Source organism: Dermacentor silvarum, chromosome 1 (genome assembly GCF_013339745.2).
Source record: "Dermacentor silvarum isolate Dsil-2018 chromosome 1, BIME_Dsil_1.4, whole genome shotgun sequence".
NCBI lineage: Eukaryota > Metazoa > Arthropoda > Arachnida > Ixodida > Ixodidae > Dermacentor > Dermacentor silvarum.
Genome location: NC_051154.1, coordinates 407241436 through 407313524, shown reverse-complemented (window position 1 = coordinate 407313524; position 72089 = coordinate 407241436). Strand labels below are relative to the sequence as shown.

Here is a 72089-nt window from a genome sequence, read left to right as displayed (position 1 = left end):
ACATCTAATCTACCATATTCTCCTGCATCATATTAGTATTAGGTTGTAAATGAATTAGAACATTTATGCATCTAAGAACCTTGAGAACCACAGCCTTGTCAAATATCTGATGTAATGTCACAAAGCACAGGAGCTTCTCAATACCCCTGCTCCAAAAGCTTAAAATACAAATGCAACGAAATTTAACTGCCAAATTTGTAATAAATAAGTAGTACTACTGAAGCAATCTTGGCAAAGGTGCGGGGCTGGTAACTGTCTCATTTTCTTTTTGGCAGCCTTTTAATAGTGCCTTAGCAGACGAAGCATGCACTTGGTGGTTAGTGGCTGTGACGCGAGTTTACGTCGCCTCTGGGATTTTTATCACACCGCAGGCAGCTGCAGGTGGTCCCTTATCTCATACGCCATGCCAAGGAGTCCTGCAATCCGAGTCATGCGTCACTGCCGGTGACTGGTAATGGTGACATATTTTTCATATTCAGTATCAAGAATGCTTACTTTTCCTAGCCTTTTGTCACTCATCCCCTCGTTTTTCAAATGTTAAAATGTTGCACGAAGGTTGTTCTGTATTCACACTATTCGAATATTTTTTTCCACAGCCCCAAATTTTATTTTAGTTGGACTTTATAAGCACTTGAAAGCAGCAAAAGCCAACAGTGCACAGTTTAAAGCAGCTGGAGGTGCTGCTTCATGTGTACCAAGTGTCACAATCACTGCAGAAGGTTGCTGCCAAGTATGGGATCCCAGTTGTGCTGTTTGAGGTTGTGCTGCTAAGCCCGAGGGCACGGGAAGTAAACCTGGCTGTGGTAGCCGCATTTCAATGTGGGTGAAATGCAAAAACACCCATGTACCAATTAAGGAACCCCAGGTGGCAACATTAATTTCGAGTCCCTCGTACTGCATGCCTCATAATCATATCGGGTTTTGGCACGTAAAACCCCAGAACTTAGTTGAATTTACCAGTTGGTGCCCTTCGGTTTTCCAATTTTCTCATTTTCTTGCTTACAAAAGCTATTTTCTCGCTACAAATGACGAATTCGTGATTACAGAAGCCGAACTTTCAATCTAGCTTACCTCAATATTTTTCTTTAGCGTACCTTTAACAAGCATTTATAGCATTGAACCTGAATTATTTTGCATTTATCCATGTTGGACTTGTGCTCAACAGCTGGATGGCATAGATGTTGAGCTACTACTGTGGGCTTCAAGTTGCAAGCTTGTCTTTTCGTTTAGAAGTAAGATCACCTGAACCTTGTTCTCTATTATCAGGTAGACTACTAAGAAAGGCAGACATTACTTGCATGATAGATCTCAGTGATCAGTAAAATTTGTGTTCAGTTTTTGGCCCCCAAAAAAGTGAACAGAATTGTATATTGTAGTTGCAGGGCTTGAAGCTAGTAAGTCAAATGCACTTAACCCTTCCCTGGCAGGTATGTCACAGCTTGTCAATCGCCACTTCTCCAAGTGCATTTCGCTAACTGCTAAATTTCAAAAGCCAACAAGGCTTTTGAAATTTTTTTGAAATTTTTAAATCAAGGCTTTTTTTAAGCACACAACCTTGTGTGCTTAAAACGTTTCTCAGGTGATCGAAAGATAACCACTTGAAAGGAAATCAAGGCATGGTGCGACGATTGCGCCGTGGCACTGTGCAGTGTTTCTTGCTTAGAAGTCTTTGCAACCATTGAAGCCAAATTACACGGGCATTCATCAAAGTGATAGTATTGCTGTTGTAGAGCAAAGAACACGTCTTTTCAGCTAACCTTACAATTTCGGAGCTGCGCAGCAATGTCTTTATTAGCACTGCGATTAAGCAAACTATCAGTTTATTTTTCTTGTAATATTTTTTTCAAACCTTCTTCCAAAATGAATATTTTAAGCATCATATTTTATGCTCTTTATTTTGGTTTATGTTTCTTCGAATGACTAAAAACATTTGGTATATACTTGGGTCCTTTTTTCCAGAGTGTGTTTGGTATTACAAGGGTAAACAGATAGCGAGCCAAGCTGGTGTTGAAATGATCATCATCAGCCTATATTTATGTCCACTACCGGACGAAGGCCGGCAGTGGACATAAAGTGGACATAAAGTGGACGGCAGTTCACTTTTTTGGGGGCCAAAAACTGAACACAAATTTAACTGATCACTGAGATCTATCATGCAAGTAATGTCTGCCTTTCTTAGTAGTCTACCTGATAATAGAGAACAAGGTTCAGGTGATCTTACTTCTAAACGAAAAGACAAGCTTGCAACTTGAAGCCCACCGGTAGAATGCAATGATTGTACACTTTTTGTTTCAACGCCAGTGGTAAGCTCCCAATCAGGATTTGGTAATGTCTGCTGTATGCACTCCAACCCTGTGATCTCCAATTACCCTTATCTGCGCTAGCTGATTCCAACTTGCGCTTGCAAATTTCCTAACTTCATCACCCCACCTAGTTTTCTGCCGTCCTCGACTGCGCTTCCCTTCTCTTGGTATCCAATCTGTAACTCTAATGGTCCACCGGTTATCCATCCTACGCATTACATGGCTGGCCCCGCTCCGTTTTTTCCTCTTAATGTCAACTAGAATATCGGCTATCCCCATTTGCTCTCTGATCCACACCGCTCTCTTCCTGTCTCTTAACGTTAGGACTAACATTTTTCGTTCCATCGCTCTTTGTGTGGTCCTTAACTTGTTCTCGAGCTTCTGTGTTAACCTCCAAGTTTCTGCCGCATATTTTATCACCGGTAGAATGCAATGATTGTACACTTTTTGTTTCAACGCCAGTGGTAAGCTCCCAATCAGGATTTGGTAATGTCTGCTGTATGCACTCCAACCCAATTTTATTCTGTAAATTTCTTTCTTATGATCAGGGCCCCCTGTGAGTAACTAACCTAGATAAACATACTCGTTTACAGACTCTAAACATGCATTAGCATTCCTGGTAGTTTTCAACTAGTGCTTTCCAGAAATGCATGAGAAAGGCTCTTGAAACATTTTTAACTGAAACAGTAAAGTAAATTGTGGCATATTTTGGGGACAGATATCTTGACAGCATAATAGGAAGAAAAACGGAATGCTGACCAAAATGGTGTTTAAAAATTCTTAAATGTTTCGGCTTCCACGCGGAAGCCTTGTTCACTGAGCTGAGAGGCAAAGAACCTTCAGCTTAAATCCCCGTCCATAATCGCTTCAGGCATCTTGCCTATCTTGGCAGGAGATTGCTGTCGTTTCGATTAAGTGTGTGTGCTGTGGTTCGGATAGTCAGAGATTCCAGATACTGTCGCTTCGTCCAGCTTTCTTGGGCGATGACTGAAGCTTGGCTCCAGTCGAAATGATGTTGCTTGGTTTCTGCGTGTTCAGCGAGTGCACTGGAAGGGACTTTTTTGCTTTTTCACATCGCTCATATGCTCCTTCAGGCACCGCTCAAAATTGCTACTTTCACCAACGTAGACATAATTGCAGTCCACTCACGGTATCTTATTTACAACGCCAGGGAACTTTCTTTTCTTAGTTGGTCCTTGACGTTGACATGTTGTGACGTAATTTGCGGCGGGGAACATGGGCAGCTGGCACATTATATTTACGCAGGACATGTGCCAAAGCTTCGCTGATGCTGGGAACATATAGAATGGCGGTGTGACATTGGCCGGGGGCATCATGTGATTTCGTAGGACGCGACGCTCTTTTTTCTGAAAAAGCGGTAAAATGTTTCGGGTAGCTGCACGCACCGAGCTCGCGTCTAATGCAGGTTAAATCGGAGCCCGAGTGTTCTGGCTTACTACAAATTCTCTAGGCTCTTTGTATTAACGATAATGCTGTGGACCACTTGTGGCACACAGTGTTTACAGAAGTGAAATGAAGATACCGCCCTGTGTGCGTGTCCTTCCTATGAACTTCCTGGGAGATAACCACTATCTATTCCGTTCTACCAATATGTCTAGAAAAGGTAGCCGTCCAGAGTCCTCCTCTTCACAGTGTAATTTATGGCTCCCTCAGTGCTATTTAGGCGATCCGTGAAGGCAGCCAGGGTTTCTTTTTTAGGATGCAAAAGCAATCGTCAATGTAGCAGAAGAAAACTTTCATGGAGGATGAAAAGAAGCCAAGGCCCGACTTTCCACGGAAACCATAGCAAAATTTGCAGCGGTTACAGAAATTGATGTGCCCATAAGGGTTCCGTGCACTTACTTTTAAGTGACACTGCGGAAATTGAAGTATTTTTCAAGCAAATTCGAGTAATCTTGCGAGACCCTGTACTTCAGTTGCCATACGTTCACATAGCTTCGCATCAGCCAGAAGGGCAGCTTTGCATGCGTCCACCGCAAGGGTCGCAGGAACACAAGTGAAAAGGGAAACCACGTCAAAAGACACCATGACTTCATTTTCATTCACTGTGAGGGGGTGTACCTTGTCAATAAAGTCCTGCGAGTTGCGAATAAACGTGGGGCCACTCCCAACAAGTTGAGCACACACATGGTAAAGGTAACTGGACAGTTTGCAGAGAGGTGAACGTGTGAAATCCACAATGGGCAGCATCAGAGTACGTGACTTGTGGATTTTCAGGAGAAAACATAGTGCCGGAGCTGATCCGTTGTGGCAAAGCAGCAAATAATAAATGTGTTCTTGCGGCATGTCGGCTAGAGGCTTTTCCAAATACAGTTCCACCTTAAGTGTGGGGTCATGATTGAGGACGGTGTAGGTGCTTTTATCTTGAACAAGGTCCAACATTTTACTGATGTAGTCATTGGTGTTTATAATAACAGTGGCACTACCCTTGTCGGCTGGCAATATCACTATGTTGCTATTCCTGTGGAGACTTAATGGCGTTTCGCTGCTCAGGCAACAAGGCGGAAGGTGGCTTACGTGGTAGTTTGGTGAGAACGCTGATCACACGAGTACAGGCATCTTCATGCTCGGAGTGATCGACGAGACCAATGGCATGCTCCACGGCACAAACAACTTTTATTTTTGGGTCAGGTGCAGAACTCGTGTTGAAGTTCAGTCCAAGTTCAAGAACACTTAGCTCCAGCTGGCTAGGTGCGTATGAAGACAAGTTGCACACTGCTGATTTGACCCGATTCGACATGGTGCTCCTGTGGCATGGCATGAGACGTACCAGTTTGTTTCGGTGTGTAGTTTCAAAGCGGCAGGACTGAAGATGAGCCTTGAAGTTGGCGTGTAGCTGGATGCTGGCGAAAACACCAGGGCACTGGTGCTCAAGGAGACGGCGAGCAAAGGACAAATTATTCTAGAAGTCTCTGATGGTTGCTTTGCAGTCCAAGATCCTTACTTGAAGTAATAAGCGCTCAGCTTTCAAGACAACTTTGTGTCTGAAAGCCGTGTCGACAGGTCTGAGCACGTGTAGTGACTTTGGGTCTGGCCTTGGGTTTTGCATGTTAGGTTGAAGTTCAGGTGAGCCTTGAACTTAGTGTGCAAAACCCAAGGCTTGATCCCAAAGCCACTACGCCTGCTCAGACCCGTTGACACAGCTTTCGGACACAAAGTTGTCTCGAAAGCTGTGCACCTATTACTTCAAGTAAGGATCTTGGACTGCAAAGCAACCATCAGACACTTCCAGAATCATCTGTTTTTTGCTCGCCGTCGCCTTGAGCACCAGTTTCCTGATGTTTTCGCCGGCATTCAGCTACATGCCAACTTCAAGGCTCATCTTCAGTCCTGTCACTGTGAAACGACGTACCGAAACAAACTGGCACATCTCATGCCGCGCCACAGGAGCACCATGTCAAATCGGGTCAAGTCAGCGGTGTGTAACTTGTTTCATACGCACCTAGCCAGCTCGAGCTAGGCGGTCTCGAACTTGGACTGAACTTCAACACGAGTTCTGCACCTGACCCAAAAATAAATGTTATTTGTGCCGTGGAGCATGCCATTGGTCTCGTCGATCACTCCGAGCACCTACACCATCCTCAATCATGAGCCCACACTTAAGGTGGAACGGTATTTGGAAAAGCTTCTAGCCGACATGCCGCAAGAACACAAGTCATTTATTATTCGCTGCTTTGCCACAACGGCTCAGCTCCGGCACTATTTTCTCCCAAAAATCCACAAGTCAGGTACTCCGATGCTGCCCATTGTGGATTTCATGCGTTCCCCCCTTTGCAAACTGTTCGGTTACCTTCGCCGTGCATGTGCTCCATTTGTTGTGAGTGGCCCCACATTTATTAGCAACTCACAGGACTTCAGTGACAAAGTACGGGACACCTCACGGTGGAGGATGATGAAGTCATGGTGTCTTTTGATGTGGTTTCCCTCAAAGTTCACTGGAAGAACCCGCACACAGGGCGGTATCTTCATTTCACTTCTGTAAACCCTGTGTGCCAGAAGTGGTCCGTGGCATTCTCATTAATACAAAGAGCCCAAAGGATTTGTTGTAAGCCGGAAGACTATGACTCCGATTTGACCTGTATTCGACGCGAGCTCGGCGTGTGCAGCTACACGAAAAGTTTTATTGCTTCCTCAGATAAAGAACCTCGCATCCTACGGAACCACGTGATGCCCCCGTGCAACGTCGCGCCGCCATTCATTTGTTCTTAGCATCAGCGAAGCTTTGGCACGTGTCCTGTGTAAATATAGTGTGCAAGTCGCCCATGTTCATAGCGGCAAGTTACGTCACGAGCTTGTCAACGTCAAGGACAAACTAAGAAAAGAAATGTTCCCTGGCGTTGTATATAAGAGCACCGAGTGCAATTATGTCTGCATTGGTGAAAGTGGCAGTTTCGAGCGGCGCCTGAAGGAGCACATGAACGATGTAAAAACGAAAAAAGTCACTTCCATTGCACTCGCTGAACACGGAGAAACCAAGCAACACGATTTCAACTGGGGCCAAGCTTCAGTCATTGCCCAAGAAAAGAACCGGGTGAAGCGACAGTGACTGGAATCTCTGACCATCCAAACCACAGCACGCACGCTTAATCGAAACGATGGCAATCTCCCGCCAACATATGCAAGATGCCTGAAGCGATTGTTGATGCAGATTTAAGCGGAAGGCTTTTTGCTTCTCAGCTCAGTGAACAAGGCTTTCGTATGGAAGCTGAAACGTTAAGAATTTTCAGACAACAACATTTTGGTCGGCGTTCTGTTTTTTCCTCCTATTATGCCGTTACTTCCCAACCAGACGAGATTTCGTCGAACTCTTGATTTCAGATATCTTGACACTTGAGCTAATTTTAAATTCTGCTTAGCCAATGTGTTTGACTTCACTTCTGCCCAGCTGCAATTCCACAATTGCAACAAATGCCTTAATGTAAATAATTAGAATGTTATTGCTTGGAAGTTTGGGAAATATATTTGAAACAGTGAATTTGTCATATTTGACAAGCAATGTCATCTTCCAGTAACCCACCTGAACAAGTAGAATTGCCCTATATGCCACAAACATATAAGGTGCAACAAACCTTTATGTTCATGTTACAGCTCAAGTTGCATTACCGGCATTGTTTGTGTTTATAAAATTACAATGGATAACATATAGCACAGCTTCTGCTTAAGCTTCTTGGTCAGACACACTGGTAGACATATAATGGCACGAAGGAATCAGGACAAAGAAACACATCGACAGCACTGGCATTAAGTACCAACTGATTTTATTCGTGAAGGCAGGCGAGCATTTAAAACCACAACCGCTCTTTTTGTGCCAGTAACGAGTCTCACTTGTCCTGGGATTTTTCGCCTACTGAGTGCCATGGACAAGTGGCAATGTTTTCATCATTTTGGTGTGAAGACTGTGTTAATAAGAGGCACCAATTTTGCAGTAAACAGATGTTTTGAGGTCACAGTGGGAGGAGGAAACGGAGCAGAAGTCTGGCTTGTTTAAAAGTAGCAGTGCAAAGTGAGGTGGCTGCAGTGACAAAGGTCGCCTGTTCAATGCCGGAATTCATGTTTTTGGATCTGAAGTAAAGAATTGGAGCTGGAAAGCTCTAATGTGTCATGGTTGGAGCATCAACATTGTACTAACAATTGCAAAGAAAATTTGAGCCCCTGGCGACCTGTTTAAAAAAAAAACTTTTTTGCTTACACCTTTGCGATTGTCTTTCAATGCAGCGTTAGCAATAACACATTTCATGGGGGATAACAAAAGCATGGTTGACTTATGTTCCAAAAAAACATGTCATTTCTTTTTAGAGCACTTACCTGTGATTTATCACTCACATTGTGACAGGTGCACATTTTGTATCCTTACTGTTCTGAGCTCAATTTTATTTTCAGAAAACCACTGAAATTTCCCAAATTTTTTAAGAGTGATTCATTGTGAAGAGCTTTCATTACTGCAATATCAGCTGTTCATTTATTATTTTGTGCTGTCCTTTACTAGCTATCAACAATTTTTTCATGTTTTTAAGTTGCGAATAGGCAATAACACCAAAACAGTTTATATTGGTATTAAATGTAACAATATGGAGCATGATATTGCTACGGAGCAGTAGTTACGATAACGAAGAGGCCAGTGGTGTGAAGACGACAACGATTGGAGGCTAGCACGGGCTGTTGCCTTTTGGTCAAGTGCACATTATTCACGTGTAAATATACTTGTATGTATCTTGTCGTCTGTGTCTTCCCACATAACATATTAAGTCGAGATGGACATTCCTTGTCTATGTCACGGAAGCTCCGCAGTGGTTGGTACGTCGAGCCTTCCATCATGGCTCCCTGAGACGACAGCTCGACTCAACTGGTTCTGACACCAGCTGCCACTTCGATGACCTACATCGCACTCCACTCCCCGTGACTCTGGCATATTCTCGGGAACAGATGGGAAAGACGCCGAGGACTGGATCAGACTGCACGAACGAGGCACCAATAATCGGTGGGACCCTACTGTCATGCTTGCCAACGTAGTATTTTACCTTCTTGGCACACCTAGAGTATGGTTACGGACACACGAAGATGAGCCCATCAGTTGAGATATGCTTAAACAAAAATTTTGAGACTTGTTCGGCAACCCTCACAGTCACCAACTTGCCACGAAGAAGGCGTATCCAGCCGTGTGCTTAAGTCAAGAAAGCCGTATATCACATGGATTCAACAAGTCCTGGCTCTGTGCCGCAAAGTTGACACACGCGACTGAACCAGACATGGTTTCCCACATTCTCAAAGTTAGCGTCGATGACACCTTCAACTTTTTCGTCTTCAACAACGAGGCGACGGTGGATGCAGCCATCAAAGAGTGCCGCTGGCTGAAACCCGCAAAAAGCCGCCATGTCAAACAACAGTTTCCCCATCTATCAAGCACCTCGGCAACATCTTCCTGTGCCGACGCTCCCCGTCCCAACAACACTAGCGATGTTTCCCGGAACCTCCGGCGAGAAATTGAAGCTGCCTATCCAGCTGCCTTCGAATCCAGCTCCGCCAACAAACCTGCAGTCACGGTTTCCCTGATTCAGGCAGTTGTATGCCAAGAGAATAACTTGAGTTTGGCCTAATTTGTGTTTACTGCATGTTACCGCCAGTGTCATCGTTTCGTGTTTCTCTTTCTCTGTCTTTGTCCTTGATTAGCGGTGAACATGTCATGCTTTATGCCAAGAGTTCGCCAACATGCGTCTTCACTCTGCCTGCTCGGCCCATCGCCCTGATGCCTGCTCGAATTCTTCGATCCTGCCCTGTCCCACAGCTTATTACCCAGCACCTACACCAAACCTGTTATGTGGGAAGACGCAGATGAGAAGCTATATACAAGTATATTTACAAATGAATATGCCGCACTTGACCAAAATGGAACAGCCCACGCTAGCCTCCAATCGTCATCTTCACACCACTGGCTTCTTCATTATCATAAATACTGCTCCGTAGGAATACCGTGCTTCATGTAAACTTTCTGTGCCCTTGCCTATTTGCAACTTAAAAACGTGAAAGTATAGTTTACAGCTAGTAAAAGAATACAGAAAATAATAAATGAACAGCAGATATTGCAGTAATAAAACCTTCACAATTAATCACTCATAAAAATTTGGGAAATTTCAGTGGTTTTCAGAAAATAAAAGTGAGGACGGAAGGGGTTAATATTATATGGGGCACAAAAATCAGTAGCGAAACAAAATATGCACCTGTCAGAATGTGAGTGATGAATTGTGGGTAAACGTTATAAAAAAATTGACCTGATTTTATCACAGAGACAGTGATTGTTTGCGGATACATGTCAATCCCTGCTTGCTAGTGTAAAAAAACCTCAATCATTTCCCTCTTAGCTTTATTATGGCTTTCTGCAACTAACCTTGTATGCAGGAACATAGGGATGCACCATTAGCTCTTGACATGTGCAGCCATGCGGCTACCGTAGTCATTCTTCATGCAAGTTCTGAGTTCAAATACTTCCTCATTGAAGCATTGATAGTGATTATGTTTATACATACTTGTTTTCATCCAGGAGCAAAATCAGTTGGTACCATATTTACACGATTGTAAGGTGACCTATTTCTTTAAATTTGAAAATCTGAAGTGGGGGATCGAAACGAAAGCATGGCACCGCCAATAAGGAGAGAAACGAGTTATCACGGCCGCTACAATAGAAATACAATTTTATGTTTTGTCCACAGGTGTACCTGTAGCATTCGGCTATTCTGTGCGTTTGTTCGGAAGGGTTTTTTCAACATTTTAAACAGGTTTACAACGCACACAGCACTAATGGTTTTGCTGATAGTTGATGGAAGGGCCGCTGTTCCAATTGCGGCGGCACCGACTCTCGGAATGCCGGTGCTTCCGGGGGAGTATCGATAGTTCATGGAAAAGCAGATGCCGCTCACGTGTTTCTCTTTATAGCTCTACGTTTTACTTGACTGCCGGCCATGTGTTACTTATAAATTTTTGTTATGGAATGTACCCATGGGTATGCCTTTGTTTCCTAACACATGTGATTTGGGGGGTTGACTTACTTACAATCATGTAAATACGGTAGTTGGGGCCTGCCCGGTTGATATGTGTTTCAATGTCCTTGTTTTTCATGCCATCATACCCTGCAAACAATTTCTGAAAGCTGGGAGAGTTGGTTACCTGCATTAGGAAACATGGTTACTACACTATCAGAAGAAATACATATGAAATCCACAGAACGGGCCCTGCACTTCAACTGATTTTGCAACACAAGTGATTACATAAATGCATGAAAGGCTCACATTTGCGGCAATATTTGACTATACATCACATATCAGATATATCACTCATTTTGCCTATGATGCATGCATTACACATATTGTTCAAGTAATCAATATTTCTAGTCAAGATAGCAATATGTTTGCTATTGCATTTATTGGCTTCTTGTTTGGAAAAGGACTTATATATCAGTGTGCACTTTCAGCTTTAGACTTTTCCGAGTATTTGTGCTGCCACATTTTGTAAGTTGTCCCGACCTTGCTAACGCCCTAACCTACACCGAAGGCTCCCTCAGCCTGTCATTGAGGCACCTTTGAGTGCCTTTAATGCCTTCTTCTGCAGCAAGTGTTACATTGCGCTGACCAGGAGTTGCGTTAATGACAGGCTGCAGGAGCATCGAGCAAGATTTAGGCGTTAACAGCATGTGGATTTCACAAAACTTTGTAAAAGATGCCAAAGCATGCCAAAATATGACTGTACACATGTACTTCGAAAATGCAAGGCAGAAAAGTGCAAATTGATGTACTAGACCGTACAAGAAAGCAATAACTGTATTAACACACCTTCCACAAGGGCCTGAAATAGAGAACTTACTTGTTGATGTATGATATGCGTGCATTGTGAGATTTTATTGTGAATGTGAAGTTTTAATGTGCGTAATCACTGTAGTGAGGTCAGTTGATTTCTAGCAACCATTCTGTGCATTTGGTGTTTTGTCATTCTTAGTACTGTAATCATGTTTCATAAGATTTTACACACATTGCTAAAATAAGGCTTCGGGCAGTTTGGTCTTCTTTTCATCCGCATTCTTGTTTTTGTAATTTCCCTTACCACATTAGCATTTTTCTGGAGCACTGGTGGCATTTCACTGTGCTCTTGCATTTACTTGTCAGATGTCTGTCTTTGAAGAGCCCAAACCAATTATAGCATACGAATTTGTCACAAGCTGAAGGCTATGGGTGACTTGGTAAACATGCTGCTAAATATTTTTTTTAGTTGAAGCACTTCTGTAACTGTTAGGTTTTGCAGCTATAAAGTGAAGCATAATTCTTGCATCCGTGTAATCTACATGCCACTTTTTCATTGTCCCTTCTTTTATCTAACTGCCTGCTATGTCAGCATGGCAATGCACATAGCGACATCTTTCACGGGTCTCTGAACCTTAAGCAAATCGTAATATTGCATATTATCTTCTTTCCTAACATTAATAGGTTCCAAATAGCTCCTACAATGCTTTTGTCTTCACATTTTCAGCAGCGATAGCTGAAATTTTCAGTGGGAGGACAGAACTAGCAGTTCACTTGATTTACCACTTTTACAGGCAAGAAGTTAACCATAATATAAGTGCCATGCCGATTGCTTAAAAGCTCTTAAGCAATTCTGCACATCTGAAAGTTTATTGAATTGAAGCAAGCTATGAGTGCTGTGTTAATGAGATGGTCGAATGCTCGTGATGGTTTTTAGGCCAATGTGAAGAAAGCCCCAGTACCCATGTGTTGCTTTACGATGTTGATCTGTATTGATTATTGTTAGTTGGTGAACTGTATGTGCACTGCGAAGATATGCACATTCTGGTGCCCTTGCATAATCCGGTCACATATAAAACATTACATTTATTATCAAGAGCGCATACATTTTATTAGTTTTTGAATGTGTTGTCTTGATTTCGTTCATTTTCAGCGTTGCTAGGCATCCTATTACATAATTAAAGAGCTTCCGCTGATGTAAACAGTTAATTAGAAAATTCAGAACCTTTTAATCACTGCAGCTATAGATTCCTTTAATCATAAGCTCTTTTCCTCACTACAAAATAGGGGTTCCTAAATCTCATTATTGGTTCCTATAAGCCACTCTAGCTGGATGAAAACACTTCAGCAATTGTTCCAAGGTCCATAATTTATTTCTCAGTCAAATCAGAATCGAAGAAACACCCTTTGCAGATGACAAATATTACGGTCCATATCAGTTAATAAAATGTTCTGCAAATTTTCGTGGTTATTAAAAAACCTGTTTGTAGCTTTTAGTGTGCCAAGATGTCTTTAGGGGTTTGCGAATATCTGAAACTTTCGGAATAACAAATCGAATAGTGTCCCATTCGCTTCGGTTGTCGAATCGAATAGTCACTATTCATAAATTCGAATATTTTATTACTTTTCGAATATTTCAAAATGTAAACTGCGGCCAATTGAACATAACATTGGAGTAAATGTACGTTAAACTTTCATGCCCATGGGCATAGTATAGACAAAACCTGAGAATACGCACAAACCAGGTTACGTCACTTAGGTAGCCATACTTTACAGGCTATACAACGATCATTCGCACTCTGAAGAGTCATGTGCATGTGAAGAAACTGCTTGTTTGCTTCCACTGCTGTTTTATGCTTTTAAGAAGCAACACTTCATTATTTACTATACTGATGACAGAAACTTAATAACTTTAATAGTAGGATGCGAACATCGTTTTATATTAATTGTGATAACGGCTGTTCATTATTCGAAAAGTATTCAATTTGGTCTCAAAAATCGCTATTCGCACACCCCTAATGTTTTACCTTAGACCATAAGATAATAATGATGCTCATATGATGTGAAATTTTCACAATATTCTGTGTGCAGTCTGCACCTGTAGTAATTGCCTGTCGTTTTTCTTAACTTGAGATAGCCAAAGTACACTTGGTGTTGCGGCTATGGTTAGCCAAGCACTGTCAAATCATTTGTGAGGCATACTTATCAGTCAGCGCGAGAACAACTTGGGACACAGGACGAGTGCTGACAGTTTTTTGTTAGCGCTCATCCTGTGTCACTCTACCTCTGTGTGCTCAGTTGTTCTCGTGCTGACCAATAAGTGCATCCTTTCCAACTCGCCCATCTTTCTACTTTATTGCAATTTGTGATGCTATGTTTAAATATTCATATGGTATCAGTTTGCAAGTACAGTAGTACATAATCCATTTTTTTGTGTTTTTCAGGGTTGTCCATACCATGCACTGCCATTTCAATACACCAAAGGCTTTTCGTGTGGATGCCTTCCCTTTTCAAGGCCACCACTGCTTGCACAGCATCATCAGCCTACCTTCCTTGATCTTCATGTTCCATATGGCAGAAGAAAATACAAAATGCCTACTCTGAAATACATGCTTGGCTCCATGCAGCACTCCCAGCCGTCAGGGTGCTAGAACTTTGTGCAGAGAAAATGTTCGTAATGATGCTACCCAGGCGGCACGTCAGCTAGGACCAACGTTCGATACGTATTGGCACTTCCTGGATGGCCTAAGGTTAACAGCGTGGTTCCAATATGGGCTGGGCCATTTTAATTCCTGGCCGAATGATGGCCTAAGATTAACAGTGTGGCGCGAATATAGGCTGTACCATTCTGATAGAGATCCAACGCTGGCCCGCATTACACATTCAGTAAACAATATTAGCTCGTCCATTCAACAAGGCGGGAATTATTGGACCAACTTTCATATGGACTTGCCAACATGGGTTACTAAGTTGGCTATCTTTGGGCTACATTGGTCCGTAATAAGCCAATTTACGCCTTATCAATTTTTAATACTTTCTGGTACGACTTGCTAAGGTTAAATAGCATGTTTGAAAGACTAATGCACTGATCACAGGCACACTGCGCAGGAACCAGAAATACGTGTGCAAGCTGTGACCCCTTCAACAGAGCTGATACCACGTTGGTTAATTAATTAGTTCGCTTGACGATACTACTTTCGTTGAGATTTAATAACAGCTTCGCTGATATGCTTATCTGTCACGGGGGACGGGCTGATCGATTTGCTGTGACAGACCGTGGGTTGTTCACAGCAGGGCACGGGTATATACTGGCGCCTGCCGCTTAAGTGTGCTCCACATGTGATAATTAAGCAATGGTTTGTGAATGACCTTATGATAAAAATTAATTACGAGGAACGTATGCTTGCATTGCGGTCAGATGATTACGTAGTACAGTAATCGCAAGTGGCTCCATGTATGGGCGGTTGCCGAGTGCTTGAAGCGTGTACATGAGCACTCAAAATTTGTTTCGCGTCACTTTGGGCAGAAGCAAACAAAAAACAGTGCGACCTTGCAATGTTCGCTAGAATGCTATGCTTCCAAGTTTTCGCACGACAGCCGATGGAATAGCAAATTTGGTCCTTTTCTTGGCGCCGTCGGCAGAAAAGGCACTCGACTCGATCATTGCTGTCGACGGCATGTCGATGCAATGTCTTTCTTATCAAATCGAACCTTAAAGAGACGTTTATTCGTGACTGATTCTGTAAACCCAAAAACTGATGAAAAAAGATATATATATATTACTGTGTAAAATGCACCACTGGCTGCTTCGTGTAAGTGGTTGTGTGCGTGGGGCGCGGATACCTTATCACCATTCTCGGCCAGACGCGTGTTCGAATCCTCCTCTTTACCATTTTTTCCGTTTCTTTTTTTATGTTGCTTATTAATGCGCGGTTACAGTTTGTAATTCCATGCGTTTTCACCCCGATTAATCTGTGGTTATTGGGAGAAATGCCGCTGAAGTGCTAGCATTTCTGGGGGACTTCCGAAGAAAACAATTAAATTCTGGGGTTTTACGTGCCAAAACCACGATCTGATTATGAGGCACGCCGTAGTGGGGGACTCCGGAAATTTGGACAACCTGGGGTTCTTTAACGTGCACTGGTGTTTTCGCATTTTGCCCCCATCGAAATGGGCCGACGTGGCCGGGATTCGATCCCGCGATCGGGGACTTCCGAGACATGCTCACAAAAGTGTGGATGGATGGGTGGATAAGGCTGCACCCTTTAAATCGGGCGGCGGCACACGCAACCTAGCCATGACTAAAGTTATTTTGTACTTAGCGGAGGGTGAGCTTGCAGTATAGGCCGCCCGCTGTCTTAACAGGCGACTATATAGCAGCATTGGTGAAGTGAGGTTGAGGCTAATGTGCCTGGATTAAAACATGTTAGAAGTTTGTATGGCAACAAATCATATAACACGAAACATACACATACTCACGTGTCATCACAGACTTTTTAATTCATCATTAAAAAATGCCACAGTCATCCATTACACTGTGCACAATAATAACAGCTCATACAAGTGACCAAATGCTGTGCATAAAAAGATTTCATTCATGGGGTTTGATGTCCCTAAGCAACAAGCGTGTACGTAGCTGTGATAAATGGCGTGGAGGAAGAAAATGGATTCATTTTGACCTCCTGGGAGTCCGACATGCAGCCAAAGTGCATTACACACAAGCATTATTTTGCATTTTGCCCACATTCATTGCATTTTGGCCACTGCTGGTAGGACCGAGTAGTATTTTCAGTGTTATCCATACAGAAAGGCAATGTAAACTTCCATGGCAATTATATATCAGAAGGCCTTTTTCCTAAATGTTGCAACATCTGACACATATGTAGTCACAACTCTGAACCCTCAAAGCGCTTGTCCATTGTCTACTCTTTCTTTCGTGCCATGTCTGCTTTTTTTTTGGGGGGGGGAAGGTTCTTAAATCATGTTTTATATGCACCAACTAGGCTTCTAAATGCCCTTTTATGTCAACTACAGTTTATTGAAAAGCTTGTTGTTTCTTTGTGTGGTGTTCATCTTAGCACTGCAAACAGCTTAAAATCTGCAAAACTAATGACAACTGGAAAGTTCGTGTGGTAACCTGATGAAATGGCACACACATTTCAAATAAACTTTAGTTTATAGTCACTGCGTTATCTGTTTCTTCTTTTGTGTTTGTCTTCAGTGCTGTTTCATCATGTTAATTACCACACCAAACCATCAGCTGTTCCTACTTATGTATACATTCTAAACTGTTTACAGTGTAGAAGTTATGTGTGAGAATCCTGCTACCAGTTGCTTGAAGGAAGTGCAGTAGGTGTTTGCAATTAACGTACACTTTGTGGTAGTGATTGTAACTAGACCTAAGAAATGCAAGCCCAATTAAGTGGCTATTGCATTCACTCTAACCAAATCGTCATTATCTCCCATGCCAATGCACACAAGAAAATTCTCATGTTTCTGGTGTCTATTTTCATAACCATGTACTCACCTCAGATAAGGCTCAACTGTAACAGCAATTTTACACTTTACATTATGGGTGTGCCAAAGGGGACTACCAAGTTAGGCTGTATTCGTAAATTATGCACTGCAATAGCAAAACGGCCCCTGTTAACAAAAGAGGCAGCTTGGCAAGTCCGAGAAGAAACAAAATTGGAAGACGAGTGGTAGTGCTGCGGTGAAGTTCTATAGCACCAGGCTCACTGTGATGTCTTCAATTTTGACAAGACCTACTCGGGTCTACTTGTTTATCTGGTCAAGAATGACTTCATTCTAAAGAAGCGAAAAAATAACCTTAGGAACCTTTAAGTACTTCCCCTGTCTTAACACATCCTGAATATGAGGGAACACACTGAAATCTTTCATACTACCACATTGATGCACCAATACGACATTAAAAAAGAAAAAAAAAACCATTTGGCCTTTATATTCTGAAGTAAAAGTCAACCTTAGTCAGTCTAAGATGACTTAGTTTCGCTCTTTAGTGTCCCTATGCTACGTATACTGAAAGGCAGTGGTTAAGCTGTTGCTTCATTCATAAGGGGCATCATGTCGAAGATGACATGTGCATGACAACTATAAGAACATGCCATGACGCATCACAGATACAGTAATTGTGCCATCTCTCATCTTCCATGGCACAGCTTGAGATAATGTAAAATTGAGTGTGGATTAATGTGGTGCTTCCATTCTAATGCAAACCAAAAGGCTGCTCCAGTGACAATGTGCATGCTGCATGCATAGATGCAGACTTATATACTGTGTTCACGCTAGCTTTCCACATGTGTGGAAGCAGCAAGGGCTGCTGCCATTAAGATGTGAGGCTTAGATAGGCAAGGTGCAGAATGATGACCAACCTGCTCTATTATGTAGTCACTGTCAGGCTTAGCCCCAAATATGTTGCAATCTAGGCAGAACTACATTGCTGCACCTCACTGCAGCTCATTTTTCAAGCATTAGGCATGTTGTTATTAATGTCTTGAAAGAGTGCTGCATTCACTCAAATAAATAGAGGTGTCAGCAAGGAATTTGTTGCCTTGAAGCTGATGGCCATTTCAGTAGTGCCACTGATGTGGTGACACAGTGACTGTGAAAAAAAAATGAGATGGGCAGCAATATGCACGTCAAGGTGATAACAACAGAGAAGAATAAACAACGAAATAATCTAATATTTGTGCATTTTTGCACAAGAAAGTAGAGAAGGGGCCCAATGTGAATCGACGGTTTTCAGCAGACAGCAAGCTTGATGGCTTCTGTAGCAATATTGCAAACCAATTCAAGGGTGGCTACATGACAAAATATGCCACAGAGTTCACATGCCACAGAAATAATTTGCAGAGCCCTTTTACATGTGGCAGGGTTTACATTCATTGATCAGTGCCTCAATGATAGAATCCGTGAACGTTGCTTTTGCTGCCCATGAGTACACAGGTGGCCATTTATTCTTTCATTGTTGTGAATGCAGCTATACCTCCAGTTTTTATGATGTGCATGAGATGGGAAAGGCATGTACAACTCTTGAAAGTGAGCTTCTGGAAATGTACTAATTAAGAAACACAGCTCCTGACATGCAAGCATGACATCTGTTTTTCTCACTGATAAAGAACGCAGACATTTAGAATAACCTATGAACCTTGTTAAGGTGAGATGTGGCTGCAGGGATCACTCACATAAAAAACATTTAGTTGCGATATATCTTTTGAATAACCCCAGAAAGCTTAAAACCCATTTTGCTCAAACGAAACAAAAAACAAACAAATAATAAAAAAAGATTAAAAAACAATTAAACTTTGTCACCTAGAAAGTACATTTGTATCCTCCCCCCACCTGAAAAAAAGTCTTTATAACTTAGTAATTAATTATAAATTGACTATCTGAGCTACCTGCAATTTAAGCTATGGTTAAGATCATGCTTATGTGAAAGGGGAAGGCAAACTTGGAGCAGGGTTACATTTACAGAGCAGTCGCTCTGCCAACTGGGCTGACCAGGAAGCTAGAGGTGACAGCTTCAGGCTAAAGTGGCAAGTCAAAGTGCATGCAACAAAAGTTTTTTTTTTCTGGAAAAGCTGCCGGTTTGAGGGGTTGAGTCTTATAAAAGATGCGACTTATAGACCAGAAAATATGGTACTCCCCATTAGGACACAATAGAATGGTTCCACCTCTCCTTCTATTGCTAGAGGTACCCTTAAAAGTCTTTAAATACCTATGAACTTTTGTCACCGAGACCTGTACAAATCCTGATACTTTGCATTTACCAGAGTGCTCTGAAACAACCAAATATGCCATAAATCTACCGCTTCTGCTGTGAAGTAAATATTTTTGTGTTTCAGCGATGCTGCTGCGGGTGCAGCTGAGGCATGAAGTACGGGTCGTGTCTGAGAGGCTGGATGAAACTGAGGCTCCTAACAAGACCCGTGCAGTGTCTCAACCTGCCTTGTCGACGGTGCCTCCAGTTCTTCCTCGGCTACCTGCCGACAATATTAAAGAATTAGAGGCAGCCGTGCGGGATGAGGCTGTGGCTGCCACCTTGGTTTGTACTGCCCTTTTATTTGTAATTATGAGGCTATGTAACATGTGGAAGTTCTGTGCTGTTTCATGAAACATGGTGTGGGTTCTATGTGAAGGAACTTTGCATCGCACACACTAAAGAGTTCATGGAAATAATTTGTTCCCTGCTGTATAGTTTCTAATGACATATTTGGACTGGATCTTAGTTTCTTTTTTATGCATCTAAGCGTACACTAGTGTTCTTGCAATGAGACCTCATCGAAATGTGACTCTGACAGCCAGAATCAAATCTTTCACCTCGAGCTCAGCACCGCAACGCCATAGGCACTGAGCTGCCATAGTGGCTTGCTGAATCGGTGATTTTCCAACAGCTCTCCGTAGAGATACATTCATGAAGCAGGAGTAAATCGTTAAGTTAATAAAAATCTATTGCTGTGTGATATGACGATTTATTAGACGTCTCACGCAATCGAGGCAGTCCACGAACGCTGATGTTGCGCACAGCGACAGACGCAAGGGCACTTCTTCCTCTTCTTCACTACAATGGCCCCCGGGAGAGAAGATGAGCCATCCTGGCGACCTACGGCGTAGGTAGGATCAGGGGGTCATAGTATGGCTTAAGTCGGCTGACATGAACCGTGTCACGTCCGCGATGGCTTAGGTCGTGTGATGGCGTCACAGGCTCGACAACGTAGTTGACAGCCGAGGTACGGTCGATGACGCGGTAGGGACCATCATAGCGTGCAAGAAGTTTGGTTGAAAGGCCAGGGCTGTGAGGTGGGATCCACAACCAAACAAGGGAACCAGGCGGAAAATGTGGTGTAGGCACGTTACTGTCATGCCGGAGCTTTTGGCGACCTTGGGCGGCGGTCGTAAGGGTACGGGCGAGCTGCCTACAGTCCTCTGCGTATTTGGCGGCTTCAGACACTGGCGTGCATTCAGAAGCGTCGGGTCGGTATGGGAGTAGGGTGTCCATTGTACACGAGGGCTCGCGACCATATAACAGAAAGAATGGCGAAAAGCCAGTGGTAGCTTGTGTGGCGGTATTATAGGCATACGTGACGAACGGCAAAACAGTGTCCCAGTTACTGTGGTCCGAGGCAACGTACATAGTCAACATGTCACCGAGTGTGCGGTTGAACCTCTCTGTCAAGCCGTTCGTTTGCGGGTGGTAGGCGGTAGACTTGCGGTGAACGATGCTGCATGCAGCGAGAAGGGCTTGCATTACTTCGGACAGGAACACACGCCCCCGGTCGCTGAGCAGTTCGCGTGGTGCTCCATGTCGAAGAACGAAGTTCCGCAAGATGAAGAAGGCAATGTCACGCGCAGAAGCCGCCGGAAGTGCGGCAGTCTCGGCGTAGCGCGTCAAGTGGTCGACGCCTACAATTATCCATCGGTTACCCGGGGAACTGTAGGGTAGTGGCCCGTATAGGTCTATGCCGACGCGATCAAATGGCCGGGCCGGGCAGGGGAGCGGCTGTAACTCGCCAGGAGGGCGCTGTTGAATTTTACGCCTTTGGCACGCCGTGCAAGCGCGTACGTACTGGCGCACGAAGTGATACATGCCCTGCCAGTAGAAACGCTGCCTCAGCCGAGTGTACGTTTTCAGAACGCCGGCGTGACCATTATGAGGAGCGGCATGGAAATAAGCGCATATGTCAGTACGCATGTGTCGTGGTATCACAAGCAGCCATTTGCGACCATCAGGCAAATAATTTCTGCGGTAAAGGACGTTGTCGTGGACAGCAAAGTGAGCGGCTTGGCGACGAAGTGTTCGAGAAGAGGGTGCGACGGATGGATCGTGGAGGAAATTCAGCATAGTTGAAAGCAGGGGATCCTTACGCTGCTCGGCCGGCATATCAGCGACGTTGATCGTCGACATGGATGCGAAGGGCGTTGACACTGAAGCCACATCGGAAGGTAGCGGGGATCGGGAAAGCGCATCGGCATCGGAGTGCTTTCTGCCCGATCGGTAGACAACGCGGATGTTATATTCTTGTAAGCGAAGTGCCCAGCGGCCGAGGCGACCTGACGGATCTTTCAACGAGGATAGCCAGCAAAGGGCGTGGTGGTCAGTAACAATGTCAAAAGGGCGACCATATAGGTGTGGACGAAATTTGACGAGAGCCCAAATAATGGCCAAGCACTCTTTCTCTGTGACAGAGTAGTTGGCCTCTGCCTTCTTTAAAGTGCGACTCGCATATGCGACGACGTACTCGTCGTAGCCGTCTTTCCGTTGCACTAGGACTGCACCAAGTCCGATGCCACTGGCGTCCGTGTGTAGCTCTGTGGGCGCTGTCGAATCGTAGTGTCGAAGAATCGGCGGCGAAGTAAGTAGACGACGTAGTTGCTTGAAGGCGTCGTCACACGAAGTTGACCACGTGGAGATGCCGCTGCTAGCCGTAAGCAAATTGGTCAGTGGTGCGATAATAGTGGCAAAATTGCGCACAAAACGCCGAAAGTAAGAGCAGAGCCCTATAAAGCTGCGGAGTGCCTTAAGAGTAGTGGGCATCGGAAACTCCGCGACCGCGCGAAGCTGGGCTGGGTCAGGAAGTACACCATCCTTCGAAACAACGTGTCCCAATATTGTTAACATGCGGGCAGCAAAACGGCACTTTTTGATGTTGAATTGGAGGCCGGCAGAGGTGAGACAGGTCAGGATCTCACGCAAGCGAACGAGGTGCGTCGGGAAATCGGGCGAAAACACGACAATATCATCAAGATAGCATAGACATGTTTTCCACTTGTAGTTACGAAGGATAGTGTCCATCATACGCTCGAAAGTAGCGGGCGCGTTGCAGCGCCCGAATGGCATTACGGTAAATTCATACAAGCCGTCGGGCGTGACGAAAGCGGTCTTCTCGCAGTCCTCTTCAGCCATCGGCACTTGCCAATAGCCGGAGCGAAGATCCAAAGATGAGAAGTACTCCGCGCCTTGTAGGGAGTCGAGGGCGTCATCTATCCGAGGCAGCGGATAGACATCTTTACGAGTTATCTTATTGAGCCGACGGTAATCCACACAGAAGCGTATTGAGCCGTCCTTCTTGCGTACTAATACTACAGGAGACGCCCAAGGACTCTGGGAAGGCCGAATGACGCCACGATGCAGCATATCATCGACTTGCTCGGTAATTATTTGTCGCTCGGCTGCCGACACGCGGTATGGTCGCTGGCGTAATGGTGGATGGGAACCAGTGTGGATGCTGTGAGTGACGGTCGCCGTACGTCCCAGGGATGGTTGGTCGCAATCAAACGACGAGCGAAAATTCTGAAGAAGCGCGAGGACTTGCTGGCGGTACGCAGGTGGCAGATCGGCGTCCAAGGCTGATTCAAGAACGTCTGATGACGACGATGACAATGATGATGATGATGACGAGGCGCACAGCAATAGAGAAGTGAGGGCGTCGAGCTCATAACAGGCCATGTCGTCGGTAGTATCGAGAATGTGAAGCGGGTCAAGGGGCTGAACACGACCAAGGGATTCTCCACGCAGTAAGGTCACAGGGGATTGAAGCGGGTTACACACAAGCATAGTGGATAATCCAGATACAGTGTTGAGGACGGCAAATGGGAGAGGTAGAGCCTTGCGACGTAGAAAAATAGGCGATGGTGTAAAAAGCACCGTAGCGTCTGGCGCGGCGGAGCAAGATACGGGCACAAGAACCGACATTTCGGGTGGTATGTTTGTATCGGAGACAACCGTGAGCTTGGCGGCCTTACTTTCAGAAGGGTCAGGCAGCGAGGCTTCGGAAAGCGGGAAAAGCGCCACTTCGGCCCGAGCACAGTCTATGATGGCACGATGGTGAGACAAGAAGTCCCAGCCAAGAATGATGTCATGTGAACATGAAGGAAGCACGAAAAATTCAACAACATAAACAACATCGGCAATGAGCACTCTTGCGGTACATTGAGCGAGCGGCGCTATATGCTGCGCACTCGCGGTACGCAGTAGCAAACCAGACAACGGCGTGGTGACCTTGCGGAGCTTACGACAAAGCTTTTCGTCCATAACAGAAACCGCAGCCCCAGTATCAATAAGCGCAATTGTGGCGGTTCCTTCAACCAAAACGTCCAGTAAATTGCGTGGTGACTGTGCAGGCCTTGTAGAAGTCGCGAAGCTGGCAGTTCGTGCCTGCAGAACTGCAGCAACTAGTTTCCCTCGCTAGGTGACTGGCGACGACGTAAGGGGGAAAGCGAGCGACGACGTGGTGACGGAGAACGATGGTTGCCGAAAGGGCGTCGAGAAGACGGCGGATACTCTGGGTCGGGATGCATGGAATGGCCGGTAGCATCGTGGGAATATCCATACCCAGGCGTTGAGACAGCAGGGTTAGTAGGTGGCATGCGACGATGGCAGAAGCGCGCGACATGGCCGGCGAAACCGCAAGCGAAACATATGGGTCGGTTGTCGCGTGTGCGCCAAGGGTTCTGAACTTGGCTGCGAGGCGGAATAGGAGGCGACACGGGAGTTGGCACTGCCTGAGGTCGCACTGTCGCAGGAAATGCGAATGTCGGCGGCGCAGGTCGCGCTGCGACTGCGGCATAGGTCAGAGGTGCCGCCACGGGAGGACATGGTTGAGCCAAAGGTAGCGAGTCGGCAAGTTCCTCGCGAATGGCTCTCCTAATGGGAGCGGCCAGAGATGTGTCAGGCTGTAGGGGTCGATCGCTGAGAGGCAGCATAGACAGTTGGCGCGCCACCTCCTCACGAATAAAATCCTTCATCTGAACGGAGAGTGAGGATTCTGGCGAGGAGTTGGAGGGAAGCGTCAGGCCCGAGAGAGAGTGGCCGGGTGCAACAGCGCTGCGCGCAAGGACCCTCTGGCGACGCAGCTCATCGAAGCTCTGGCAAAGAGTGACGACAGCTGCGACAGATGAAGGGTTTCGCGCGAGAAGCATTTGAAATGCGTCGTCCTCGATGCCCTTGAGGATGTGCTTCACCTTGTCCTCTTCACTCATGGTAGAATCGACGCGGGCACATATCGACGACATCCTCTATGTAGCTGGTGCAGGTCTCGCCGGGCTGTTGAGCGCGCTGGCGTAGACGCTGTTCAGCACGGAGCTTTCGTAAGGCTGGGCGGCCGAAGACTTCCGTGAATGCTGCCTTGAAAGCGGACCAGGTTTGGAGGTCCCGCTCATGATTGCGGAACCAGAGGTTCGCAACGTCAGCAAGATAGAAGATGACGGAACGTAACTTCGTCGGGTCATCCCACTTGTTGTTCTCACTGACGCGCTCATAGGTAGAGAGCCAATCTTCCACGTCTGTCTCACCGGCTCCGCTGAAGACGGGGGGGGGGGTCCCGCTGCCGCTGGACGGCGCCGCAAATGATGGGCGCGGCGGAAGCTGCTGGCGGATTGTCGGTAGGCTCGAGCATGGTAGCGGCTGAAGCAGTCGGCAACGTTCGGCTGCGAAGTTCCAGGGTGAGGTCGGGGATTGCAGCACCTTCCACCAAATGTGATATGACGATTTATTAGACGTCTCACGCAATCGAGGCAGTCCACGAACGCTGATGTTGCGCACAGCGACAGACGCAAGGGCACTTCTTCCTCTTCTTCACTACAGCTGATATAAAATGCAAACTGTGGCAGCTTTCTATAGAAGGACACAATGTAGAGCACTTGTGAATAAATTCTTTTTGTTAGACGAGTTGGCACATCGTGAATGATAAACAGCAGTGCAAACAAGTGGGACACAGTACAGGAAAAGGGGTGCAATGATGTTCTGTATATACTGTATTTACCTCATTTTAATCTACAGTTTTGTTTTCTAAATAATAGAGTTTGAAAATTGCATTGCAGTCGGATATGTAATGAAAACCACATTTGCAGCAAGTCTAGTGTACCTGTTGTCGAATTGCCCGATTGCACTAACATTTTTTTCTTGTGCTACAAGCCCATGAAACAAACTCCTAAACTATCCAGTTTCATGCAATGGTTCAAAGCATTTTCTAGAGCACTAGCAATTACTTTAAGAATGTAAACCCACATACCCTGTGGCCCCTGTTACTTTTTATTCCACTACCCTACTAAAAAATCCTATTTGATTTCAAACGGGTTTCATCAAATAGGATTATGGAACGGGACCCCGTTTGAACCCATTTAGCCCAGACCTGTTTGTCCCCGTTGAGTCCACTCCCGTTTGACCCTGTTCGAACCTATTTATTTCCCTATTTGAGCCAGGTTTCTTTAGACTGGTCCGATGTCACTTAACATAAGTCACTCTTTAAATCTATTTGGTGCACTTATGGATTTGAGATCAGCCTTGAACGAGTTTTGTATGACCTATGAGTGCACTTGACATGTATAACCTATAAGAGTATGCAACCTGAAAAAGATCGGTAGCTCATTTTCATATGTACTACAAGTATGCAAATGTAATTCTTGCAGGTGTACTGCATGCTTTATCATTTGTACTCATTTTACTGCAGTGCTGTGTTGCTGTAATGGTTTGTGCATAAAACAAATGTACAGCAAAGCGTAATTTTAAGTTGGAAAAACGTCGGGTGAAGAGGACTTGTAAAAGAAAGACATAAGTATACTTTACGTGTGTTTTTATGTACACCCATTCAAACATTATTACTGAAGCGCTCTGATTTTAAGACGGGGCATGTCGCACATCTGACAAGCATAGTTTATTCGAAATTCTATAATGGTACTCTGACAGAAAACCAGTGGAATGTGTTGCTTTGGTGAGAGCTTGCAGGGCACCTGAAAAAGTAAAGAAAAGCCAAGAATTTCTTTTCACTTATGCAACAGGTTCACACAAAGGCAAAAGCAGTTTTGCGTATGTTCACACAGATAAGAATGGATAAGCATTCAGAATATAGGAGATACTAACAAATCTCATTCAAAGGTAACTGGTTTCAGGCAATTTCGCTATGATTCTAAGGGAACATGCATTACTGTGGGAACATGCATTACTGTCACAATTAGCGGGCGACTGAAACAAGTGTTATAATCAAAAAGACATTACTTATTCGATTAACAATAGTATTGAAGCAACAGAAGTAGTACAAGCATAAAATACACATTTAAAAAGCAGCATGGACACGTCATGCTAATAAATTACTTGGAAGCTACCGTTCTGCCAGCAAAGTAAATACCGTTGTGGAATAGTGGCTTTAGCATCCGTGTTTGGCTGGTTTATCCCATACTGATAATTATGAGACTTAGATGGGCTAGTTGGTTGCTGGCTTGATGGAACATGTTATGATGGTGTTTGTAGTAAATTCTGCTTCTTTCTACGCCACGATCTCATTGGTAATCCGGACAGAGTGTTCCTCTGACCCCTGACAAAGTGCAATGAGCATGAGAAGGTACCGCCTCCTGCTTTTTAACTATATTGCACGAGAACACTATAATATGGTCGTGCGTCGTCCTGAAGGGAACATCACCTTAGACGACTCTTGCACAGGAGGGTGCTTGGTGCACCTGAGTAGTTCTGCCGGTCTCACTGATTATTGTCCCTTAAAGGCACTAAAATGACGCGTGATGGACGCTCGCACGATATAGCTAGAAATGGGGGAGGCTGTACACCTGGCCTCCAAAACATGCATGTTCATGTGTATGCATAGAGTTGTCAGCTTGCTTATTTCCTGTGCTCTGTGTTTCTGTGTGGACCTGCGTGCTAGGCCATGCCACGGGCTGTGCCGAATGTTTGGTATGTTATTGGTACTTTCTTCATTAACAAGTTCAGGGCCACGATCTTGTAGCAATGCATTTTCTGATGCCGTTTCTAATAGTGCTTCGTCAGTTGTCATAGTGACACTGTGCCCATGTTGTCAGTATGGATTTGATGGAACATGTTATAACGGTGCATGTGAGGACGGGACATAGAAAGAGTGCACTGAGGACAATCGCCGAGCTTCAACTGAGGTTTACTGCAGCAGTTCCTGCACAGAAACATTGGACAAAACACCACCATGGCGCACATTGTCAGCGCGATCATAACAGAAAGTCATCATGTCATACAGCACTACAAACGTTCTCATCTGCACAAGATTAAAGAGACATTTGTACTACACGTTATACCCCATCAATTTACGCTTCAAACCCGCGAAATTGAAAACCTTTTCTTGCAAATATATGTCTTTTCTTTTTGATAAATTAAATGACGCGATGTTAATGCAACTTTCTCAATTCTTTTTTATATGAAATGCCCCAAACAATTCTCTCTCTCTTTGATCCTTAAAACTTCCAAGTATACAAGTGTCATCGTACACTGGAGTGCAAATACACCTTTGCAATGGTCAGCCAAGCGACCCCCCCGCTACAAAAGCCTGCACGAATGCTCGATGCTCCCTCAAATGGTCATTAACGCATCTACCAGTTTGGCTGACATAACTGACACAGGAGAGCGGTATGTGGTAAACCACCTCCGTCTCGCAGCGTACGAAGCCCTTAACATGCTGTTTTGCACTCTTTTGTGAAGTGCGTGCACTGTTCACAGCATAGCACATTCGTGCCAGTTTTTCCGAGCGGAGGAGACTATGGGACTATTGGAACTCAAAACTTGTTAAGAGAGACATCGCATTGAACAGTATCAGATCCGCGCTTGAATGGTGATGCGAGCATCAGAAAGCTCGGAGTGCAAACCAAGAGGCTCAAGCAGGTGGGTTTCCCTGGTGAAACAATCGCTTCTGTTGTTGAAAGCCTATTTGGTGAAGTAAGGTCTGGTGTGGGGAGCAGGGGAGCCGATAAAGAATGGTCAAGGAAGGTGTTAATGGTGCCTTATTTGCACAACCTCTCCCACCACTTGAAGAAAGTGGCCGGAAAGTGCGGCCTTCCCATAGTGTTCTCCGCTCAGAAAAACTGGGGTGAATTTGCCGTGCAGTGAACAGTGCACGCACTTCACATAAGTGTGCAAAACAGCATGCTAAGGGCTTTGTACGCTGCCAGACGGAGGTGGTTTACCACAACCCGCTCTCTTGTGGCAGGTGTTATGTCAGCCAAACCGGTAGATGTTTTAATGACCATTTGAGGGAGCATCGAGCATCCGTGCAGGCTTTCGTAGCAGGGGGTCACTCGGCTGACCATTGCAAAAGGTGTCCTTGCACTCCAGTGTACGACGACACTTGTATACTAGGAAGTTTTAAGGATCAAAAAGAGAGAGAATTGCTTGAGGCATTTCACACGAAAAAAGGAAGGAGAAGGTTGCATTAGCACCGCATCACTTAATTTGTCAAAAAGAGAAGAGATATATTTGCAAAAGGTTTCCAAGTTGGCGGGCTTGAAGAGCGTAACTTGATTGTATAACGTGTAGTACAAATGTGTCTTTAATCTTGCGCAAATCAGGATGTTCTGTAGAGTTGTATGACATGACCATCTGTTGTGATCGCGCCGACACAATGTGCGCCACGGCGGTATTTTGTCCAATGTTTCTGCGCAGAGACTGCTGCTTGTGTAATTTTTCTGCTGTAAACCTCAGCTGAAGTTCGGCGATTGTCCTCTGTGCATTCTTTCTGTGATCCGTTCTCACACAGCGCCCTTATACGATGTTCCATCAAACCCGTACTGATAACGTAGGCACAGTGTCACTATGACAACTGACGAAGCACGATTAGAAATGGCATCAGACAACGCATTGCTACAAGATCATGGCCCTGAACTTGTTAATGAAAAAAAAAATACCAATAACGTGTCAAACATTCGGCGCAGCACATGGTATGGCCTAGCGAGCAGATCCACACAGAAACACAGAGCACAGGAAATAAGCAAGCTGACAACTCTATGCGTACACATGAGCATGTATGTTGTGGTGCTCATGTGTACAGCCTCCCGCATTTTTATCCATATTGGGCGAGCGTCCATCCCGCATCATTTTAGCACCTCTAAGCGCAATAATCAGCGAGACACATAGAAGAACTCTCAGGTGCACCAAGCACTATCCTGTGCAAAAGTCGTCTAATGCGATGTCCCGTTCAGGATGATGCACAACCATATTATTGTGTTCTCATGTAATATAGTTAAAAAGCGGGAGGCCTTATCATGCTCATTGCATTTTGTCAGGGGTCAGAGAAACACTCTGCCCGGATTACCAATGAGATCTCTGCCGGTCGTGAACAGTGCATGACAAGAGTGGCATGGAATGAAGCAGAATTTGCTACAAACTTGCGATCTTGCAACTTTTTGAGATATCGCAGCTGCGTACAACGTATGGAAACCTTTGGGTGATAACATTTTCCCTACAGTGTTGCAGTCAAGATTTCGAGATACCCGGAGCACAGCACAGAAGCATTGCTAGGTAAGAAGTCAAATATACATAAAGTCGATACTGAGCCACGAAAAAATTTTCGACTTAACTGATATGTTCAGATACCAGAGTTTGAGTTAACAAGGGTTCAAGGGATAATCCGGAGTCCCCTACTACAGCATGCCTCATAATCATATCGTGGTTTGAGCATGTGAAACTCAAGAATTTAATTTTTTAGAGCAAACAGTATATGCATAAGACCAAATGATAATATAGAATATGCTGACAGCAGCTACATAAACAAAAATTTCATACTTTCAAGAAATTGTCAGATGGTCTGAGCAAAGATCTACTAATGCCAAATTATGGCCATTAGTTATAAAAGGCCTATTCTGCAATACCTTCCTTACATTTAACTCAAATTATATGTGCAGTGTACACACATGGTGCTAAGTACAGCTGAAAAAGATTGGCACTATTCCTTGAAGTAAGAAATGCATGGTACATTTTCACGGAATAGCAGCAGTTTGCCTTGCGATTGTTAGCCTATGCAAATGGATTTAAAGCTTCTTGACGTCCCTGTCCCCTGGACAGATTCAATAGTCGCATTGCGCCTCCTTTCATCAGTTTTTGGCCACAAAGTCATGCAGATAAAAACATTAACCTGAGTTTGAACCTGTTAATGCATTCCGTTTCATAATAATGCAATTGTGGTCACTGAAAAAAATAAGCTCAAGTTGCAAAGCAGAAACAGATTCCAGGGTTACACCATGGCAGCTACGCCACGTGGACCTTTTCTTTTACTTCAGAAGGAGCTGACTGCAGGCATGTTCCACGGTGCAGGTTACTCTCGCCAAGATATCGTGAAGTATCCTGCAATGTCGAAGTTCAGTCCTTTGCACAAAATGGCAGTTTCAGGTTTAGTGGGCTTGCAGGAAGACAAGCTGAAGTTAACTTCTTGGTTTAAACAGGCTTTTTTTGTTTTAATATGTCAAGCTTTCTTGCGACAGCTTGCACAGGTGGTCCCTTAGCGTCGCTATGAAGTGGACATAGAGCTGCTCTAGTTGGCATCTTGCAAATGTGTCAGTTTTCAAGCCCTTGATTTTCTGTCAGCATTCTTGAACTCTTGCTATTAGTAATTTCTGCCTGGCTGGCCGAATTATCCGGAGGCTCCACACTGATGCTACTGATGCCTTAAAGTGCCGACTTTTCAGGACAAGGTTCTTAGCTTTGTAAGTCTGGTTGAAGGAAAGGTGGCACTTATAGATTTCTAATCTGGACACGAGTAAGACGAACCAATGTGCCTTGGCTAAAATGTGTTATCCATAACTTCTGTAGGCAATTTTGTCAAAGCTTCAACGAAAATTCATCTAATCAGGTAACATGATGATGAGCATGTGGTCAATGACCAAGTTACTGCCAGCATGCTACCACTGAGAGCAATTTTCTCAACCCTTGACTAACTGCTATACACTATGGACAAGACGTAACCAAGACTCGTTGGCTTGTTTCAATAATGTCTAGAATAGGCACCTGTAAGTGCCACCTTTCCTACAACCACATTTGCAAAGCAAAGAACCTTATCCTAAAAAGTCTGCACTTGAAGACATAGATAGCGTCAGTGTGGGGCCTCAAGATAATTCGGCAAGCCGAGAAATTACTGACAGCACGATTACAAGTACACCAACAGAAAACCAAAGGCTTGGTAGACGATGCAATCTTCACAGCGCTAACTACAGCAGGTCATTGTTCAGAAGATCTTGAATGCACAACTCTATGCCAACTTCACACCAATGCTACTGAAGCACCCATGCAGACAGTTGCAAAAAAAAAAAAGCTTGATGCCCCACGAGAAATGCGCCCACTCAAACCATGGAAGTTATGTGTAACTTGTCTTCCTACAACTACAATGAACCTAAAGCTGCTGTTTTGCACAAGGGAACAAACACCAACACTGGTGCCTCACTCAACCCTAGTCACCTGCTCCGTGGAAGGTGCCGTCAGTCAGCTTCTTTGTGAAGATGAGGCCCGCACCTGCACTGTCAGTGAGCTGTACAAATTACAGAAGCACAGCCTACAAGCTTATGTGTCTTAGTGTGAGCAAAGAACCCGTATGGGCTCCAAAACCCATCGAACCATTTAACCCAACCCAACGAGCCAAGCTAGTTTCGTTCCGAGAAAAGTTGCAGCACGTAGGCTTTTCCTAGAATTCTTTCTCGGCCCAGAACAAGCTTGGCTTGTTGTGTAGGCACATAAATAATGAAAAGGCATGCATCACTACCTTTGAAAAAAAAAAGAATGCAAAAAATGCATGTGAGTACACAGGTGCAGTGTCTATCACATACTATTATTGTGCAGTAGATGCTACATTGGCTAAACAAGCCAAATGTATAAATGACAGGCTGCGTAACCACGCAAACTTGATGTGTGGGTCAGTTGACATTAGTATTGCACTACTCTCAGTGCAATGTGCACCCATATTTAAAAACCACTTGATTGTGGCAAAATATAAGGACCAGAGTGCTTCAGAGATATGTGAATCTTTCCTTATTCAAATGACGGGGAACCAGTGTGTTAGCTCCCTATCAATAGAATTATTAGACATTGAGACTGCTTATCATGAATGTAAAACAATTCGCGCTAGCCATGCCATGCGCCCTTTTTGTATTTGTGTGAGCAACATGCATTCAGATTGATCTATTCCACCCCTTTCGTCCTTGGCACCATATCGCTGTGCGAGTAAAAACTGGACTTTTTCTTAGTGAAAGAGTGTTAGTTTAACACACAAACTAGCTCCATGGCAGTTTGTAATAAAGGAGTATAAGCATCCTCTGAAAACATGCCCATAAAGAACAGTGGTAAAAGAGCTCTTTAAAAAAAAGAACATGAGTGTATCTGTCATAAAGGCCAACTCTTGTGTCTTTTACTTGACATATTTTTCAATACCAATATTGAGGTGCAAGCTCACCATAGTATATACCTTGCAAATGAAGCAAATCACAGTAGTGCTTGACTGTCGTGGGAACAACTCGGATGTGAAGATTGGCACCAATTCGCAGCATAGCATGTTCTGCTTACACTTCATCACCAGGCCGAGCCATACCTATAGCAGCATTAAAACAAGTGAGCTTAGTGCCATAAAAGAAACAATATAGAAAGTGACACTGTGAACAAAGCAACCTTCATTAGGCATAAACGGTAACAAAATGTAGACATTGTACCCATAGCTAACTTGACTTTGAGCAACATAGCATGCACAGTAAGAAAGATCTGATGTATGAGCCATCTACTTGAAGAAGATTACTCGAAAGCCCCTTTTTGCCGCCCCCCCCTCATGCACGGATGGCTGTCTGGCTGAGTAAACTTGGTTTATCCCAGATATAGTGTAAGCAAACGTTGTCACTTGGGGGGGCCAATCCTAATATTATTGCAGAACATGTATTCTTACAATGATGTTAATTTTTTTGTAACGCTGGCCATCCTGCAGACCCTGCAACATTATAGCATCGATAAGGCTAATCGCATTACCCGATAAGGCTAACCAATAAGTGTCCCAAGAAGCATAACTCCGGATTTCTACTGGGAAGCATTCACTACATTTTGACAAATATGCTTCTATAGCTTCAACTCTACTTTCATCAACATAGTACAAGCTTCAAGCATCTGCACAAACTTAATGCAAAAGGGTGCCATTAGGAATACCACAATAGTTTCCTACCAATTCAGTCTTTAAAATAAACACTAGCAAGTTCTTTACTATGCCTAGAACAAATGAAGCTGTTCTGGAATTGAATAAGCCTTTTCCATACATGCGAAAATCACCACCACTATGACTTGCTTATGGGCATTTTGTAGACAAAAAACACCAAGCACAAGAGTTGAAGCTTGGGCAAGTCGGTAACTTCATTTTGGTGGTGCTCACAATGAACACATGTGAGGGAAATAAGCGACAGACAGAGAGTGAAAGCGTGCTGTGCTCTATCGCTCTCTGTCTGACTGTGACTTCCTTGGTATGCGTGCACTGTGGATGTTCCTTATCTCTTTAGTATGTGTGCACAGTGAATATCATTGAAAGGAACATAGAGATGAGATAATGCTAGAATAAATACAATGAACAAGAAACGTGCTTTCTGATGCAGCACATCCTTATGCGACACAATTTTCTGGCAACATCCTAAGCCTGCTATTGCACTGAAAATGGCTTATTCGAGCTGCTGTACAAGACAAGTTTGCTTTTACAGAATACTGATGACATTTGTTCAATTATTTCGACAAACTTGTGGTTATGCAGTAATGTGAAAAGGTGGCATCAATAAAGCCACCTTAGTTCTTGTGTAAAAAATTTAAATTACATTATGGGGTTTTACATGCCAGAACCAGTCTGATCATGAAGCACGCCGTAGTGAGGGACTCCGGAATAATTTGGACCACCAGGGGTTCTTTAACGTGCGCCTAAATCCAAGTACACAGGTGTTTTCGCATTTCACCCCATTGAAAAGGCAGCCGCCATGGTCACGATTTCATCCCGAGACCTCGTGCTTAGAAGCTCAACACCATAGCCACTAAGCAACCATGGCAGGTATGCAAAAAAAGAAAGCATACAGTCAACTCCAGAGATCAGGCTAGGTATAAATAAGCAACAGTCAACAAGCTGAACCTTTGCATGATTGCTTTGCATAATGGTTGAGGTAAAAACAATTGCCGAAACATTCCAGATGCACTCAACACGATTTGGAGAAGACAGCATATGAGAGTTAAAAATGTTGAAAGGGAAATGTTTAGAGTAGTGCTTTGCTGCTGCAATGGTTTTTGTCAGTGCGCCAGTGAGCACAGTACGACTGAGGCAGCTGCTGAAAATAATAGATCCTCTTTATGGCTTTTTAGGGACTGATTTGCATGGTTTGTTGCATGCCTCAGGAATTTGCTTATTTATTTATAAACATACCTCATAGGCTCCAGTGGGAGTATTGCGTGAGGTGGGGGACGACGACGAAGTGCCTGTTTGATAGAACGCTTCTATCTCTGTTCCTTGCATTTTGATCAAGTTTTCCACGTTTTTCGGGGACGCTGCTCCCTGCCTCGTGGCAACGGACGCGGAGCCTTCCACAGGCCCGCCCTGCCTGAGGTCTGCTATGGCAAGCTCCCCGGGGAATCAACGCGCCTGGTCCAGCACCAGCGAGGTCATCAGCGAGGCTCGCTGCCTTGTGGCTATGGACGCGGAGTCAACTGCGGTGACACCCGGCCAAAGGTCAACCATGGCGAGCTCGTCGAGGAAACGAGGTTCCTGGTCTACCACCAGTGAGGACACCGTACTGTACTCGGTCGCCGGCGACGACTCGTCGGATGACAGCTTTGAGTCTGTGATGAGCAGGAAAGCCAAAAGAAGGTTTCTCAAGGTGTCTTCACCAGCGAGGACATTAACAATAAAGACAAAAATTGAACGCTGGCCGCACTCAGTCCTCTTCGTACCCGAGGACTCCTCCGTCAGCCTCCGAACGCTTAACAGGAAAGCTCTCTCCATGTTCCTCGAGGGGGTGGCACCGAATGACATAAGGGAAGTTCGAATAAACACGCGAAAGAATATTCTCGCTGTGGACGCGACAAATTGTAGCGCGTTGGACAAGCTTCGGAAAATAACCGATTTGGGAGGCATCAAAGTCCGACCGCGTGTACCATTGGACGACTCCAGCATGGCGGGCGTCATTTACGAGATTGATTTGGCCATAGCGAACTCGGATCTGCCAATCCTCATCAAACCAGTGACCGAAGGAGTTATCATCACACATGTGCTCCGCCTTGGCAACTCCCGCTGCGTGAAGTTGATATTCAAGGGCGATTCCATTCCTTCGCATGTCAAGGTTGGCCACTTCCGACATGCTGTTCGCCCATTCGTGCCCAAGCCACTTCAGTGCCATAACTGTATGAAGATCGGCCATGTCAAGGGCGTCTGTACAAAGAGTACGGTTTGTCCACGCTGCGCTGAGTCGCACACTGTGGACGCTTGCCGCGCAACACATTTAAAGTGCAATAACTGCGATGGATCCCATGATGCCTCATCCAAAGAGTGCCCGAAAATCCGGAGAGAAATTGCCGTGCTTAAACAAATGGTCCGAGACAGCTCATCCCATAGGGAAGCTGCTGAGACTGTACGACGCCGGCGTAATCGTCGACGCAAGCGTACAAGACGTGGTGTTAATCATACGCAGGACGCACCCAACCCACTACCTTCGAGTGCAAGTAAACATACAAGCACGAAGAGGATTGAGCCTGACAAATCTAAAGCCGGGGAAGACTGGCCTGCGCTTCCGCGCACACAGCCTGCCAAGGAGCCTCCCCGCCTGATGTCTACTTCCACGCACACTTCGGTGGATGAAGTACCAAGGGTTGACCGACAGATCATACCGATGCTGTGGTCCCTAATGAATGTCATTAAAGAGCTACTGACAAGTATTGCAACCCCAGCCGCTCGAAGTGGCCTGCAAGTGCTGGACGCGCTGAGCCCAGTCCTAGCAGCCCTCGAGTAGAACCATGGATGGCAATCACCAATCGTTCCGCCAAGAGGTCAAAGAGGCATCTATTATCCAGTGGAACGCCAGAGGACTTAGATGTCGGATGCCTGATTTTCGTCAGTTTGTACATTCTAACCGTTTCCCAATCATCGCAATCTGTGAACCGAAATTATCAAACCCAATCCGTCTATCCGGCTACGAATCAATCATGTCCTCAACTTGCAGCGAAAGCAGCAAGGTCGTTGTGTTTATTCGTCGGGAGCTTACCTACGTCGTTCAGCAAGTGCCACCTCATGATGAGAATCAGTATGTTTGCCTGACTGTTAAGAAGAAAAAGGTAGCCTTTACACTGGTGGGTACCTACTTATCCCCTTCAACCCGGTTTGATAGCAAGAGACTTGAAGACATCTTGACAGCAACCCCTGGTCCATGGATTATCACAGGAGACTTTAACGCCCACCATCCTATCTGGGGAAGCTCTAAAATTAACGCAACCGGCCGACGATTGGCTTCATTCGCATCTGACCATGGACTGTCCCTTCTTAATGATGGGAGCCCTACCTTTTTACGAGGCTCATCATACAGCAGTTGCTTAGACTTGGCTTTTGTGTCACGTCGCTTGGCTACTCGTGTAAAGTGGTTTTTAGACATTGAGACACATGGGAGTGATCATATCCCCAGTTACCTTAAGATCAAGGGTTTGGCCAGCTGCCATTCGCCAAACACAATCCGGCGAATTGACTGGTCTACATTCGAAACCAGCATGGAAGAAGCTTGTCGCAACGGTCTCCCTTCTGGCCTTCAGCATGCTATCAAGGAGGCAATACAGAATGCGATGTGCACGCTGAAATGCAATCCAAGGTTCTCCGAATCCGACGTGGAGTTAGAGCGACTCCGTGCGATTCGTCGGCGGGCCGAGCGAAGATACCGACGCACTAAGTCCATCCATGATCTCAGAATAGCCAGACGCACGCAAAAGAAAATCCAGCGCCGAATGGCCAAACTGGAATCTCAACGGTGGGCAAAATTTTGTGAATCCCTAGACCCCCGAAAATCTCTTTCTCACATATGGAGAACCGTGCGAGGCCTACGTACGTCTCCCGAACAACGCGTGCCATTCAAAGCCTTGGCACTTTTCCAACGTCGAGAGGACATCGAGGTAGCGGAAGATTTCTGCAGAAATATTGCAGGTCAATCAACCTACACAGGCCCCCTTGGTACGGATAGCATTGAGCCGCATACACGGGACTCACGCATGGACTTGCCTTTCACCACCGAGGAGCTTGATGCGGCTCTTGCTTTGTGTAATCGGCCGTCGTCTCCTGGACCAGATGGCATATCGTACCGCATCTTGTGCCACCTGGGTGAGCGAGCGCGAAATGCCTTGCTGTATATTGTCACGTAGTAGTGACGCTGAAGAAAACAGTCGTAAAACTGTGTACGACGAAACTGGTTGTTTATTGGGCGAACCTGTGCCCACAAAATCAAGGTACACTCAAAGCACAACGATAGCGGCGAACACAGTCGGCGATCGTCGGAAATCTGATCAGCGGCGAAACGCGTCGGCTTTTATACCTGAGTCATCGAAGGTTCTAGATTAATCCCTGATGCCCGCGTGTCTTCTAGAAAGTTCTAGACAATTCGCCTCAGTCATGCAATCAGATAACAGAAGCGTCGGTGAAAACAGGCAATGGAAAGAAGCATCGATAACGTTCTAGAAACTTCCGATACAGGCGCGTCCTGCGCCGGGCGATAACGTTTAAGATTTGTTAGCCGGTGGAAAGCGGGCGCCGGTGAAAGATAAACATGTATACGTGTCAATACCCTCCCCTTAAAAAGCATCGTCCCGATGCTACAAACAAATGTGAAAGCGTAAACAAAACCACGCGTAATAAAGAGAAAAAAAATAAAGTAACAAAGTACCTAAGTTCGTCAGCGGGCGTAGAAAGGCTTAAGACGCACCACATGGATGACTTCGGGTCGTGCGCGGCGCCGCTGTGATTGCGAAATGCCGTCTGGCACGACCTCATAGTCCAGTGCACCAATACGTCGGATGATCTTATATGGTCCGAAATAGCGACGTAAGAGTTTCTCGCTAAGTCCTCGTCGGCGTATCGGAGTCCAGACCCAAACACGGTCTCCGGGCTGGTACTCGACGTAGCGTCGTCGAAGATTGTAGTGTCGGCTGTCGGTTCTCTGCTGGTTCTTGATGCGCAGGCGGGCGAGCTGTCGACCTTCTTCGGCACGCTGCAAATAGGTGGCAACGTCGGGATTTTCTTCGTGGGCGACATCCGGTAGCATGGCGTCAAGCGTCGTTGCCGGTTTCCTTCCGTAGACCAGGTTGAACGGCGCCATGTGCGTCGTTTCTTGCATGGCCGTGTTGTATGCGAAGGTCACGTACGGAAGGATGGCATCCCACGTCTTGTGTTCGACGTCGACGTACATTGCCAGCATGTCGGCGATGGTCTTATTTAGGCGCTCGGTGAGGCCATTCGTCTGCGGGTGGTAGGCGGTGGTCCGGCGATGGCTTGTCTGGCTGTAGCGTAGGATGGCTTGAGTTAGTTCAGCCGTGAAGGCCGTACCTCTGTCGGTGATGAGGACTTCCGGGGCACCGTGACGCAGGAGGATGTTCTCAACGAAGAATCGGGCTACCTCGTCGGCACTGCCTTTGGGCAAGGCTTTTGTTTCGGCGTAGCGGGTGAGGTAGTCCGTAGCTACGATGATCCATTTATTCCCGGACGTCGACGTCGGAAAAGGCCCCAGTAAGTCCATCCCGATCTCCTGGAACGGTCGGCGAGGTGGCTCGATCGGCTGTAGAAGCCCGGCTGGCCTTGTCGGCGGTGTTTTGCGTCGCTGACAGTCTCGGCATGTCCTTACGTAATTGGCGACGTCAGCAGAGAGGCGAGGCCAATAGTATTTTTCTTGTATCCTCGCGAGAGTGCGGGAAAAACCGAGATGTCCAGCCGTTGGGTCGTCATGGAGAGCTTGCAGAACCTCTGGACGCAATGCTGAGGGTACCACGAGGAGGTAGTTGGCTCGGAGAGGCGAGAAGTTCTTCTTTAGGAGAATGTCGTTTTGCAAGAAGAACGACGCCAATCCTCGCCTGAACGCCTTCGGCACAATGACGGTCTTGCCTTCCAGGTAGTCTACAAGGCTCCTTAGTTCCGGGTCGGCTCGCTGTTGTTCGGCGAATTCGTCGGCACTGATGGGTCCCAAGAAAGTGTCGTCATCCTGGTCGTCTTGTGGCGGCGGTTCGACGGGGGCGCGAGACAAACAATCGGCGTCAGTGTGCTTTCGCCCGGATTTGTAAACGACGGTGATGTCGAACGCTTGAAGTCTCAGGCTCCATCGTGCGAGGCGACCTGAAGGATCCTTCAAGTTAGCTAGCCAACACAAGGCGTGGTGGTCGCTTACAACTTTAAAGGGCCTGCCATAGATGTAGGGGCGAAACTTTGATGTAGCCCAGATGATGGCGAGGCACTCCTTTTCTGTTGTGGAATAATTTGCTTCCGCCTTCGATAGCGACCGGCTAGCGTAACTTACAACCCTTTCTAGTCCGTTAGTCCTCTGCACAAGCACGGCGCCGAGTCCTACGCTGCTTGCGTCGGTGTGGACTTCGGTATCGGCATTTTCGTAGAAATGCGCAAGTATTGGCGGCGATTGCAGGCGTCGCTTCAGTTCTTCAAATGCTTCGACTTGCGGCGTCTCCCACTTGAACTCGACGTCGGCCTTCGTGAGATACGTCAGTGGCTCAGCGATCCGTGAAAAATTCTTGACGAAGCGCCTGTAATAGGCGCACAGTCCAAGAAATCTACGCACTGCCTTCTTGTCAGCGGGCGGCGGAAAGTTGGAGATGGCCGCAGTTTTCTGAGGGTAGGGGCGCACTCCTGACTTGGTGATGACGTGGCCCAAAAACAAGAGCTCCTCATATGCGAAGCGGCACTTTTCTGGCTTCAACGTGAGTCCGGAGGTCTTGATTGCTTGAAGAACTGTTTCAAGGCGCCGGAGGTGTTCCTCGAAGCTTGAGGCAAACACAACGACGTCGTCCAAATAGACGAGGCAAGTCTGCCACTTCAAGCCTGCCAGTACTGTATCCATGACACGTTGGAAAGTGGCAGGCGCCGAGCAAAGACCAAACGGCATGACCTTGAACTCGAACAGTCCGTCTGGTGTTATAAACGCAGTCTTCTCCCGGTCCCTCTCGTCGACTTCGATTTGCCAGTAGCCGGTTTTGAGGTCCATCGACGAAAAGTACTTTGCGTTGTAGAGTCGATCCAAGGCGTCGTCAATCCGTGGGAGGGGGTATACGTCCTTCTTCGTGATTTTGTTGAGGCGACGATAATCGACGCAGAAACGTAGGGTTCCATCCTTCTTCTTCACTAACACCACGGGGGACGCCCACGGACTCTTGGACGGCTGGATGATGTCATCGCGTAGCATTTCGTCGACTTGTTGCCTTATGGTCTCGCGTTCGCGCGCCGAAACTCGGTACGGGCTCTGACGGAGTGGCGGGACATTTTCGTCGGTTATGATGCGGTGCTTGGCGACAGGGGTTTGTCGTCGAACGTTTGACGACGACGAGAAGCAGTCCTCGTATTGCAGGAGCAGAGCCTTTAGTTGTTCTTTCTTGTGCCTGGGAAGGTTGTGATTGACGTCGAAAGTTGGTTCAGGTACAATAGTCGTCGTTGCAGGTGCACTGGAATCCGTGAAGGCGAACGCACTGCTGGCTTGTACTATTTCGTCGATGTAGGCGACCGTGGTGCCTTTGTTAATGTGCTTGTATTCGGGGCTGAAGTTCGTGAGCATCACCCTTGCTTTCCCTGCACGTAGCTCAGCTATGCCTCTAGCGACGCAAATTTCACGGTCGAGCAGTAAGTGATGATCGCCCTCGATGACGCCCTCCATGTCTGCAGGCACTTCGGTACCGACGGAAATCATTACGCTGGAGCGAGGCGGAACGGTGACTTGTTCTTCAAGCACATTCAAGGCATGGTAACTTATGCTTGTATCCGGTGGTATCGCGTTGTGCGTTGAAAGCGTTATCGACTTGGACCTTAAGTCGATGACTGCACCGTGTTGATTTAGAAAGTCCATGCCTAGGATGACATCCCTGGAGCAGTGCTGCAGGATTACGAAGCTCGCCGGGTAAGTGCAGTTGTTTACCGTGACTCGCGCTGTGCAGATTCCAGTCGGCGTTATTAGGTGGCCTCCCGCTGTCCGGATATCGGGTCCTTGCCAGGCTGTTTTCACCTTCTTCAACTTGGCGGCGAACGGGCCACTGAAGACGGAATAGTCGGCTCCAGTGTCGACGAGAGCGGTGACGTTATGGCCATCGATGAGCACGTCTAGATCGGTAGACCGGCGTCTGGCGTTGCGGTTAATTCGTGGCGTCGGATCACGGCTGCGTCGGCTTGCTCTGCTGCTGCTACGTCGCGTCGGAAGGTCTTCTTTCGGCGGCGAAGTGCTGTCAAGGCTGTTGCTAGGCGGCGTGCTGATATCTCGTCGTGATGAATCGCGAATCGTCGTCGTCGGCGGCGTCGGAGGATCTTCGGCATTGCATCGTACAGCAACCGCACCTCCATCGGTTGCTGCCTTTAGTTTCCCGGGTAAGGGCTGGGAGATCGGCCCCGGGTGGGACCGTTGTACTGACGGCGATGCGGCGAGATGTAGCGGCCTGGTGACGGCGAGCGTGAGGATCGTCGTGGTTGCCACTGGGCTCCGGCGAGGTAGTCGGCGATGTCGCGCGGTCGTTCACCTCGATCGGGACGCGGCGCGTTGACGGGGAACCCTCGTAGGCCCATTTCGCGGTATGGGCATCGGCGGTAGACATGGCCGGCTTCCCCGCAGTGATAGCAGAGCGGGCGGTGGTCGGGGGCGCGCCAAATGTCTGTCTTCCTCTGGTAGCTGCGCTGGGCGACGGGTGGGCGTGCTGGCGGCGGCGGCGGTGGACGATGGAACTGCGGCGTTACGGGGCCCTGGCGCGAGCGCGGAGGGGGGCCTTGACGACGGGCGACGGCGGCGTAGGTCAGCGCTTCCGGCTGGGGTTGCGGCGATTGTGGCTGCACATCGGGAACTCCAAGTGAGCGCTGAACTTCGTCTTTGACGACGTCGGCGATAGATGCCACGTGAGGCTGCGACCTGGGAAAGAGCTTATGCAGCTCCTCGCGAACGACCGCTCTGATGGTCTCGCGCAGGTCGTCGGCGCCTAGCGCTTGAGCGTCGGCGTAGTTGGTCAGGGCACGGCGGTTGTATTGCCTGACGCGCATTTCAAGCGTCTTCTCGATCGTTGTAGCCTCGGAAAGAAATTCGGCGACAGTCTTGGGCGGGTTGCGCATCAATCCGGCGAATAGTTGGTCTTTGACACCCCGCATCAAGAACCGAACTTTCTTTTCTTCAGACATGTCGGGGTCGGCGTGGCGGAAGAGGCGAGTCACCTCCTCCGTGAAGATCGCGATGTTCTCGTTCGGCAACTGCACTCTGGTTTCTAAGAGAACCTCTGCCCTCTCCTTTCGTACGACACTCGTGAAGGTCCTCACGAAGTTTTCACGAAAAAGGTCCCACGTAACCAGGGTGGTCTCTCTGTTCTCAAACCACGTCCGAGCAGCGTCATCCAACGAAAAATAGACATGGCGTAGCTTGTCTTCGTCGCTCCATTTGTTGAACGTCGCGGTCCGCTCGTATGTCTCCAGCCAGGTTTCAGGGTCTTCAGCCGATGATCCACGGAAGGTCGGGGGCTCCCGAGGTTGTTGCAGCAGGATGGGGGACGCTGGGGCTGCCATTGAGGTCGTTGACTTGGCCTTGATCGCTGTGGTCTTCTCGGGAAGAAGTCCGTACCCCGGCAGAAGTCCTTGCTGCCTACGGCTAGCTCGCTGGTCCTTGGTGACGTTGGTCTCGTCCTCCGGTTTCGGGCTTGGATCGCGGCTTTGCGGGGGCGTTCGCTGCATGAACGCACTAGCACCTCCACCAGATGTCACGTAGTAGTGACGCTGAAGAAAACAGTCGTAAAACTGTACGACGAAACTGGTTGTTTATTGGGCGAACCTGTGCCCACAAAATCAAGGTACACTCAAAGCACAACGATAGCGGCGAACACAGTCGGCGATCGTCGGAAATCTGATCAGCGGCGAAACGCGTCGGCTTTTATACCTGAGTCATCGAAGGTTCTAGATTAATCCCTGATGCCCGCGTGTCTTCTAGAAAGTTCTAGACAATTCGCCTCAGTCATGCAATCAGATAACAGAAGCGTCGGTGAAAACAGGCAATGGAAAGAAGCATCGATAACGTTCTAGAAACTTCCGATACAGGCGCGTCCTGCGCCGGGCGATAACGTTTAACATTTGTTAGCCGGTGGAAAGCGGGCGCCGGTGAAAGATAAACATGTATACGTGTCAATATATTCAATGAATCCTGGCAGGATGGAAACGTTCCTCAAGAATGGAAGACAAGCCGCCTGGTGCCACTGCTCAAACCTGGCAAGTCACCACTCGAGCTCGCGTCATACCGCCCAATCGCGCTGGCAAGTTGCGTAGGGAAGGTGATGGAACGCATGATCCTTGCCAGATTAGAGTGGTACCTGGAACGCTACCAAGTTTATCCAAATGCTATGGCCGGCTTTCGACGTCTCCGCTCCTCCATCGATAACGTCATCGATCTGGTCACTTACGTCCAACATCAAAAGAGATGTAAACGATTATCGGTTGCTATGTTTCTGGACGTAAAAGAAGCTTATGACAATGTTGCTCATGATGCCATACTTGATGCTCTGGAATCGGTTGGCCTTGGTGGCCGCGTGTACCGGTGGACCCGCAACTACTTACACATGAGGTCATTCTTTGTGCAGACCGAGTACGGTCCGACGTCTCTACACTGCACATACCGTGGTGTTCCTCAAGGTGGCGTCTTGAGTCCCACACTATTCAACCTTGTTCTTGTCGGTCTCGTGGAACGCATACCAAATGCTGTCCATATATCAATGTATGCCGATGACATCTGCGTGTGGACGTCAGGTGTAACACGTCCTCAGGTGCGCGCGAGACTTCAAAAATCTGCGACATCAATATCGGCGTATCTCAGCGAGCAAGGCCTCCAGATTTCACCTGAGAAATGTGCGCTGGTCGCGTTTACGCGGAAGTCAATGACGCCTTACGCCATATCCATCAATGGGCAAAACATCTGTTACACCAGGATGCATAGATTCTTAGGGGTGATCATTGATCGAGACCTCAACTGGAGTCCCCATGTGACCTACCTGAAGAAGCGCCTAATGGCCATTTCACACGTTTTCAAGTTTCTTGGAGGGAAAACGTGGGGAGCGTCAGTACACGCAATGTTACAACTATACAGGGCACTGTTTCTCGGATATCTGAGATACAGCTTACCTGTACTGAGCAATACCTGCAGAAGCAACATCCGCACAATGGAAAGTGCTCAGGCGCAGGCACTAAGGGTTTGTCTTGGATTGCCACGATGCACATCGACAACGGAAACAATTGCAATAGCTCAAGATTACCCAGTGACAACTCATATGACATTGGAAGTGCTCAGAGCACACATCAGGCACATTGCCCGCTCCCCTTTCCATCACCTCGCCACTCTGCCGAATGACCGACCCAATGCCTCCTTTTGCCAGGCGATATCGGCGTACCGTGACTGCCTCCCTCGAGATTATACGCCTGCCGAGAGACTGCTATCACCTCCTTGGTGTTTGGCTCGTCCGCAAGTTCGACTCTCGGTACCAGGGATTCGAACGAAAGCAGGACTCTCGTCCCCAGCTCTCAAGCAGCTATCTCTCCTCATGCTGCACGAGACATACAAGGACCATTTTCACATTTACACTGATGGCTCGACAACTCTTGACGGATCTACAGGGGCTGTAATCTTCCCCGCAAAAGCTGTGACCCTTCAGTTTCAAACTTCTCACCAGACAACGTCGACTGCGGCGGAGCTTGCTGCACTTCGCTGCGCACTTCACATAATTCACGAAGACTTACCACGAAGATGGAGCATATTTACAGATTCAAAGGCCGCCCTGCATTGTCTGCTATCCGCTCTACGTCGTGGACAACAAGACCAACTTGTGCTGGAAATAAGGCACCTTTGTCACCAACTGGCAGAAAAAGGACATGACATCACTTTTCAGTGGCTCCCAGGCCACTGCGGCATCATGGGCAACGAACAGGCCGATGAAGCTGCGAGGAGGGCTCACGAAAATGCTGTGAAGGAACCCATCCCGCTATCAAGAGCCGATGCAGTAACAAAGCTTCGCATAATCGCGCGTGATTCCACACGAGCCATGTGGAACACACCTGGTTTCCAACATACTCGACTGCACCGCCTGGACCCATCCCTCCGACTACGCATTCCATCTGGACTTCCTCGAATCGAGACAACTGCTCTCTGCCGACTGTGGCTTGGAGTATCCTTTACGAATGCTTTTGCTTGTCGCATCGGAATGGCCGACAGTGCTGCCTGTGATACTTGCGGCAGCGAGGAAACACTCCAACATATCCTGTGTCATTGTCCCCGCTACAGCTCCCAGAGACAGTGGCTCGTAACGGAGTTGGCACGCCTCGACGACCGGCCGCTTTCTGAGCAGACGATTTTAGAATGCCGACTGATACGGTCTTCACAGCAGAAGGCGACGAGGGCGCTACTGAAGTTCCTCCGGTCAAGCGACCTGTTTGAACGACTGTGACGCTCCTGAGTTCCTTTGTGTGTGTGTGTATGTGTTTTTTTTTCTTTTCTTTATCTCCCTCTCTAGGTGTGTGCATTTTTCTTTATCTTTCTGTCTCCCCTTACCCCTTCTCCAGTGTAGGGTAGCAAACTGGATATTTACCTTCCGGTTAACCTCCCTGCCTTTCGCATCTCATTTATCTCTCTCTCTCTTTTGCGTGAGGTGGTAGGAAAAAATTTCTGAACTAAAAAGGAGAACATTCAACAAAAGAACTCAAACAAAAGAAGAAAAAAACCTACTCTTTCACAATGTGGCTGCAAATCGGGCAGCTAGCTTATAAAAACAAAGCAATTAGAAACAGTTTCATACTGGTAGTGCTTTAGGAGACAGAATGTGAAATTCTGAGCTTCGAACACTTTAAGCCACCTTTTGTGGCCTTTTGGTCTGAGGTCCCGTTCTCCCTAGTATTATGGGAATCAATACCCCGCTCCCCCCCAAATTTTTTAAAAATGTAATACACAATTAGGTCAACTTACAGAACTATATTTAAGAACACAGAATTTGCGCATGCACACATGTTAGAAGAGAGAGAAACGGAAGTCTACAAGAATGCGCAATAACAAAGGTAAAATTAATCCGGAGCCCTCCACTACGGCGTGCCTCATAATCAGAACTGGTTTTGGCACGTAAACCCCAGAAAGAAGAAGAAGAACCAAAGCCCTGCTGCTTTTGTTGGGCAAATCATAGCAAGACATGAAAGGATATGCATGCCTCACAAGATGGTCCCTAAAAAAATTGCCACAATGCAGTCAGTAGGGAGCACATCATGCATTTCTACAATAACCTCCAATTACATTTAACTCAGAGGAGGCTACTTAAATGAATTGATTAAACTGAAGGTAGGCCAGATTCAAATTATGCGATTCAAGTAGACCGAAACTGCAAGTTATGAATATAGCATATTCATAGCAACAGTGCTGTACATTATGTCATACATGCCAACCTGTGAACTTTATATTTTGTAAAAATTCTGCAGACAAAAATTTTTTATTGGCAAGGTAGCACACATTTTTTTAAAGCTTCCTCTCAGCACCCACACTGTTGCATTGATACACACATAATTAACCATTATTTAACAGCACACAAAGCAGCAGCGAACTGAAACACCAGAACTGACAACACTGTTTTATATCACCAGAGCACTTTTGCAGTGTTCTTGCTGCTGCCGATTTAGCATGTTTAAGAAATTTATCTGAACACACTGGCCTAAAGCAAGTGCCCCCTCTGGTATGCTCGTTAGAGATCACGAAAAATACGAAAAATTCAGGAGAGTTGACCCCAGGTATGAATTATACCAACAAAACCTACAGCTTGTGTAAGTGGCAGGGACCATTTTGTACACACCTTGTCGCAGCATGCAGATCAGATGATTTGCCGTGCTGTTCCGGCTGCAGAAATGTCTTAGGTTCCTATGCGGTGTAGAGATGCCTCTGGTTCACGAAATCTTGACATCCCTAAACAATAAGAAATGTTCAATTTACTGTAATCCCTGCTGAAACTGCAAGCTTGCAAGTTAACAAGATCATGATACATTCTGAAAAGTCTCACACAACCAAACTACACGAAGCTGCATCTGGTTGTGCAAACATCTGATTGTTACACCACAAACGGTTATTGAACATGAAATGAAACTGCAGCAAACATAAATCTACTATCAAAAGCTTCACACAAATGCACATCTGTAGGAAGTGAAATGTGAATTGTACTACGAAGAAAATTCCTTAGCACATGAAAAGTGTTCCAAAATCGAATTTCTTTATGCGGTGGAACAAAGCATTGTCTCGAAGGACGATGCACTGGAAATTACCAAGAACAAACGCCCTATTTTTCAGCAGAAAAAAAAATTCGATGAAAAAGAAACACGGCTGTTGTAATCTCGGCTTCTCTGAAATAAACATTTACAAGCACACGAAAACACACAGGACACCCAACACAAGAAATACAGCCTGTCTGGCGACACTATATGTAGTAGAATTCGCATACAAGCTAAAATCTGGCCATGCGTCAGACACAACAATCTAGTACCATCTCGCGCAGCCGTTAGCTGACGTACAGCCTCCCGCATTTTTAACTATATTGCACCAGCATACTATGAAATGGGTGTGCGTCGTCCTGAGAATAGCAGCTTAGCAGATGACGCTTGCGCTGGAGAGTGCTTTATGCGCCTCTGCTTACTTTTGTCGGTCTCGCTAAGTATCACCGTTGAAGGCGCTAAAATGGCCCATGATCGACGCTCGCGCAATATAGTTACAAATGCGGAAGGCTGTACTTCTAGAAATACCTGTACAGAAATTACGTACACAAGCAGTAACTTTCCCTGCTTGATTTTTTTCTTTACCATTCAGGTCAAACAATCACCGCAGAAAGCAAATACATGATAAAGCTCCTGGCAACGTCCAATACGTTCCAGGACATTTTTTGTGAGACTGTTCACTAAATGTGCACTGCGACATGAACGAACATTCGAAAAACACATTTATCATTGTGGTCGCTTTACTAATCATCTCGTGATCCGTATAACAATTCACACTTCACGAAACATTGACTACAAAACTGCGCGCAAGCGCCGGACTTACCTTTCTAGGCGTAGTCGGCAAACGCTCCTTCATGTCAGGTCGCGGCGTCGACTGCACGACGATCCTTCCGACGTAAACACTGTTGAATTGCGGATGAACTACAGCACGTAATAGCTCAACAAATTCTTCCGTGCACTGTGATCCGATGCGATATTATCAGAGGCGGGAACAAAGAAAGCGCAAGCGGGCCATAACTACGATAATCGACATCGGCGAACCACGCGAAAGGTACTGAGAGCTACGTTACGCGGTCCCAGGGGTTAGGTGATCATCAAAGCACACAAGGGGCCCGACATTTTCTCTCGGCACAGCGTACACACGATTAAACATCCACATCGACCTGCCTCAATGCAGCGCGCACGCACAGCAACAGGCAGCAACAGCACGGTCATGCCCCTGGGGCAGTGGCAGCGCCTCCTGGGGGCACCGAAAGCGACCATGCTTTCGTGCTTTTGCCCACTTTCGGCCCTTTGGTGACCGCATGTATCGTGACGGCGTAGTATGTGGTAGTTTGTATGGGTGTTCTGTGGTAGTATTTCGATATTATGCGTCTTATACGGCGGGTTCCAGCCACGTTCCTTTCAATAGTGAAGACAGCAATCGCTACACTTGCGGGGCTGTGTGGCCGAGTGGTTACGACGCTTGCTTTGGGATCTGCGTTACGCGGGTTCAAATCCCGCTTATTTGTTTTTTTTTTCTTGTTATTTATTAACCTTTTCTTCCTTTTTTTTTCTCTGTGTTTGGCAGCGCCGTTGGTTGTGCCCCGGCGCCGACGCGAAGCGGCTGTCGTTGGGGTGTTGCGGAGCGCTCGCTCGTGTGTACCAATTTGAAATCGAATTTTGCCGTAAATCTGTTCAAGCATTAAATCGAGCATGACAGCTTCATGTAGACATTTTTGGTGCCAGTGGGACCAGTATGAGCCAGTTTAACTGGTTTAACTACCAAACGGGTCCCCTGTTTAGACCCATTTCTGTGTCGGAGATTCCTGTTGAAACCTGCCTGTGGGCCAAAAAGGCCCCTGTTTGGTGCCAGTGCCCAGTATGAACCTGTTTGTTCGCTAAACAGGGCCCCTGTTTAGACCTATTTCTGTGTGGGAGGGTCCCGTTTAAACCTATTTGCAAGCCAAACAGGACCCCGTTCAGACCTGTTTGTGTGTAAACGGGTCCTGTTTACACCTGTATGTTGCCAAACAGGACCCCGTTAAAACCCGTTTAAACCTGTATAACCCTGTTTGAATTTAAATAGGATTTTTTACTAGGGTACTCTGATTTTTCTGTGCTTTGTTTTATCTACCACTATTCTACATTATGAAAGAGAATTTATGCCCTTCATATTGGATAAGTGAAATACCCTATTTACTTATGTAATGGACACGCTCGCATAATGAACGCACCCCCCAACTTTCGTCGTCAAAATTTCAAAATTTTTTTTCTCCCGCGAAATAAACACACCCTGAACTTGCTGCCGTAAAGTAGGAGAGACACAGTACGATGCGGCGTCCGATATGGCATTCAGTGGGTACGATTGTATCAGACGCCGAATTGTACGTGTGTCTCCTACTTTTATTGCGGTAGCATCATATGGACACTCCAGGTGCATTTTTGAAGTCGGCGCCAATGATCGCGGCTTTATCCCGCGTTGGAGGGAAGAAAGCGGGTAAGAAACGCGCCGTATTTCGTCGTGTGCATGGCGCCGTTGGGAGGGGAGGGAGGCGGCACAGCAACTGCACATTGCACGGCCGGGCGTGCCCTGTCTTGAAAACGATCTGCGTCGGAGGCTGAGTCTAGGTGCGACGGCAGCTTATACTTTTGAGCGTACTCCGTTATCGCCGCTCAGTTTGCGTTGAAGTGATACATGGCATGAAGGTCACTTCGCTCGCTGTTGCTGCAGCGCTTCCTCACACCAGCATTTCGACTGTGAGTGTCCGCGGTCATCGAGTGTGATTGGTTCATGTTTGCCTGTGCGCGCTGACACCATGCTGGTTAAATTACTTTGGAAGTTTATACGGGCGATAGAACTACTAACCTTACTTTGTATAGCTCTCTGCGCATTTGCTATCGCAATCGATGGTTCGTCTTGCGGACGAAATTGCGGCTTTCTTTCAAACAAATCGGTCAAAACAAATCATTCAAAATTTTACCCTGCATAATAAACGCACCCCCCCCCAACTTGCGCATATTTTCAAAGGAAAAAAGTGCGTTCATTATGCGAGTAAATACGGTATTGTAATGGGGGTGCCCCATTTTCCATGCCAATGACAAGGGTTGGGAAAGTTGGTCAAATTGCGAAAAGCTTGAACCATTGCATTGAACATTCATGGCAAAAACAGATGCTGGCCATAGAGAGAACATGGCCCCCGTGAAGGGGAAATAGCATTGTTTAATGTTTTTTCACCTTGGTTGCCATCCGTTTTGTTTTTTGACAGGCTTTTTCCCACCCAGTTTAAACCCATAATGAATGTAATGCAGACCAAAATAGTGTTGTTGAAGGGGTTATATGCTCTGCCTTCCCCATGAAGCCTTGTTCACTGACATAGTCGTTGGCCATATGCCTGTTGTAGCTAAATGAAATCAATAATAGTCAGTGAACAAGTCTTCTGTGTAGAAGCCAAAACATCCTTTCGACAAGCAAGTCGAAGCAAGTGTCAAACCTTCCGATGTCTTACGTGGTTGCCTTCTGTGCCATGATGTTATGAGAGGGAGAAAGCTAAACGAAACCTGGCTGTAGAAAAACTAGTATAAATGAGGTATTTAGTGCACTCTGGGGTTTGCTAGTATATTTCTGGGGTTTTAGAGTCCGGAACCTTCACGTAAAGGGACAGACAACTACTCGGAACATGAATTGAGAAAACCGCTTGTGCAAAAATGACCTATCCTACTGGTTAAAATAAGCCATGTTTTTCTCAGTAAATGGGGATTTATATTTTTAATTCTTCCCCAAAAGTTGCGAAAAATGACCCTTGGCGCGCCACATGGCAAAAACATGAAGATGCATAAGTGGCCTGAAGAGGAGGGCAAACTGGAACAACTTGGTATTGATTCATGGTAAATAAGGAACAGCGCACTGAAAACGTAGACGAAGGGAGACTTGACACACCACAAGTGCTGACTTTCAACTGGAAAACTTATTGAATGAACGCGTTTATGAACACTTGAGCTGTGCATGCACTTGCAAGGCCGTGAACAATTCATGACATGCACTCGTGGTTAGATCAGGTGATACTAAACAAGAATGAATTAAAAGAAAAACATCACACTGCTCGGCTGTCAACGATTTGCGGGGTCTAAAAAGGAAATTTCTCTTTCTTGGAAGAGTATTGTAGGCTGACTAATGCAACCTGGTCCTGCTTTCTGTATTCTATAGGCCTCGCAAATTTCATGAGTCAATTGGTCTGTGTGGCGAAAAAGATTCTCGGTCTGAGAGAATTCTGCAGTGCACCCGAATTGCCAAAAGCGAGGCGCAAACAGTGCATTTTGGTGCTCCCTGAGGCGCACGTTTACACACCGCCCTGATTGTCCCACGTACACTCGGCCACAGGTGAGGGGGTTGCTGTACACGATTGCAGTGGCGCAAGGCACATGCATATTAGTGTGCCTTACAGGGCAGACTTTTTTTGCATTGGCACCTTTCTCCACACATTTTGTAACTGCTGTGCAGATGCTACCCACTTTCTGGCTGAAAAAAAAATTTATGCCATGCCACGATTTTTTTTGTTTCAACCTGTGCGAACGCTAGTGTCCATAGCATGCTTCAATTCTTGCACTAACTTTCCACAAGACAGCATGCTATTGGCGTCTTAAGGAAAGCTTGTGCGAAGAGTAAAGTTTGGAGAGTAAAGATGCGGCACCAAGAAGCAAGCCATTAACCATACATCCACTAGCGTTCGCACAGGTTGAAGGGGGGGGGGATCGTGGCATGGCATAGATTTGTTTTGTTCTTTTCAGCCAGAAAGAAAGTAGGTAGCGTCTGCCCTGTAAGGCACACTAACATGTGTGTTTGCCTTGCGCCACTGCAATCGTGTACAGGATCCCCCTCACCTGTGGCCGAGTGTACGTGGGACAATCGGGGCAGTGTGTAAACGTGGGCCTCAGGGAGCACCAAAATGCACTGTTTGCGCCTTGCATTTCGCAATGCATTGCCATGACTGAGGGTGCACTGCAGAATTCTCTCGGACCGAGATTCTTTTTCGTCTCACAGACCAATTGACGCATGAAATTTTCGAGGCCTATAGAATACAGAAAGCAGGACCAGGTTGCATTAGTCAGCCTGCAATAGTCTTCTTAGAAGAAATTTCCTTTTTAGACCACGCAAATCGTTGACAGCGGAGCAGCGCGATGGTTTTTATTTTTATTAATTCATTATTGTTTATTATCACCTGATCTAACCACGAGTGCATGTCATAAATTGTTCACTGCCTTCCAGGTGTATGTGCAGTTCAACTGTTCATGAACTCGTTCACTCAATAAACTTACCAGTTGAAAGTCCGCACTTGGGGTGTGTCTACGTCTCCCTACGCTTTCAGGATACTGTTCCTTATTTACCATGAATAAGAGGCCTATCACATGGCTTTCTATTATTGTATGGGTTTCATGGTATTATTGTTAGTATTGAAATGCCGTCCACATTTTTATGTTATTTTTTTACCTTACAATATCCTGATAAGCCTTCGTTTGTAGTGAAAGTGGCACTGCCTTTGTTTTTGATGAGTTGGCTTCGTAAGTCTATCGACAGAATAATGATAATGGGGGCCAGGCAGCCATGATGTAGGTGTGTATTTGGGGGAGAAACGCTGTACAAATGTAAGAAGGTCTGTACGACAATGCAAACTTATGTACCAGCTTTATATCTTCAAAAGTGGTTGAAAAGGGCAAAATGTAGGCAGTTAACTGCAGTTGCACTCACTCCTGTGAAGCAGAATGATAGGCTGCTTTCACAATTTGCGAAGCTGCAGGTGCAAACATTGCTGAGGGTTAACTTTTGATTACCACAAAACTACGTCTTTAAAAACTGGTTGTCAGTCGCTTTAACGCAAAATGTGAAGGTCTGAAAATATCATGTCGGTATGCCTTTAAGCTGTTTTGTGCCACACGTATGTAGATCTGGTTTTCCTGCACTCTAATGTCACATCCCCTGATTATGCATTGGGAATTTGCATGGGAGTAGAGTTGGTGCGCTTACAAGTGATAGTGAAAGCTTGGAGAGGTAGTTACTATGAAACATAGTTACTGTGCTAAGGGTTATGAAACACAAACATGAAATGCACAGAACCGACAAGACCTGATGCACTTCGTGTTTGTGTTTATTCCAGTAACGCTAAGGTGTTGTAGAGCACATTTACAATTAAAGGGCAATGCGTCACAAACCTCTTCCAGCAAAAATGTTTTGCTTTGCACTCAGCTAAAAATTCACTTCACTTGGCAATAAATTATATTCTGGTAGTATTGGGTAGATTTTTCAACTTGAAAACATTGCCGCATACAATGCTCATTTCCACATCTCTGGCAATTTTTGTCTTTTGCAGCGCAAGCACCTCCTGCAAATAGGAGGGAAGTCACTGCGCGAGGTGGCATCGTATGCCATGAAGGCTGTAATGGCGCACCCCGTCCAAGTGCTTTACAGCCTTCATAGCAGGAAGGGGAAGAGGGCATTCATCAATTTGAAGTTATGCCGGATAGTCACAGGTAAAGCTTCCTAAGTCATCCTTTTGCATTGTTGAAGTATTGTGTGTACAGCCGAACTCCTCTACAGCGAAATGGCTTGCATAACAAGAGGTTGTCCTTGCCAAAATCGTGTCTTTCATATAAATTGTCAACTTCTACAACGAAGAAATTTGGGCGTCCCTGTTGGCTGATTTCATTTTTTACAATGAAAGCCACATACTCAGTCACCACTGCCCTTGCAGAAATTGCGAAAGTGTGCTCTGCACTAGCACCAATGGCAGCTTAGGTGAATTGCTTGACGAGCATGCCGATGAATTGCATCACACCAGGCAGCTTACACGTTTAGCATCAGCGGATGAGACAGTTGAATATGTCTCGGTTAGTAAATACATGGTGTGATCATCACTGATGACGTTAATGCTATGTTAGGGTGAAAAAACAAGAATGTCAACGAAGGCAACAGGGATGTAGATCCTGTAAATGGATCAAGAATTTTCATGGCGGGGAAGGCGATAGCATTTAATTATCCGCAGCATTACTTTGCGTATCCTGCATTTCGCCGCTGAGCATGCTGTGAAATTCGGATTCAATAAGGTTGGCTGCGGTTGCAAATTCTGTCAGATAAACTGTGTGCTAAAGACTTAGCAACTTATTTCACTAAGTCTCTTGAAGGTTTTCTTTTGTTGAATGTGTTTGCCTGCTCTATTGTGGGTGATCTTTGCGGTGCATGCTGTATGTACGAATTGTGGTCTTTGCATGTTTGTGTGCAGATGTCATCTGTGCGAAAGGGGGGGGCGACCTGACACAAGCACAGGACTTCATTAAGTGGTTGCCAGGGTCTGTGGACAGCGGTGGTGGCAGGAAGAGGCGTTTCACAGAAACGTTTGCAGCAGAGCAGCCCGATGATCCCTCCCTTCAGAGCAGGAATCATTGCCTGCCCACTGCTGCCCTCTCCCTGCCCCACCCTTGCCCTCAGGTCCCTGGCAAGTCCACCGTCGGCCCCTCCTGTCCGGCTGCTACTGCCCCTGCTCCTTCCCCTGCTGCAGCCCCTGCTGCCCCTGCCCCTCCTCCTGCTGCTGCCCCTGGAGCTGAGCACCCCTACTGATGCCTGCATCAGTTCAAGAATTGTATTGTAAATAGTAAAATAGTACTGTAAATAGTATACTAAATAAATTATATTTTCGTTTACGCTTTGCGTGTGTCTGCAGGAAGTGTCCTTCCCGCACTTATTTCCATCACATTTTCTTCGCTACTAATTGTATAGGCAGTAAGCTAGCATACAAGCAACAGAATGGCTAAGTACAGGCTATGCTTGAAACACACTGGATGCAAAATGGCTGCGCACCGGATATTCTTGAAACTCATTGGGTACAAAACGGCTATGCACTGGGTATTCTTGAAACATGGATACAGAATGGCTGAGCACTGGGTATTCTTGAAACACGTTGGATACAGAATGGCTGAGCACTGGATGTTCTTGAAACATGTTGGATACAGAATGGCTGAGCACTGGACGTTCTTGAAAGACTGGATACAGGATGGCTGTGCACTGGCTCTATGCTTGAACTACATTGGATTCTACAACGGCAAACTGTACGGCCAATCTTGCTCGAACAGTGGGTGAACCTTGGATCGGGTTGCACTTTGCCATGATGCCAGGATTGGGCCAAAGTTCGTACCAATTTCTGCGAGCATTGGACCATGCTTGGCCCAGTGCTGTCGTGCTGCCTGGGTATATGTGTACAGTCTTGGTGGTAAAGTGTTGCCCGCTTCGCCTATGAGAGAATTTCACACTTATGGGCACTGCTAAAGGTTCATGTGTTAAATGTTTGACATCCTATAGAAATTTTCATGTTTCAGTATAAAAGCAATATTATAGTTGAATTGTTGCTTTTTGTGATATGCAATATACAGCTGAAGGTGATTAGCAGTGGTGAAACAGGTGTTCTATGAGGTGGTAAATTGTTTTCAACAGGGGGAGTTGTCTTTGCTAGGGCAACAACTGTTTTCCTTGGCAGCATTTATATAGTTCACTTTTCCCCACTCCATGGATATCTAGGAGAATAAGCAGGGTTGCATAGAGTAGGGTGAGGTAAGTTGAAATGCTCAACATGATGGTTTAGTTGGGAAGGAAGGTGTGTGGAAGAAATAGGGGAGTTTCCTCAGACCACTCAGATTGCTGACATTGGTGTTGGTCTTTGTGCCAGTGTTGGTTATATAACGCAAGGCACATTTTGAGGCCAGAAATTTTGAAAAAACTCCTTATATTTGTGCAAAATCGGTATGTGCCCCTGGGGCTGCAATAGGTTAGCACCACTGAGGCCACTGGTTATGTGCCGCTGGGGCCACTGCACGGGCATATGCAAGTCTTCAATGAACCTCTTTGACACCAACTTGTGTATGTGCCAATCTTTAATGAACCTCTTTGATGCCAACTAGGGTCAGGTGGCATCGCAACAAGCACCTATGTAGTGACATCTACATATGCATCGTTGTCAGCTGGAGTTGTCTACTAGTCCCCTTGTTGGATTGTTAACCTCAGCCTGAGACATCACTACATTGTGACCATCTTGCTGTGAGCTTTTGTCATGTTCACTAGTTGGGTAGTTTGTATTTCAGGTATTGCACATTGCCAAGGAAATTGATTCAGAGTGGGGTGTTCGCCCTTGGCTTCTTTTTTTCTTTGCAGGTGCATGTTACATGCGAGCATAGTATGTGGGAGTAAGTTGTATGTAGATATAAATCAGATAGCAAACAGATACAAGGATTGCCGAATCGCTCAAGTTGTGGTCTTGAGCTACTCACTTTTGGTCTTGGCTGCACTTGTGGATTTATAAGTGTACTGAAGCTTGTCAAATGCTTGAATTCTGTGTCATACTTGTTTGCTTGTTTATATCCAATTTATTGAATCAATTCACTTTCACTATGCCAACAATTGCTGATTTTACTATCATGCTGGCACATTTGGTTGTGGAATTACAATAAATTTCCAGACACTTTATTGCTTTGTCATACATCTCGGAGCTCCTCAAAGGGCCCATTCTACTAAACACAGATACAAAAAAACTCCCTTCAGCCTCATAAAATTCCCAAAAGGAGCCTAATAAACTCCCAGAGCTTCCTGTAAAAGCAAAAGGGGCTAAAAAGTACTCCCAAAACATTCGTTTAAAACTCCCTAACTAAAACAAAGCTCCTTAAAGGTGTGAAGAGGAACTCCCAGACATTCTCCTATATATTCCCATAAAAAGCAAAAAATTAATTCCCAAAGCTCTCCATAAGAGCTCCCTTTAAGCAAAGCTCCCAACATATGGAAGCAATTGCTCCCATATTTACACCTAAGCACTCCCATAAGAAGTAAAAATAATTTCCCAAAGGCATCCTTAAAAACTCCCTCAAGAAGCCACGCCGCTCGGAAAATACGTTCGTAATAGCTCCCATCGTTTCTCCTTTAAATTCCCAAAAGAAGCAAAAAAGAATACCCAAGCAAACCTATAAAGGCACCCAGGGTACCTCATAAAACCTCCCACAGTCCCGGTGTTCAAAGCAGTAATAAAAAACTCCTAACTTTCCTCATAAAGACGCCAGCAGCGATATCCTTTAAAGGAACTATACAAAACTCCCATGGTACCCCAAAAAAATCCCAACAGCAAGGGTGTGAATAAAAACTCCATTGTGATGGAGTATCTTGTGCTCCCATTAGGGTGTGAGTTATGCAACGAGCCTAAAACTCCCTAAAAGGGTAAAACCTGTTAACAGTGTACTGGGTGACAGTATGGAGACATATTTGGTATCAAACGAAACCATGGGCTCTAGTCTGGACACGCATGGCGGCTGCACGGCCGCCATTATCCGCCATCTTGGCTGTCTCATTGGCAGTCCAGAGGTCACGTGTTTCGAAACTTGTGCCGGGAAACGGAAGTTTTGCAAAATGCAATTTTGCGTTTTCGTCAGAATGACGAAGCGTGACGTGGAGCTGCAAGTTTTATCGACTAATACTTTTTTGCAGTCCTTGGCACCTATATTGCGACTTTAGTGCTTTAAAAAGAAAGTGGGCGGTAGCGTGCAGAAGCTAGTGCAATGCATCTGCAATTTCGCGGATATATGGTGGCGTTCAAAGATAGCCGGCATGTCAGCTTGTTAATTGGCTGAAGGAATATCCCGCGAGGAGCGTCACAGGAAGGGCTGTTTCGTAAACGTCAATTTGACGTTGCGTGACGTTGCGTGCCGTTGCGCTGGGCCGCCATTGCAGAAATTTTCCGCCATAATTTGTGGTGCGACGAGCCGCGCGAATTATGGTAATGAGCGGCCATATGCAACGGCGGTCGAGAGGCATGCGTATCGCCGCATTTTCCCTGTCATTTGGGGCCATGAAAATCTTTTGTTCACAACGTGTGCTCATAGCATTTGCATCGCTCTCGGGTGGTGTTGGCATTTGTGTTTTGAACCATCATTTTTATTAAAAACACGTGTATTTGAAATAATATTGGTTGAAACTAGCAAACTTCTTGCAACTTTTTGCACTTTTCGCCACTGCGTTTATATTGTAATCAATATTAATGTCTTTTCGCGTCATCAAAGGCTATTACAATGGCGACATTTTAATTTATAAAAATAAATGTACGCAAGGCGGCGTCTTGAAGTTTCCTCTCGCGGTGCGAGTAAGCAGCGAAGTGAACAAGAGATGGCAGTGCCAGCGCTTGCGTCGCGCAAGCGGATACCTGTGGCGCGCGCAACGCTATCGATGATATTCGGCCGCTTCTCAGCCAGACGAGTCGGGCTGAGTCACTTGCGGATCACGAGATAGCGATAACGCAGCCTAGAGCGTGCGCTGATCATCACTGACAGGTCGCGTATGTTGTCTCAAGGTAGAAAGCTAGCGCGTGGCCGCCAATATACGATGACTCATTCCGTTTCCCGAGGACACGCATCCTACCTAATGAAGCAGACGACAGCCTGCGCGTATGCAGACGACGGAAGCGAGAAACGATTTTGATGGAATAATCGTACGCTTTGAGCTAGCTGCTTTATTTTTACTGGGGAGGAAAACTGTTTTGCTTTATCAGCCACGCTATGTTCAATGCCTACATTACAGTTTCTTAGGCGAAACGTCAAATTTCCGTCACGTTACGAAAGCAAATCGGGGCTATCGGCGCCATTTTGTAAGCGTCGCGCGTACGTCACGCTTCGAAGAAAATAGCGGAATGTCCAGAATAGCGGCTCATGAAACCGTCGTGTTGGTGCAAGTTACGTGAAGCTAGGCCTAATGGTCCGGAAGTTATTTTGTAGTTTCGGCTCTAATCAAGAAAACTTTCTTTAATCGGCCGTTAAACGTATGGGGACATATTTGGTATCAAACGAAAGAAAACCATGAGACCGTCATGTTGGTGCAAGTTACTTGAAGCTAGGCCTAATGGTCCGGAAGTTATAATTTTGTTTCGTCTCTAATCAAATAAACTTTTTTAATCGGTTGTTAAATGTATGGGGACATATTTGGTATCAAACTACAGTGGTTACAACTTTAGAAGATAGGAGAGGCCCCTACCAGTTGACCGAAGCGCAGCAGCCAATTCCTCCGTGACTAAAGAAATAGTCCCGCTCAAAAAATTGTGACTGCTTCTAAAACGCGTTTTTGTCAGTATAAATAAGATTTGTGTATCTTGACGAGTGGTTTGGTAAAACTATCATGATGATAATGCTACAGCACATGCTGGATCGCGACAGAAAAGTAACTCAGTGCCTTCTACAATGCTGTGTGTCGTCTGCTACGGAGCAAGATCGACGGCACCGGGCGTGTAAATATAAAGCAGTCGCTGGCTTAATAGCATAAGATTCATACCCAGTGAACCATTATTGTACCATAGATGTCCATAGAAGATCATGTTTGAGACATTGCACACATCCTATAGATATCTATCTTTCTCCAAACAACATTACAAATACGTACCATGGATAATCTAAGTCCCATCCAGATCACATTGCTGTAACGTTGAAAGGATGTCGCAGCTGGACATAGGTAACCTCTAATAGATGTTCTTTTGGGGGATGCAGCAGGTCTATAGAACATCTAGTGGATCTTTCCTGTTGACCGACCTGAAGAATCCTTAGCCGCATACCTACAAGTGCCACAGCAGATGTACCATCGAATACAAATGAAATGTGAACAGCGGAGTGTGTGACAAAAGCGTAACTAAAAGCACAGTGTGCGGCGTCGGCCAGCCATCATTGTACACATGCATGTGGTTTCGATGCGGAGTGCGGGGCTGCTTGTGCTAGTGTGTATTACGTCACCTGCATTTTGTTTGAAGCTTGTATACTCACCTAGCTATTGCAGTGCCATTCCTATCTGTGATTACTGTTAAGATGGCTAGCACTGTTGCGCATCCAATGCAATAAATTTTTCGTGCTATTCAAATTACAATTAGGCACTGGCAGTTTTGATGGTGGTAACAAAAGCAAAGCAACGCACGTTAGCAAGCTGGGTGCATGCCAGCTATATCACACTACAGATGTAGCGATGGTGCTAGCCACCATAACAGTGTACTACTGCCAGGTGGGTATGGCACTGACGCGGAGACATGTGAAAACAACTTTCGGACAAAACACGGGTGACGTTTATCGCAATAGGGCGAGCAGCGCTGCACTCTTCCTCGAGAACTACCTCCCCACGCACGTGCACAAAAACTGGCCGACGACATGCACCGTATACTTTTATGGCATATTCGAGTGGTCCTTTCAGAGCGCTTTGGCCGTGTTACAAAAATGGTGAAAAACAACTTTAAAGCTGTACTACGACAATAAGCGGGTATGGAAGTGATGGTCTTGCATCGTTATCATCAGAGGAACATGTTTATGCGAACGGTAACACTTAGTAACTGGTTTACGTGACCTTTGTAGCGCTACCAGAGCGCTCTAATACGACCACCAGAATATGTCATTAGTTATGCTTCGGCCACGCGCTCCGCTGTTCGCATTCAATTTGTCCTCGATGGTACATCTGTTGAGGCACACTAATGGCACAGTTACCCCCATTGTCGGCATGTAGCTGGTGACTTTGCTTGAAATGTTTTGTTAATGTGTAAACGTGTGAATGAAAATATAAATTGCAACACTTATTAAGGTGAAATCCTTAGATGGCTCAATTGTCCAAAAATCCGATGTCCGGCATTACAGCACCGAAATTCACTGGCACCAAAATTGGGGATTGAACCCTCGGCCTTTGGTGTTAATTAGGTCGAAGCGAATTAAGGCACAGTTCATTAAGATATAGTTAATTGAGGCACTCTAATACGACCTTTGTTGGGAGTCGAAACCACTTGGAGATATGGGCGAACCGTCCACATCCCCAAGTTATCTTCAAGTTATATTCCAATTGACATGTTGAAGGTAGAGTCGAAACCACTACCTTGGGTGTTAATTAGGGCGAAGGTACTTAAGGCAAGTTAATTAAGGCACTCAAACCCTCGACCTTTGGGGGGAGTATAGCCCGCAACCATTGGTGTTAATTATGACGAAGTTAATTAAGGCACAGGTTATTAAGCACTCGAGCCCCCAACTTTGGTAGCAGAACACAATAGGAAGTAACAACGCATGTGAATGAGAATGACAAATAATTTAATTAATGCTTCGTGAGCGCGCAGGCTTCTGCCTTCATCCTCTTCAGTGTTCGCTAAAGTGACTTTCAACTTGTCCACCCTTCTGTGTAGAGATAGTTGTGCACTTTAGCCGCCCATTTATTTTCATCCATGTTCCTGAGCCTTTCTTCAAAACTAATTTTGCTCTGTGCTTCTCTGACTTCAAAAGAGGCCCAACCCATGTCACCCTGCACTGCTTGCTCATTTGTGGTATTACCGTGGGCTCCCAAAGCCAATCGGCCTTCTGATCTTTGGTTAACTTCCAAACCCGACAAGATATCCGATGTTAAACATAGAATGGCATTTGCGAATGTTAGCGCTGGCACCATTACTCCTTTCCAGATTCCATGCACCACCTCACACTTATTGTGGCCCCACAGTGCTCTGTGTTTTATTGTTGCTGCATTCCGCTTCCCCTTTATTTTCAGATTATCTTGGTGGTTGCTTGAGTAATTCTTTCCTTCGTTTATGTGTACGCCGAGGTAATTATATTGCTTCACTATGGGTATTACTTGCTGTTGAATTGACACCCCGAAGTTACTCGGTTCTTCATTAAATATCATAATTCCTGATTTCTCTGTGCTAAAGTTAAGGCCTAGATGGCCTAGAGGCTGGAGTGAGGTATAGTAGCAGCGCCTGGTGGCAGCGAGAGAAGTTATATCTGGGTAGTACCAGCTTGGGTAGTACTGAGCCCTGGCTGTGGCGAAGCACGTTTCTAGACCGAGTTTTACATCGATTCGCACTTTTTTCTTCCCTGTTGCAAGTGCGAAAAGGCTCGTCACTTCTCACAGACCACGCCTACCACACCGCGAGCGGGCCGCAGCCTGTTTAAACGAAAACGGACTCTCCGTGTGCCGTGGGGCGTAATGCTGGAAGCAGAAGGAATCGGCGACGCCAATCCGGAGAGACCGGGCTCAGCCTAGAAAAAGCGTCACCGTCGTTACCGCTGCGTCGTGAGCTGTCACAAGCAAGAAGGCCTGAATCCCAACATCAGATTCTACCATTTTCCTTCAAGGCCTCACGAAGCGGAGCGTCGGACGCGCTGGATAACTTCACTGCCTCACCGCGAGCAGCACAGATTTGAGAGATAAATGTGCTCATCCTTGACCTCAAGCCAGCACGTTGAGGCAGCGCAGCAAGGCAGTATTGCTTACAGCACATCGGTGTTCGAGCGCTGTCATTAAAAGCTACATCAAGCAAGCAGCGCATGAGCTCGCGCTGCAGCGCGATTCGCACGTAGTGCGTTATTGCGAGCTGATATGCATTGCATCAGTTATTTATCACTTGCTAAAGGGACAGATGGCCGTTACTACAGCGCAGGCATGACAACTTGTTTAGCGGCATGTAGTCAGCAAATATTGCAGGAGGCCCGCCGTTTCGCGGCATGCTCAAGGAGCCGTGCCGTAGCGGCGCGTACCATCGTGCGCTCGAGCAGTTCGTACATCGTGGCATGTCGAACGACCGCTGCAGTCGCGGCGCGTACCGTCGTGCGCTCGAGCAGTTCCGTACGCATGATGTCTGCTTATCGCAGCTGTGAATTCATTTATCGCAAGCATTTCCTCGTGTTTGTGCGCCTTAATCTAGCAGCGTGCAAACCTTACCTGGAGTTCAACTTCGTACGTGACTCGCTTCACTTGCGATTGACACCGCGCTAAAACTTCGCCGCTTATTTCTTGAACAGCTTACACGTATTCGGCGTTGCATAATTTCTTGCCTTTACGCAGCGTGCCACCCCTGAAAAAATCTTCAGCGCCCGAAATTCGCTGCAAGCCATGGTACAACACAACCGAAAGTGGCGGGTCCATATTGTAAACGTCCTTTCCGAAGCAGACGACCGAGCTTGGTACTACCCAGTTTAGGATTGAGGGCGCTTTTTAGCACCATTTTTGCAGCGCTCCCTGGGCAACGCTGAAGCCCCATAGGCAACTTGGGGACGTATTCTGAAACGTTCTACTTCGGCGATATTTCACTTTTCACCTTCAGGCGCGCTCTGATTGGATGTTTTAGCAAAATTGGATGAGCTGATTGGCTGATTGAGCCCGACGTCATTCAATTTTGCTCAACCAGGCAATCAGAGCGCATCTGAAGGCGAAAAGCGAAATATCGCCGAAGTGGAACGTTTCAGAATACGTCCCTTGCTCAGGCAGCTTCTCACACCACGAAAGAGCCTATAACATAATGCTGCCAGAGACTTCAAGATAGGCACTGCAAATGAGAAATATCTCTGACACTTGAAGAGGAGCGCCGGAAACCAAGCGATACAAACATGTGCGAAAATTAAGCATCAAAACGTTGCCCTGAGAACATTTCTATAAGCGCTCCACAAGGCGAACAAACGTACCACAAATAGCAGTCAGAAGCACAGCTCTAAATTTCAGTACGCAACTGTACAGTTCTGCCTAGTATATACGTACTTGGGCCACGGTCAACCGCACAAAAGTCGAAAAGACACTAATAAAGCACACGCTGCTCGCGCGTGGAACATTGCTGCGCACTTGCATCGAGGCACGTGTTGCTGAATTGATATCAGTGGCGATGCGAAGTCATAGCTATTGCGAGTTCAAGCTTATTTTTTTCTTTACGTTATGTCATAATACATAAGCAAGTTAAAGGTTGCGTATTTTCAACAGTGCACTAATGGGTATAACTGAAAAATAAAGCATCTTTGTATGAGAAAAAAAATGACGTAACCGAGACCGAAAGCATAGAGAAAAAAATGACGAAAGTATTGGCTTTTGCGCGCGGTGTCCAGCAGAAACGTTACTAGACCTCCAGCAGTGCGTGCAGAGGTCGTGCTAAATTGCAAAATAAATGCGGTCATAACTGAAATTCTGGGCTTTAATACTACTGTTGAATCTTTTCAGAATGAACAGATGAATATTTCGCAATTCAGGTACACATTTTCCCTCTCGTAGGATCTCGAACATGCACAGTGATGATGATGTCAAAAAACAAAGTAAATGCCCCGCTGCAGGGCTGTAACAGACAACAGCACTTTTGCTCTCCTAGCTTCCCATTGTTAGGCATTAGAGACAACTTGCTTGTATTTCTGCGCATAGTGCGCGCATCTACTCACAACGCACAATGTACGATCAATGTGCGAAGGCTTTGAATGTGCAAGAGATGTCCAAATCACAAATACATTCGATGTCTTTTGGATGACCCTTGACTGCCTCGTACTAGCCGAACATACTATACCACTGCACACAAAACGTTTTGTAGCCATTTTGGACCAGCCAAAATGAACTAAACGTCTACAACTATTCAAGACGGCTACAAAAGGTCTTTATATGTACGTCTTGCGAAGGACGGCTTGAAGGGGTCTTGTTAAGCTGTTTCAAGCTATCATCTTGCTAAGACGGCTAGAAAACGTTTTGTAAAAACGTCTCAAAGATATCTGTGCAGATCCTTATCGATATATGTATAAAATATGCATTTCAGTTCTTTCCGCTGCTTTATACGGTTGTTAGATATCTAGCACCCATACTGGCCACACAGCCTGTACTTAAAGACATGTACATGCACTGCCTTTCCTTTGTTCTGTCATTTTACCACCCTGTAAGGTGTACATTTCCATTAGCTGCACATGTATCGTTGCGCTGTACGTCCAGTCGTAGCGTCTATACGTATTTCACGAAGAAAAAAACATGAAGCAAACGTTAAAAAAAATGTGCTAGATTGAAGGCAGCATACATGCAAGGCCTAATGCGTTAATTGAGAAAACAGAAAAAGTGAAAAATAAATCCAAGGGTTGTACATGCCTAAACTATGAAGGAGACCGCAGGTGGAGACTCCGGATTAATTCTGACCACCTGGGCTCTTTAAGATACACATCCATCTAAGTACACGATCGTTGTTGCGTTTCGATCCTTTTGTACCCGCGGATCTCGAGCTCAGCAGCGCGATGCTATAGCCACGTACTACTATGCCGGGTAACAGAAAAACGTGTGCCTACGCTGAGCAGCTGCGCAAATTTAGTGTGAGCGTTAGTTTCAGATAGATGAATAGGTGAGTCCGATGATATATTTTTGTCGCAGAAGATCGCTCGAGTTTTTACCTGTGCGGTTTTCTGCAGGCTGTCACAATCGCCGTTTTTCGCACGATGCTTGTTGAACCTCCACGCCAGCGCGTTATTTGACAGTTTTTCGCTCCTACCGAAATCTGCACATTGAGCTGCATCATAATTCCGCAGTCAGCTGTTCAATCAAGTAGTAAAAAACTAAAGTATCGCAAGTTCATCAATTCCTTATAACGCTTCTCACCATCGTGTACTCCGAAGTTGTGAGGCTGAATCGTTCATTTCATCGCTCTTTAAAATTAAATATCTAAATACGCTCAAAAGCTATATCTAAAATTGGCGATGGAAATAATGATGTGCACTTTGGGCGGAGAGCAGCATGTCATGGCATTTCATCTAGACGTGTTTGTTTTGCCCAATTATTTGCAACCACAGCACGGCGATTTTAGATGTGCAATACATATTATAGTAAGCGTTGCCAGAAATTTTAACACTACAACGTTTATTTGCGACATATTTGAAATGTTTTGCATGACCTTGCTTTGTATATTTCCTTGGAATATGTTCCCAATATAATCGCGCACTTAACAAACGCGTAAAACTCCACCAAAACCGATATTACAGTCACCAGGACTGAGCACGGTTGGTCAGCAGCTCAGTACAGCCATATACAGCCGATTCATGGGGGGTATCATGCCAGCGTCTACATAGATTGGAGCGCTTAAGGCGGGCAAATTTTGCCTTAGAGGTAAGAATGCAGTCCACGTGCACTTATCACAACGTTTACAAGAGCTTTCCAAAAAAACAAAAATCACCTTTGATAATTAGCGGTATCTTTCAGAGCCGCGTATACTGAATCTATTTTGTCTGCTTTGGGCGTGTTATTAGGTACACATTACAAAACTGCGATATCGTTTAGTATTGCTATGTCGCAGAGTTGTAAACTTGATACTTTCCAATTTTCGAGACTCTTTCGAAAGACAGCGCCGACTTTAAATCAACATCTGCTTCCAGCCCATACTTGATTTTACATTTTATTTTAAATGTGAAAAACGTCATCGAAATCGGTGCAGCGATTGCCGAGAATGTCGATTTCACCATTTCTAAGTATCCGGAGCTAACGCTGCAAGCATTGCGCATTTTAGTGCGGGCGCTCTACACGAGCGCGTTTCCGGAGTTTCCTTTCTCCGTACTAACGAAAGGCTAACGCCGCCGCGACTGGCCGACATGGAAGGAGGATGAGATTGGAATTTTCTACCTCCGCCCATGTCCGGGGGCCTTGGCTGGATACGCCTCTTCCTCTTCACAACCACTCTCTCATGACGCCTCCAACTATCACGTTACGAAAGCCATGAGCGAGGCGTTGCGTTGGTCGCGTGAGCTCAACCTCTCTTTGCCGTCTCTATCCCGACCTGCCCTTCCAATCTTTCCCCCTTTCACATCTTTCACGGCGGGAAGCGGCGCCGGTTGCTCGGGCAAGTCGGTTCGTGGCTTTGCTTTCGACTTTGAAAACCGGCAGAGCATGCTCTCTACTTTGTGTCTTCGATGCGTTAACCAAGGACCCTTGCTGACCCTCGGAGTACGCGGCGTCGCTTCTTTGACTCGGAAAGCGGATCCTGCCTCGTCGATACGCAAAAAAAAAGTACACGCAAGCACACGGGCGTTTTTGCATTTCGCATCCATCGAAATGATCTCCCGCTCGCTGCGCAGCGCAACGCCTTAGCAGACTGAGTCACCGCGGCGGGTCACGCTGTTGTGAATTGTTGCTTTGTTTCTTGTTTACCCGTTATTTTAACACAGCTTTATGGGATCTCTGGTAGCGATTTCCTCCAACGCACTTCTCTGGAAGGGAAATTTAAATTTTAGGGTTGTTACGAACGTTTAGCATAGCGCTATATATTGTTCATTCGTTCCATGAAATATCGTTGAGGCCTGCCACATTGCCGGCCACGCGCGCCCTCGAGCTCGCACGACCCTCGCCTACATGCCTTGAGTGAGCAAGGCCATCGGAATTGTTCTGAAACCCTACGAAGTCAATGTCCCACGTTTAGGCCCACTTGTTGCAGCATGAACAGGCAGATGTGAAGATGCAGAAGATATGTTCCAAGAATTGTATACAGAACAGCCTGCGCGATTCGCGACTATCTTTACATCCGCGAAAGCAGTCATTCTGAAAGCGCTTGAAACAAGAAATCTATGTCAAAGATATGAATTAGAAATGAATCAGAAGTGAAGAAACGATGTCGTTTCCATTGCACTTGCAGAGCACCGCAGAGCACCGCATCGCACTTGCAGAGCACCAACGAGACAAGGCCTCTATCATGGCTAAGGAAACTGGATTTGAAGGAAGTTTCTCGAATCCCTTGCTATCCAGACTACAAAAAACTACAGAAAAAACTCTGTATCGCAACGATGGCAATATCCCGCCTGCATACGCAGAATGCCGTCGTTTCGAGCAGTTCGTGTTGTGAACAAGGCTTCCGTTCGTGCAATTCTTGTTAGCACTTTTTGATCAGCGTCCTTTGTTTTTTTTCTTCTTGTAACATGAACTCCAGAACCAAGAGAAAGCATAAGCCAGATGCAGCATTGAATTTGAATTTATTATCCTAGCTGTTGCAAAGTATGGAAGTCAATATGAGCAAAAAATCTGAAGATGGCAAAATTCTACGTATTAATCATTCTTGTGGTTTAAATTCGAGACAGATACACCAAAAAAATGAAAACGTTTAATTGAGCAATTGACAGTTACTCAGCGGTTGGTTCAGCTTACCGGTAACAGCATACTCAATTAAAATGACAATTACATGACAAGCGCCATGGGCTAGTCATATCACTACTTCAAACCATTACGTTATTAAGCCCCTGGAATAGCATGTCAGGCGAATAGCCAGGCTAACATCTCCAGCATCTCATTAAAGAATGTTTCTCTATGTGGCGCAGAAAGCAGCTTAATAACGTAATGGTTTGAAGCATGTGATATGACTGGACTATTGCGCTTGCCCAAGTCGTATCTGCCACATGCAATGTTTTTTTTTAGTTTGGTTCAGTTAAAAAAATAAAACCTTGTAGAAGGAGAACATATACGCTATGTTCTCATTCTACATGGTCCTCTTTATTTTAGCTGAAATAAATTTTAAGATCATGTGGCAGACAGCAGAATTCTGCTGTCCAAATTGTTCTAAATTACTCGATGAGGTGGCCTATGATACGAAAAATCAAAACGTTTAATTGAGCAATTGACCGTTACACTAATTAACTTTTTTATTAATTACCTCGCTGCACATATTTTAATTGTAGCTAGTGATTATGCTAGGCATATCGACTTCGAACAAAATCTGAGGATGGCAACGGTTTCTAGATATGCGGTATGCAACTTGCACTAAAAAAGCAGTTTTTTAACTTAATTTTTAAGAAAAGGCTGTTTCATATATTGAAACACACACTAACTGGAACGCCAATGCATTTCGGTGGACACATCCAAAATTATTACACCGAAACTAGCGTAGTCCTCAAATCTCGTTCTAAGTCGATATGCATTGCATACCCACTAGCTACAATTCGTGCTGCAATATAAAATATGTGCTGCAAAGTAGTTAGTGTTTATTAACGCAATTAAGTAAATGATTCGAAGAGCATATTGGTTTCTCGTAACGTAATGGCCGCTTTATCGAGTGATTCTGATCAAGGTTTATAATTGTGCTATCTGCCACAGGCAATTTAAAAAAAAATTGGTGCAGCTAAAAAAATAGACCACGTATATGGACACTTATTCCGCTGTGGAACAATAATGCGGCCTGACTTGTAAATTATATTTCCGCATGTCTATGGCACAAGAGGAATAAGAAATGACCTTTTCATCGTTGCAAATAATTAGTCTTGCGATAACAAAGGCCCATCGTTGTGTGGATCACAAGAAATCACTCTCTCGTGCATCGTTCTGTTTACCTGCGCTTCAGCTTGCTGATAGAACGCTGCAAGTGTCTGATTTTGCTCAACGCTTGACGCTACGCGCGAGTAGGTACACAGACCTCAATTTATTTAATTATCCAGGTACCTCACGGGTTCCCACTGGAACATTAAATGAACAAGCATTTACCATATGCCGCTCTACCATTGCCGCTACCGCATCCACCAGCTACCGGTTGGTTTGCTTGTATTGCCTAAAGCACGCCACGCGTACAAGTGGCGCGGCTTAGCGAGCATGCGCCAGCCAGACTTGTGGCCGAGACCGTGGCGGCAACGGTATAAAGCGATATATAGCGCTATGCTAAACGTTCGTAACAACCCTAAAATTTCAATTTCCCTTCCAGAGAAGTGCGTTGGAGGAAATCGCTACCAGCGATCCCATAAAGCTTTGATAAAATAATGGGTAAACAAGAAACAAAGCAACAATTCGCAACAGCGTGACCCGCAGCGGTGACTCAGTCGGCTAAGGCATTGCGCTGCCGAGCGAGCACAAGATCATTTCGATGGAGGCGAAATGCAAAAACGCCCGTGTGCTTGCGTTGTATTGCACGTCAAAGAACCCCAGGTGGTCAAAATTAAACCGGAGCCATCCACTACGGTGTGCCTCATAATCAGAACTCATAATCGTAATCAGAATCAGAAACACGTGGGTGGTGATCCACCCACGTGTGATAAATGTGGTGAGCCACTTACCGTGCTTCACATCCTGTTGCAATGCACTGAATTAAACGCTAATCGGAAAAAGCATGTTCCATTACCACGCGGGCAGCAAATTCCATTTCACCCTCAAATGATCTTAGGTGTAGAACCTCTCTTTAAATATCAATCTCTATTGGAATTTTTAAAAGATGTACACAGTTTTCATGTTATAGCCCCACGAAATCCGTAGCACGGCCTCCTAACAGTGGTTTCTGCTGCGGTAGCTGCATTAATGGAAAGCACCTGCCTCCCAGCCTTTGGGCTCAAAGGCCTTAAGGAGGCATACGTGCTATTTCCGTATTCTCGCATTTTATTCTCATGATCACTTGTCATTCGTACTGTACCCATATCACTCCACATATCACTGTCATAATTTTATGCTATATATCGTTTTACGCTTCTACGATAGCGATTGATTTTAGGCCACTTTACAGCCATGTTACATCCTATTATCGCAACTAATAATCAATCAGCGCTTAACACAACATTCACAACAGTCATGGCGCTCTTTGGCCATACCTGGCCCTTGCGCCACAAAAAAAATCACATATCATCATTATCATAATCAGAACTAGTTTTAGTACGTAAAACGCCCGAAAGACGAAGAACACAACAGCGTGGAAACGCGTAGATGGCCTGGCGATATTTCTTTAACCAGCGAAACCAACACGGACACAAGATATGGGGCGTGCTGTAGGTGCGCAAATCCCGTCTGCGGCGGCCGCATTAGAATGGGGGCGAAATGCAAAAATGTCCATGTGCTGTGCATTGGGTGCACGCTAGAGAGCCACAGGTGGTAAAAATTCATCCGAAGTCCCCTACTAAGGCGTACTTCATAATCATATCGCGCTTCCGGCACGTAAAGCCCCAGATTTACATTAATTTTAATTACGAGTTCACCTAACGTTTCCTTTTCAGCCCGCGAGATTTAGTATATTCAGATTATGACTTGCGGTACGAAGGCCGATGCGAATTAATTTAAACCATGCACAATTTCTGGGTTAAATTGAGAGCGCGAAAGAAAATTATGCGCAAAGCGGCGTGTTCGCGAGTCTGCATCCATGAGCAGGCACCCACAAACATCGCAATATTTTAGAAGTGCCAACCAGCAATCAATAGATTCGAAGTGTGGATGACTGTAGCTCGACCTAATGGGCAGTACACAGTTACATCACCGTCACTAAACGCAAATGAAAAGAATAAAACAGGCGGGTCACACGCAACGCGGGTCACACGCTTACTGCGCAAGCAAGCGCAGTAACACGCAACAGCAAGTTCACGATTTTACGCGAGAACAATGGGGATAAAGATTCGAGGCGGGAGAGAGAGAGAGAAAAAAACATTTATTAAGACCATCGAGATTGTTGATCTTGAGGACGAGTGGATGGTGTCCTCATTCCAGGACTCCACTGGCCATGGCTGCTCGACATACTTGCTGGACGAGAGCTTCTTGTCCC

General features: G+C 46.0%; 1 protein-coding gene and 1 long non-coding RNA gene across 2 annotated transcripts; one reads left to right on the top strand and one right to left on the bottom strand.

Annotated features, from left to right (window-relative positions):
• Positions 1-19458: 19458 nt before the first annotated feature.
• On the top strand, positions 19459-55440 carry LOC125942533 (uncharacterized). The gene is made up of 4 exons (XM_049660718.1): positions 19459-19673; positions 54180-54339; positions 55089-55325; positions 55365-55440. The coding sequence occupies exons 1-4, from the start codon at positions 19476-19478 to the stop codon at positions 55421-55423; spliced, it is 654 nt and encodes a 217-aa protein (XP_049516675.1). The 5' UTR covers positions 19459-19475; the 3' UTR covers positions 55424-55440.
• Positions 32848-48808, bottom strand: LOC125942536 (uncharacterized). The gene is made up of 3 exons (XR_007465191.1): positions 48659-48808; positions 47427-47536; positions 32848-32943 (listed from the first exon to the last, which is right to left on the bottom strand). It is a non-coding gene; the product is annotated as an uncharacterized LOC125942536 (long non-coding RNA).
• Positions 55441-72089: the final 16649 nt, after the last annotated feature.

Bases quoted from the DNA above. Each gene is read 5' to 3' on its own strand.
- LOC125942533 (XM_049660718.1), top strand. From the start codon at position 19,476: ATGCTGCTGCGGGTGCAGCTGAGGCATGAAGTACGGGTCGTGTCTGAG. The intron at 19,674-54,179 runs GTTTGTACTGCC...TGTCTTTTGCAG, and splicing joins AGGCTGTGGCTGCCACCTTG to CGCAAGCACCTCCTGCAAAT. The intron at 55,326-55,364 runs GTCCGGCTGCTA...CCCCTGCTGCAG, and splicing joins GTCCACCGTCGGCCCCTCCT to CCCCTGCTGCCCCTGCCCCT.